Source organism: Paroedura picta, chromosome 1 (assembly GCF_049243985.1).
Source record: "Paroedura picta isolate Pp20150507F chromosome 1, Ppicta_v3.0, whole genome shotgun sequence".
NCBI lineage: Eukaryota > Metazoa > Chordata > Lepidosauria > Squamata > Gekkonidae > Paroedura > Paroedura picta.
The window spans coordinates 21966877-22029996 of record NC_135369.1 but is presented as its reverse complement, the minus strand read 5'-3'; the positions used below and the strand labels follow the sequence as shown (position 1 = coordinate 22029996).

Below are 63120 nucleotides of genomic sequence, written 5' to 3'. Positions count from 1 at the left end.
ATTCCCTTAATACCACAGACACAGAGAACAAATTTGGGAAGCGGAGGGACTTCAGTAGGCTCTCTCTCATGTAAGGTGACCAGATTTTAACATTGGTAAAGCGGGACACCATTGACCGGGGGTGGGGGCGGGGGTTCTTGATTAAAATTTTGGTCTATATGGAGCAACAAAAAGTTTCATAGAACGTATAGCATGCAAAAATAGTATTGTAATATATATTTTTAAATTTCAACGTTAAGTACAATTTGCCAGGTGCCTCTCCAAAAGTGGGACAATCTGGTCACCTTACCATAGAGACCCCCTTCCAAAGCATCCATTCCCCCCAGGTGAATAGACCTCTGTCGTCTGCAGATCAATGGTAATAGCAGGAGATCTCCCGCCACCGCCGGGAGGCTGGCAACTCTACAAATGCACTACCCTGACCGGAACACGCGCCCCGCCCCCTCTCCAAAGCGCAAGGTGCTTTTCTAAGGTTTTGCAAACAACGCCCCTGAACTTACGCGTTTTAGGGGATGTGAGAGGAGGGGGGGGCGGACAGAGACCCTTCCGGCCCGCAGAGGGAGAAAGCCACCCGCCGCCCTCTCCACTTCACGCCCGCCGGTCCCCGAGCCCGCGGCGGTCGCCCCGCTCGCCTCCGACCCCTCCAGCCCACGAAGAAGGAGGCGCAAGGAGGCGCTTGGCTTTTCGCAAAGCCCGGCCGGGGAATCAGGGCGGGCCTTCTTAAAGGAACCGAGTCCGCTCCCGGGCTGAATTTGTGGCAGGGGAAGCGCTTCCCGTTCTCAAATCTTTGCCGCCGACGGAGGCTTTGCGCTGTCACAAGCACGGCGCGAGGAGACCGACGAGAGCTCCGGCTGCCGCTTTGCCTCCGCGTTCCTCGATGGCAGGAGGGAAAGGCGCGCGCTGCACTGGGCTGAGGCGGCTCTCGAGGGACGCCCTCCTCGCTTTGCCTCCCCGAAGAACCGGGCCGGAGGCAGGGGAGGGGAGACGGTGCCAGGGCGGGTTGGAGCCGGCGGCGCAGCCAGCCTGGCAGAGAGCCTGGCAGACACCCTCCACGGCCTGTGATTCAACTACGGGCTTAAAGGCACAGCCCCGGGTGTTTGTCTTGGCTCCTTAGCTCAGGCAGAGGTTCAGCCGGTCATAGAATCATAGAGTTGGAAGGGACCTCCTGGGTCATGAGTTGATTCTTATATGCTGCTTACATTCGCCTTCCCTTTCCTCTCCCCACAACAGATACCCTGTGAGGGAGGTGAGGCTGAGAGAGCCCTGATATCACTGCTCGGTCAGAGCAATTTTATCAGTGCCAAGGTCACCCAGTTGGCTGCATGTGGGGGAGCGCGGAATCAAAACCGGCTTGCCAGATTACAAGTCCACATTCCTAACCACTATACCAAACTGGCTCTCTAGTCCAACCCCCTGCACAATGCAGGACACTCACAAACCTATTGCTCATCCACTGTAACCTGCCACCCCTTTGACTTCACAGAATCAGCCTCTCTGTCAGATGGCTATCCAGCCTCTGTTTAAAAATCTCTAAAGGTGGAGAACCCACCACCTCCCGAGGAAGCCTGTTCCACTGAGAAACCACTTTGACTGTCAGGAACTTCTTCCGGATGTTTAGATGAAATTTCTTTTGAATTAATTTCATCCCATTGGTTCTGGTCCATCCCTCCGGGGCAAGAGAGAACAACTCTACTCCATTCTCGATATGGCAGCCTTTTAAATCCTTGAAGATGGTTATCAGATCCCCTCTCAGTCATCTCCTCTCCAGGCTGAACAGACCAAGCTCCCCCAGCCTTTCTTCATACATCTTGGTCTCCAAACCCCTCACCATCTTTGTTGCCCTCCTCTGGACACGTTCCAGTCTGTCTCCATCCCTCTTCAATTGGGGTGCCCAAAACTGATCACAGTGCTCCAAGTGAGGCTGAACCAGAACAGAGTAAAGCGGTACCATCACCTCCCGTGATCTGGATACGATACTCTGTTTGATACAGCCCAAAATCCCATTTACCTTCTTAGCTACCGAGTCACACTGAGTCACACAGTCAGAGGCTGCAAATCTCGATCCTGCATCAGACCTCAACCTCGGTCTTCAGCAAACCTGCATACACCACAGGAAAATTATTGCTAAGTCTAAATTAAGGCCTGTATGGTTAGAAATGCAAGTCAAGGAAGCTATAAAAAGTAAAGAGGCTCCTTTTAAAAAGTGGAAGGGCTGCTCCAATGAATTGAACAGGAGTAGACACAGGCTCTGTCAGAAATGTAAGTCAATAATCAGGCATGAAAAAAGGGATTTTGAGGAAAGGGTTGTGAAAAGCATCAAGATGAACAATAAACATTTATTGAAATGTATCTGGAGCAGGAAACCAATCAGAGAAACCATGGGGCCTTTTAATCACAGAATCATAGGGGCTTTCCGCACTCCTTCAAAATTGCACAATGGTTGCCAATTGAAATCGCTACTGATTTGCTGTTATGCACAACGTCGTTGACAATCTGCCACACACCTGAAACCGATCCGCAAAAAGCCCTTCGTTGTAGCGCTTTTAGGGAAATCCCAAAAAGTGGATTCACCCTCCGGAAAGCGCTACGCTCCTGCAACCAATCTGCAACACTAGCGGGAAAGTTCTGTGCGTTACCATTGTTGTGGTTTCTACAAAGTCCCTCCCCCTGGCTCTCTCCTCTGATCTTCCGGCGAAGCGATCGCCGGGGTAGGCACTGGCAAACCACCCCGTATTGAGTCTGCCAAGAAAACGCTAGAGGGCGTCACCCCAAGGGTCAGACATGACTCGGTGCTTGCACAGGGGATACCTTTACCTTTAAAGGGGTAGGTCATTTCCCCAGGCCTGTTGGCAATCCTTGTGCCATGGCACAGGAAGAGGGGCCGTTAACTCTTAACTTCCTAAGCCTTCCCCCCCCTCCCTCCACCTCAAACAGATTCCTGTAACTGCTGCCTGCATGTTTCCTTCCAGGGAGGGAATTAGCACCACCAGGACCGTTTATGCACTGGGAACTTCTCTGCCCCAGCTCCTGTGCAGGAGCACAAATCAGGGGCAGATGAGGTGCACCAGACCAAATGCTTTCCCATGTGGGTGCAGGAAGCAGTGGGGCAAGCTGCTATGACTAGAACTCCAGCCTGCAGCCTGGCATGAAACCTCCAGTGCATAAACGGTCCAGGGGAAACCATTGAGGTCATAAAAATGACAGTGGGGTTATGCCCCCACCTCTCTGATTTGGACCCCTCCACACATAGTTGCTGTTGATCAACTTATGAAAACAACAGACACCTCGCTCTGGCTCTTCCACCGTGGTCCTGTTTCAAAAGTCCTTTGCAAAGTCAAACCTGAATTTCCTGTTGACTGATAGCATCTCTGCTTTGGTTACCATTAATAAATGTGCCATTGCATGTCAGAAATGTCAGTGACATGGAAAAAAGGAAGTGCCAGACTTTTCTTGTGGTGATAGGTGATTTTCTAAATTTTAGGATTTTCATTTGAAAAAACTAATACCACAAACCACAGGTCCTTAAAGATTATACTCACTTTATTAATCTTATTGAGGAATTAACAGTGGAACCATCTTTTCGATCAGTAACTTGGGATGTTAAAGCTTTATACACGAATATCCCCTTGGATGAAGTTAGAAATGTAGTTAGTATATACTTGGATCACAGAGAAACTGATAGATCTCCTGCACATTTTTTACTGGATCTTCTAGCTATTGTCCTTGGGGGAAAAAATTTCAATTTAATAATGAGCTATTTGTACAAACACCTGGTGTATCCATGGGTGCTTCCCTTTCCCCTAACCTGGCTATACTATTTATGTATGAATTTGAGTTGAAATGGCTAAGACATCATATAAACAATCCGTATTTTGATAATATTTTTTACATGTTTTTGGATGATATATTTATGATTTATAAGGATCCCAACATTTTACAAGAAATTATCTCTTGGGCCAATTCTATACACCAAACTATCAAATTTATTGTAGTACCCTTGGAAAAACCAATTAAGAAATACTACACTATAATAATAAGGCAGAAAACAACTTTAGTTATATAAAAATTTATATATATATATATTCTTTTTGTTTTATAAGATCTTCATGAGGACATGATATAGTCTGATTTTTTTACAGTTCACTGATGAAGTGAAATGAAAATGAGGCTAATTGTACCTAGGAACTCGTTCTGTTGTTTGAATAAAGTTTTTGCCATCGCCAGCTTGAAAATTGCCTTTCTTGTTGACTCCCAACCATATTCGGCATGATTGCGCCATGGGCTGTCTCAAAGCCAGGGGTACAAAAGTACAGAAAGGCTGTTCTGAGCAAATAAGCAAGAGTGATTGGCAAAGTAGTGTGATTAATAAGGCTAGGGCCATTTTAAGAGTGCATAGCTTGAGTTCATGGTACTAACTCCAATTTTGTTTACTTCCAGTCATTGTTAATAAAGCGGGATGTACTCAAATAGTTAAGGAGACACGGGATATATTCTCTAGCAAAATGTACAAGAACATCGCTAAGTAAACACAACCGTTGCTATAAGAAGATAAGGGAACTGGGCAAAACCAAAAGTTTTGCTAAGTCTGCGGGGTTTGTTTTTGCTTAGACTCCAGAAAGCCATATATATGCCACATGGGAGCAAAGTATATTTATCATTGCCATTTAATCAAAATGTACTTATACAGCTAAGAAGATATACGGTAATCGACAGGCCTACCTATTTTGCAGTCCTTTATGCTTTAGGAGTTGTTACTCTGCAATAAAACCATGAAGATATTCATGAAGATATTTCATGAGGAATATTACCTAGAGACCTCTAGGCACTTGTGCAGTAAAAAGTTTTTGGTCGGGGCCCACTGAGGAAGGAGTCACAAGCAAAATACAGGCTTTACTGGTTCCTCACCTGGCTTTGGAATTTCCAGTGGCATTTCTACCGTTAGACAACATTTTTGTAGAATTGTTATATTATGTTTGTCCTTTTAAAGCACCGGATAACCTTTTCTTAGATTGTGTAAATTCTGATTCAGTGTGTTGTTACACAGTGTTTTTTCTTTTTTTTTTTTGTACAACCTCCAGGTGGTCAGTGGAGATCTCACACTATTACAGGCAACCGAGATCAGTTCAGTTGGTGAAAATGGGTGCTGTGGAAGGTGGACTCCATGGATTTATATCCCACTGAAGTCCCTCCCCAAACCCTACCCTACTCAGGATCCACCCCCCCCCCCCCGCCAAAGTCTTCAGGTGTTTCTCAACCTGGAGTTGGCGACTTCTTGTTGCTGGTTGATTGGCAACTATTCACAGGTAGCCTTGCTCTTGAAGGCACAGGGGCATGCCAGACCATGGTTCTGCTCTGTTGTTAGGTCCAGTGGAAACCGAGAGCACTTCCGCACATCGAAAAAAATAGTGTTACGCCAGTGTAATGGCGTAGTGCTCAATATTATCGCGCCTCCAGCCATTTCTCACCTTCTTGCTGTCTCACTTTGGTCTGCCGCCTTTTTTCGCTCTTTACACTTCACATTGCCTGCTGGAAATGATGGAAGAGAGCAATGCGCTTGACACGGGACTCTCTTCTGCCTTTTAATCAATCCTGGCAACCAATCCCCTTTCTCAATGTTTTAAAGGGCCCTCGATGCCTGCTAATTTTTTTTTTAGTTCAATACTTCTCCATTGAAATGGCTATGTATCTAATCATTGATGCATAGTGCTTTTTTATTGTCACCTATTATGGGATCGCAAGTCTTGATACTTAAAAAATAAATCTTGTTCCTGATTTTTTTTTTGGGGGGGATTTTAGAGAGGTATGCTTTGTGTGACAACTTTGAGGGGAAATTTCTTTTTGGCTTTGCCTGCATGCTTGTATGCCTATTCGTTGCTCCAGGCAGTTGGCTTAAAACAAACAAACAAACCCTTTCCCTGGAGAAGGGAGAGGGAGGTGGGTACAAGGGTGGGATATTGGAGATGGAGATAGCACTTCTTCATCTCTTTTGCTGGTGGCTTGCTGGTTGCTCTCCTCTAGCTTGCACTTTTTAGGCTGGGGAATCCACTTTGTGTGATTTAAAAAGGAGGATGTAGCCAGCTGTTTACTGCCCGGATGCTGGATGTTAGCAATGTCATATGGAGTGGCCATAATATAACAGCTACCTAAGGTAAGGATCTTGCTACATTTAACCGGCGCGGAAAGGCCCCGGGTTTCTTCCATCAATGCGCCATTGGATGAATGCCTGAGTGGATGAATGACTGAGTAGTTTTCACACCCAGTGTAACATTAAGAATTTGTCAGCCAACCGGCTCAGAAATCTCTTGGGCCACTACAATGGAATGGAAATGTGTGGAAGGAGTGATCTGTTGTTTATCTTGGGCCAGATTTTGTAGAAAAAGTCAGGAGCAGAGCTTATTCTGAAACCATCCCTTTCAAAACCCTCTTTCTCCTAGTCAGTCCTTCCCCAAAACAAGCGAAAGAAGGGAGAAATGGCAGGCAATTTCCCCAGAGCAGCTCCCTTCTTGAAGAGGAGTGTGCTGACCCTGGTGTGTATCCAACACCAAGCATTCTTTCATGGCTTGAGAAAGGAATAGATGGATATCAACAGTCTTGTGGAATTATCTGCTTCTCTGCTCAGTCCAAAAGTGCCTGGAACACAGGGCAGGATTTACGGCACTTTTGACACAAAGGGATCCTGCATGGATCCAAAATGCCTTCTTCATCACCATACAGTCTGTGTGCCCTGTGATGTATATTTGTGGGTGGGTCCAGTTTCTGTTTTGCCCTCCCAAGGTCTTTTTGGGAGGGGCCTCGCTTACTTCTAGTTCTACCTGGGTAAGTTGAAGCTCCAAGGATGTGTGAAGCAATGGAGAAGTCTGTGGCTGAAGCTGCCAGAATCTCCCTGTGAGCTCATTCGACAGGTAGACTGAACCCTCCACATGAGACCCTAGAGGAGAAGTCTACAGGCCCTAAGTATTATTTTGCTGAATTGGGCCAAAGATCCTGCTTACCCTGACTTTTATTTATTTATTGATTTAGATTTCTATACCGCCGTTCCATAAACGTCGTAGAACGGTTACACAGAATACTATAACAATGCAATAAATAACAATAATGACATAACATGGCATACTATAATCATAACATAACATAACATGATAACCAGAACAGTATTTTAACAGAACAATAACAATGACAATCCCTGGGCAGGTCAGCCTGTTCAGTCATGAAAGGGCGTCTGAGGGGGAGGGGGACCAGCAGATGTTTTGAGTTGGTTGGCCTCACGCAAATGCCTGGTGGAGGAGCTCCCTTTTGCAAGCCCTGTGGAATTGTGGAAGTTTGGGTAGGGCCCTGATCTCTTCAGGGAGCTCATTCTACCAGGCCGGGGCCAGGACCAAGAAGGCTCTGGCCTGGTTGAGGTCTGACGTGCTTCTCAAGGTCTAAGAGAAGCCAACAAGGTGCCTCGGGGAAGGGCAGAGCCAAAACCAGCTCACGCTCTGGCTGTCTTGATGTATCAGGGTCAATCCCAGTTTTCTTGATTAATTGTTGCCCTGAATTTGTCTTCCAGTAAGATTTAGTGTGCGTGAGGAATGCCTTTCCAAGGAGAAGAGCTTTTACTATTTATGCACTGGGAACTCCCATGCAAAAGCACAAATCGGGGGCAGATGAGGTGCGCCAGTCCAAAAGCTCCCCTGTGTGGGTGCAGGAAGAGGTGGGGCAACCTGCCACGGCTAAAACTCCAACCTGCAGCCCGGCATGAAACCTCCAGTGCATAAACGGTCATAGGGATGTCTGGGAATCTCCTGGAATTATAGCTCATCTCCAGACTGAAGAGATCAGATCCTCTGGATCAGCCTTTTTCAATTTTTTGACTGAGCATGGAGGAACCTCTGAAATATTTTTCAGACTTTGAGGAATCCCAGAAGTGGAGGCATGCCCCTTCAGAGGAATGGGCTCAGAAGTGATGTGGGAGCCAGCCAATCTATCAATTGATCATTGACCATTTTCATGGTGGAGAAAGAGACTAGCAAATAATTTGGTGAAGTCAGGCCTGAAGGGTTGTTGTTAAGTTGTTAAGCAGCAAAACTGCTCTTGTGTGCTCACTAGTGACATCAAAAGGTCACTACTGAGATTGCAGGGAATCTCTGCCATTTACTTGGAAATTGCCACTCCTCATGGCTGGGAGATTCTTTTGTTTAAATTGGGTCACTGCCACCTCCTGCTCTTCAGGAAAAGAAGAATCTTGGCCTGCAAGGAAGAAGGATCCACCATTAAGTTCGCAACTTTATCAGTGCTGTGGTGAGCCTAGCACTTAAACCTGATTCTCCAGATTAGAGGCCATGGCTCTTAACCACTGTACCAAGCCGGCTTTTCAAAGCAGAGTCAAAGTTCTCAAGCAGCAAGATGCAGAAATCGTTTACAAGGGATAGAAGGTTTTCGTAGCAGTAACTAGGAATGGTCTCATGAATCCTCTGGTGTGTATAAACAGAGAAGGGGAGTGGATCTGACCCCCAGTGCACATGCACCAAAAGGCACGCGCATGGACACGAAGGCACCCTATTGCCCACAGCCAGCCACTTCACATGTTTTGGCTGGTGAGGTTTATTTGGAACTGCTGACAATATGTAATAGGACAATTATGCGCTTTCCTAACCAACAAAACCTGTTTGCTTTTCAATCATTTCAGAACGAGCTGCTTTTGGCCGGCTAAACGAAAATGCATCATGCAGCGTGCGGACAAGAGCGCTCAGCAAGATGTGTCTGTGCTCAGGCCAAGATCCTCTGGGGAAGGCGCAGACAAGAGTGTGCCTCCTCATAGCCATCAAAAGCTGGAGGGTTTAGAGGTGCAGAATTGGATCTGCTGCCCAATCTGCCCAAGTGGTCTGGGGGCAGGTGCAATTTAAACCCCCTCGCATATAAACAGGAGAGAGAAGTGGACCCCAGCCCTGCTTTCCTCACCCCTACCTCTGTCTGCATTTTAATCCAGAAGAGGTTTTACTCCAGAAGAGGACTCCAGAAACCAGAAGTAACCCAAGCTTAAGAGGGAAATGGCTAAGAAGAAAAATGGGGGAAAAGAAGAATAAGTGGGGAGTAGATTGGCTTCTCACTCTGCTCAGGCTCTAGATGGGGCCTGTAGATCTCCTGCTTTTCCAAGTCATCTCTAGAAGACAGAGATCAAATTTTCTGGATAAGATTGTTGCTTTGCAGGATGGACTAAGTGGTAATATTAGATGTGTATCGAGGGAGTGACAGCCAGGACACATACTCTAAGTCAGGGGTAATCAAACTGCGGCCCTCCATATGTCCATGGACTACAATTCCCAGGAGCCCCCTGCCAGCGTTTGCTGGCAGGGGGCTCCTGGGATTTGTAGTCCATGACCATCTGGAGGGCCGCAGTTCGACTACCCCTGCCCTAAGTGCTGGGGCCTGCCACATGTGACCCCCCCCCCACATCTCCACTACGAACACATGCCTTGGCAGGCAGAGGAGGAAAGCTGCCCACCCCTGGAGGCTGGAAGTATGCGGTGTCTGTCCAGACGCCACAGCCCTCCATTCTAAGGTGTGCCCATCCATCGGGGGGCTCTCCCCATCTGGGGTGTCACACTCACTGCTGCTGCACCCAGACCCTCCATGCCCCCCTGGTCTCTGGAGCCTACTGCAAGAACGTGCTTGTTGGGGCCGGCATGCCCAGTGTGGGGCACTCAGTGGCACTGGCTCTGGCCAGCTCATGCCTGAGGGCATCCCATGGCCTGGGCTGACAGGCTGGGCTGCTCTGCCCCTTTGTCTGCCCACCAGCTGGCCCACCCCATCATGCTGGCTTTCCAAAGTGCAGCTGGTGTGCTAGTGTCACCTCGCCAGTCTGGAGTGAAAAGGCAGCACTGCCAAGAAATCACTTCCAAGGAGCTGCTTGGACAGCAGCTACAGCGCCCAGGCTGGATGGAGCACTTAACAGTGGTGCAGCCAGGCATACCATGGGGACCTCCCAGCCCAAGGTGACTGGCCCTTCCACCACCACCCACAGAGAAGGCTGCAGGATGTTGATGGCTGAGGTGTGCTGAGATGTGGGTGGGGTCTCTGGTGCAGCTGCAGGGTTCAGCCATCCTGTGTTACCAAGCCTTGTTCCTTGCCCCAGGTGCCCAAATAGCCATTTGGACATTATACCCTGCTGAAGTCCTTTTCCTCCAAATGCCATACTTCCCAAGCTCCTCTCCCCAAATATCCCAGTATTCCCCCACCCTGAGCTGGCAACTCTAGCTTAGGCCCATGCTGAGTATTATGATCATCACAGGTCTCAGTATGGTTCCCGTTGTATTGCATTTATTTACTTATGGAAGCATAGAGTAGGAAGGTACCCCCTGCAGAATGCAGGAAATTCACAACTACCTGCTCACCCACATTGACCCCAACTCTATGCCCAGATGATGTCCTTCTGCCCACCCACTTACAATCTGGGGAGTGACTGCTTGTTCCCTTGGTATCATTCCCTCTGGAGCCGACTGGTGGAGCAGGAGCCTGGACAGTTGGGGTTTCTCTTTGTCCTGCCCCCTGCCTTGCCCCATCCCCGGGTTAACCCTGGACCCATGGTTGCCATTCCCTGCGGTGGTGGGGAGGGCAGGCGGCTGCTTTGTGGCCAGGAGAGGGTTGGTGCTAGCAACCTACTCCCACGTGGTGCCAGTGGCTTGCCCTGCGCCAGCCTCAGCAAGGTCCAGCATGGCCCGGGGGTGAGCAAGGAGGGCATCAGCCACCTGGGCATCGGGGGCCCTCTTCTGCCACTGTGGCTGGTAAGTGGGAGACCTGGGCTGGGGCTGGGGCATTGTGCAGGGGTTGGTAGGGTGCCTGGCAGTCTCCTTGTTGTTCCACTGGGGGTTGGGGCCTGGCGGGGAGATCATTGCTCAGTTGATCCCACCCAAGAGGCCTGTCTGGGAACACCTTCCAGGCTCCTTGGGTCTCTGTCCAGGGTTCCCGGACACCTTTTATATAATGTGTTACATAACTTTCGGTTATGTAACCGAAGTCTTTTGGTTGTAGCATACGTTTTCCCTTCATATCTATATAAGCACATTTTGTCAACTAGAAATATATCTTGCCCTTGTGTGACCTATATTTGGTTTTCTGTGTACTTAGCAAAAAACAATCTTTGCAAACAAACAGTTCCCTTATCTCCCTCCTTCAACCGTTCTGCTTGGGCTTCTGGGAAAGATGGTGTCATGTTAAAGCAGCCTTGTGGCTGCCTCCCACTCCAGAGGAGGGCAGATTGGTCAAGCAGTGGTCTGCAGGGACAGGTGCACCGCAAATAGTTCCTGCATCTCCCCTGGCAGATCTGGCAGAACACCAAGGGGCTGATGCAAACTGCCAGGGTGCTAGAGAGACCTCCGGCTCAACTTCGATGGCCTGTGAGTAGAGGCGAAAGACAATGCTGCCCAACTTTCTTTGTACTTTCTCTCTCTTTCTCCCAGCTCAACAACAGCCCAGGCTGTGATTTGCAAAGACAAATTAAAACTCTGTTGAACCCAAGAGGTGTACGTTTCTGACGGGATCGAACTAACTTTTTCAAACGTGGTTTGTTCTTCAGCCTTCCTCCCACCCCTCGGTCTCCCATGACTTGTGGTCAGCTTTGTCAAGAACTTGAGATGATGAGTCACTTTTCTTCCTGGCTTGAAGAGGGAGGTCCCTTGTCTGTGGATTTGGTTCTAATTTAAAGGAAAAGCCGACAGTTTCGTTCCTAAGAAGCTTTTTACTGATTGTTTCCAAACGTAGTATTTTTTTAGACTGATAAAGATTGTCTCGTGAGAGGAAGCTGAGAACTATTTTACAACCCAAATTGTCTGTCAGTGATGGCTAGCTTATATAGATCCCTTAAGACTGTGTTCAATGTCATTGCTGAAACCATTATGTTTTCTGATTACATTCCACTGCATATAATCCCAGTGAAATGATATCATATAGTGGCATTATTATATTCTGTTTGTATCTGTGATGAGTACCTGGAATACTGTGGAGTACTGTGGAATACTGTGCCTGGAGTACTGTGTGCAGTTCTGGAGGCCTCACTTCAAGAAGGACGTAGATAAAATTGAAAGGGTACAGAGGAGAGCGACGAGGATGATCTGGGGCCAAGGGACCAAGCCCTATGAAGATAGGTTGAGGGACTTGGGAATGTTCAGCCTGGAGAAAAGGAAGCTGAGAGGCGACATGATAGCCCTCTTTAAGTATTTGAAAGGTGGTCACTTGGAGGAGGGTAGGATGCTGTTTCTGCTGTCTGCAGAGGAAAGGACACGCAGTAATGGGTTTAAACTATAAGTACAACGATATAGGCTAGATATCAGGAAAAAAATTTTCACAGTCAGAGCAGCAGTGGAATAGGCTGCCTAAGGAGGTTGTGAGCTCCCCCTCACTGGCAGTCTTCAAGCAAAGGTTGGATGCACACTTTTCTTGGATGCTTTAGGATGCTTTGGGCTGATCCTGCGTTGAGCAGGGGGTTGGACTAGATGGCCTGTATGGCCCCTTCCAACTCTATGATTCTGTGATTCTGTTATTCTGAATGTGTTGGTTATACTGGGGATAACCAGGAAATGTAAGCTGTGTTAACTTCATTAAAAAAATTTTTTTTACTCTCCTATGTTAACCACTGATGGTCAAAAATGCCTGAAACTGCTGAAATTGATTACTGACGTCTTTTCTAGATTCCAGATTTGTGACTGATCAATTTTTAGATGTCTTTTTTTAAGGCCCGTTACTATAAGAAGTCTCCTAACACAGTAATCTGCCAGGCCTAAAACTAGATGGTGGCCCTACCCAAACTTCCACAATTCCACAGGGCTATATAAACTCCACTTATGTGAAAACTAGAGAAAGAAGCAGGGCAGGTTAAGACCCGCAGGGTGAGATGGATGTAGAACTTTGCGGAAGAGATAACTTTTGATGTATGGGAACATCTCTGCTCTAGAAATGTAAAAGTAACAAAATGTTGATTATTGAGGGAACATTGGCATAAGATGTTTTATAGATGGTATCTCTCCCCTAAAGTTATAAGCAAAATGTCTGATCAATATGATGGGAGCTGCTGGAGATTTCACGAGGCCTTGGGTTCTTTGTACCATATGTGGTAGACAGGTGGAAGGGTTAAAAAGTTTTGGATAAATATTCATGAGAAACTTGAGAGATTAAGTTCCCATTGGACACAGGTATTTTTCCTGTGTGTTTGCTAGACCGTTTATGCACTGAGAATTTCACTGCCCCACCTCCCATGCAGGAGCACAGATTGGGGGCGGATGAGGTGCACTGGGCCAAATACTCCCCCATGTGGGTGCAGGAAGAGGTGGAGCAACCTGCCATGACTAAAACTCCAGACTGCAGCCCTGCATGAAACCTCCAGTGCATAAACGGTCCTAGAGAGGTTTTCTTTTACGCCACAATGTCTTGCCAGAATTCTCATCACCGCAAGATGGAAATGACATTTTCCTGATGTGGACTCCTGGTTTGAGAAATTAAGAGAATATGCAGTGATAGCTAAATTTACTAATTTGATGAATAGAAGACCACCTGAAGAATTCCAAGAATGCTTGGATTGTTTCTTGCACTATGTTTAAATGTAAGATTTAAACCGTAGATTTAAACCTTCGATTATTTTTTCTTTGATAACTGAATTTTAAAAACCAGTTCTGCTTATTCAACAATGTTCCTAGATATCGCACTAGACATCGCGCCCTCTTACCCACTTTACCACATCTTACTTTGCACGGTAACATTTTATACAGTAGCTGAAGCCAGCCAAAGTTGAAATTAGTCTATAAACTCATGCTACACACTCTTAAAATGGTGTTAGTCTCATCAGTCTTGCTAACTTGCCTATCACAGGTTAGGCTGGGTTGGCAGAAAACCTTTGTTTTGCAGCAGCCTTAACGTGTAGTAAAGCTGCATCCAGTATGACTTCACAGCTTTTAACAGTGTCCTTTGAGGCTTCCGACTTCCCAGCCAACACCTCTGTCCTTTCAGGCTTCACCTTCAGTTGCACGGCATCTTCAGAAGCCGGCCCCTGTGGCCCTGCCCAGAATATTCTATTCAGCAGTTTGTTACTTCTGTTCATGGAAGAGTCAGTTTCATTATGGTTCATAGCCATAATCAAGACCTTTCCTGTTAACTCATTTAGCCACCCTAGCCAAGGGCCGTCACATCCTTTGAAATGTTTCTGGTAGTGAGCAGAGTCAAGGAGGGGTGTGGAGGGAAGCAGAGGCCAGGATGGGTCTGAAGCTAGAGTCGAGTGGAGTGCTTGGAGGTAGGACTGGGATGGAGTCCAGGGCTGATTCTGCACTTACTTTGTTTATTCAGTTGTGGATCCTGCTGAATTCAGATTGATTTGAACTCGGGTCTTCCTCTATCACCCCCATTGAACCAGAAAAGTGTTCTGCATGTGATTAGAGAAGCTCAAAAGAGGGGAGGGGGGGAGCCAAGCGCAGCAGGAGCCTCTTTCTTTTCTTGAACAGGGGTGGTGGGAGAGGATTGGAGACAGCAGAGGAGGGGGAATAAATCCAAGAGGAAAACCTCTGCCAAGATAAGTTAGGGCTGCTGGAGCTTCAGCTGAGAAAAGTTAGGGCTTCCCTTTTAAGGGAAGCCTTGCAACCTGGGAATGAGGAAACCTTTGAACTGACGTTCTGGCCAATCATGGCTTTTCTACAGCGTTGGAGGCTTGAGGCAGCAAGTTAGTTCAGGAAAAGCAGAGAGCTGCACCTTTACTCATGCCAATTTTTCAAATATCGAAGGTCATATCCAGGATATCATGGGGGAAAGGTAAGGTCACTCCGGAACAATCATGCTTGTTGCAGAGGGAAAATTTAAATCGGACAAAATCAAAATGGAAATTGCATTCGGTGTAGACAGCAGGGACTGAATCGACCTGGGATTGGAATAAAAGCTCCATGCAGATTCAGCCCGGGCTGGTATTATAGGTGTAGTCAGGGGAAGAAGCACAGAGTTCTAGAGGCAGGACTGGATGGGTGTTGGGTGGAGTCAAGGAAAGGGTCTCAGAGATTTGGAGAAAGGATCGAGCCTAAGCCTAGGAGGGCATTAGGGGTGGAGTCAGGAGGAAGTTGTCCACAGCTTGGGAAATTTCTGGCGATTCAGAAACTCTGAGGAAGGTAGAGTTTGGGGCAAGAAGGGAGCTGTGCGGGAATGTACTGCCTTCGAATCCATCCTCCAAAGCTGCCATTTCCTTCTGGGGAACTGATCTCAGTAGCCTAGAAGTCAGTTGTCATACTGGGAGATCTCTGGTTCCCACTTGGAGGTTGCAACCTCAGGAAGAACTGGGGTGGAACCTAGGATGGGTCTGTGGGCAGAGCTGAAGGGAAGAACTCCCAGCCCCTGGAGCTGTTTTGCCAACCTTAAATGGATCCACAGAGCCTCGTTAACATAGCCTGCATGGATCGATGTCCCGCAACAAGACAAAAGGCAACTCCACAGGACATTTCAGATCAGAAAAATGATATCTGCAGGTGGATTAAGCCATCTCTCCCCACATGGGTACAGGCTGTGAGTCTCAGGCAGAGGTGTTGGGTTTCAGCAGCCGTTCAGTGTGCTTGAGGAATCAGAGATTAGTCGGCAAGGCCACATCAGAATGCTAGAGGTCCAGTCAAGTAGGCACAGGAGGTCCAAAGGGGGGGGGGGTCAGGGTTCTAGTCCAGAGTCAGAATGCCCAAGAAATATGGCAGGATTTCAGGCAGGGGTCAGGTGAGGTGGGTGCTGGATTGAGCATTGTGCACATTTGCGCCCAAACAAGGCCAAGGTCTCAACTGCCCTAATAAGCTTGATATCAGAGATTTAGCTCTCATCCTGTGATCACTCTCCCTGTTCTGCTAATGGATGACAAGATCACAGGTGGGTGCGTCTACCTGCCAGTTTCCTGGCAGCAATGAGCCACAGCTGTTTCAGAGGGGCTATCAGGTTACAGGGGCGGCAGATTACAGTGGATGAGCGATAGGGTTGTGAGTGTCCTGCATAGTGCAGGGGGTTGGACTAGATGACCCAGGTGGTCCCTTCCAACTCTATGATTCTAGGAGAGCTGTCAAGCTGATCCCTAGCAGCTGATCCTAAGAGGGGCTGACTGCTGGATGGAGAGCCTTCTGCGGGGGCTTCTGGCTGGGCAGCCGGCTCTTCCAACTCCCCTGACAGAACTTCTGTCTGTGCCCCTTGATTGCCCTTCAGCTCCTCCTTTGAGGAGTCAGAAGACTGCAGCTGACCCATGACAGCCTCCCATGGTTCCTATCCAAATAGTGCCCCGGAATTAAAACTTGATCCAGGGCCAAATCTGTAGACTGGTGGGAACATGTGGATGTCGTAGTGCGGAGGCAGCTTGGGTCATGATAGCTGAGAGTCACCTGAGAGGCTCGGCTGGGGCTTGGCTGGCTCTTTTGGGTGGTAGTGGCTGGGAGGAGCATGTACACTTCAATAAGCACACACCACTTCTGTGTACCTTTTCTCCAAGGGCAAAATTTCCCCCTGCAACGATTGACAGAGACACTTGGGTTGTTTCCACTTGGGTTCTTTGCTCCGCGTTTGATGCTGTTGGGAAATGTGTGCGCGGGGACATGTGCAGGGTGGTGGTGGGGGGGAGAGGTTCCTGCTTCTCCACAGAATTGCAGCGCATTAGTTTTTGTGCTAACCGCACAGGAGTTACAGGAAGACACTTGCCAGACACAGGGTTTACAGGAAGACAGCAACTGGTTGATGAGAAAGATTAAGAGGTAACCTGGCAACATCTTCTTAAATACTGATGCGGTATGAGGAATGAAAAGGGATCGACACAGCAATCTAAGGTAGCAGCCAAACCTGAATGGCTGGCCGTCCCTGAAATGAAAGGTATTTACACATGGATGCCCTTCCCCTATGATTTTCAATTTTATCCAGTTGCAGATTTTAATCTTATTTTAGCAAATTTATCTGCTGCTGCTTCTGGCCCAAAGGATATTGCTCTTGAAAGGTCAGGAGGACTGAGCTGGCTTCAGGGTCAGAGGTTAGCTCAGGGTCAGAGGTTAGCTCCACTGAGTGGCTGTGGCTCTGTGCATGAGAGCCAGTTTGGCATAGTGGTTAGGAGCGTGGACTTCTAATCTGGCATGCCTGGTTCGATTCTGCACTCCCCCACATGCAGCCAGTTGGCAGTTTGGTGTAGTGGTTAGGAGTGCGGACTTCTAATCTGGCGAGCCAATTTGATTCCCTGCTCCCCCACATGCAGCCAGCTGGTTGACCTTGGGCTCGCCATGGCACTGATAAAGCTGTTCCGACTGAGCAGGAATATCAGGGCTCTCTCTGCCTCACCCACCTCACAGGGTGTCTGTTGTGGGGAGAGGGAAGGGAAGGTGACTGTAAGCCGCTTTGAGCCTCCTTTGGGTAGAGAAAAGCGGCATATAAGAATGAACTCTTCTTCTTCTTCTTCTGAGTGGGTGAACTGTGCAGTCAAGTCACCAACAACTTATGGCAACTCCAAAGGGCTTTCAAGGCCCAATGAGAAGCAGAGGTGGTTATTCACCCTCTCCAGAATATATAAATAGAATGTTCTTTGAAGGACGAAAAATATTCTGGTACTACCAGGTTGCCAAGTGACCAGTGTGGGAGGGAAGGAGAGCCGCCCCCTCCCTTCAATGCCTTTCTTCTTCTTTTTAAGGCACGCATATCAGATACAAAGAGCATTATTGTTCTGAGCTGTGTCCCCAGACCCTTCTCAACCTGCTGGACTCCAATGGTGCTGTCAGCATCAGAGTGCAAGGCCTGGTGCAGGGGCTCAAATGTAGATTAATGGCAAAAGTAGCTGCCCACATTCTTCCCTTCCACAGCTGCCTGCACCAGCATGGTCTCATGCTTAGAGGGCTGGACTAGGATCCAGTCTGAAGCCCCGTTCTGCCGTGGAAGCTTGCAGGGTGACCTTGGGCCAGTCCCGCCCTCTCAGCCTAAGCCTAACCTACCTCATAGGGTGGTTGTGAGGATAAAGTGGAGGAGGGCTTTCCGTTCCTGCTGGGGACAAGAAAAGTAGGGAGCAAGTAGATAAAAAAAAAATAAATGCATCCACCTGTGCTCTGCTGGAGAAACCTGGCTGCTTGCATTTAATTGTATGGCAGCAATATGCTAAAAGAGTTAGTAGCTGATGGCTACTGTATGATGGTTTGAACGTTAGGTGGTTCTAACAGGTTTTAGCTAATCTAATTATAATGGTTGACTTTTAACGGATTCTCTATGAAGTACTGCATTGTTTGTAAAAGTAACTATGCTGGAAACCAACCCAGCCGGTTTGCCAGGGGGGAGGGTCAAGAAATCTCAATAATAAATAAGATCAGCAGGACAGTGACTGACATGGAAAAGAAAAGAAAAAAGTCTCCTGGCTGGACTGCTCTGGTCAGCAGAAGTGAGCTGCATATCCTGGCCTGGAGCAGAGGGAGGAAGGGAGTGGAGTGCGCAGAACTAGAGAAGAAGAAGAAGAAGAAGAAGAAGAAGAAGAAGAAGAAGAAGAAGAAGAAGAAGAAGAAGAAGAAGAAGAAGAAGAAGAAGAAGAAGAAGAAGACTTGGTTCTTATAGGCCACTTTTCTCTACCCAAAGCATGCAGGCAAAGCCAAAAAGAAATTTCCCCCCAAAGTTGTCACACAAAGCATGCCTCTCTAAAGAAGAAGAGTTGGTTCTTATATGCCACTTTTCTCTCCCTGAAGGAGTCTCAAAGTGGCTTACAGTCCCCTTCCCTTTCCTCTCCCCACAACAGACACCCTGTGAGGGAAGTGAGGCTGAGAGAGCCATGATATTACTGCTTGGTCAGAACAGCTTTACCAGTGCTGTGATGAGCCCAAGGTCAACCAGCTGGCTGCATATGGGGGAGCAGGGAATCAAACCATCTCGCCAGATTAGAAGTCCGCACTCCTAACCACTACACCAAACTGCCAGGTTAGGTTTCTCTAGGACACTGTTTTGCATGTGTGTGTAGTGGTCAGATCTGTGCTCAAATCCCTGCTCTGTCTCACTGGGTGACCAAGGGCCAGTTACTTTCTCACTGCCTATTCTACCTGACAAGCTAATGAGAACAGCCCTGAACTTTAATGCCATCAGCTTTCAGGCAAGTCCCTCTAGCAGTCCCTTTAATATCCACTGGACTGCAAGCAGCTGAGAACCAGCATGGTGCAGTGCATCAAGTGCTGGACTTATGGCGACCCCGGTGGGTTTCCAGGGAAAGAGGCTTCAGGGGTGGTTTACCATCACCTGCCTCCATGTCACAAGCCTAGTATTCCTGAGAGGTCTCCCATCCAAATTTCAGGCAGGGCTGACCTTTCTTAGTTTCCAAGATTGAGTGAGCCTGGCTTATCCAGGGCCTATTCTGCACACAATAGATAATGCACTTTCAATGCACATTGGAAGCAGATTTTCCTGTTCCACACTGGAAAATCCAGCAGCCAAAGCACATTGAAAGTGCATTATCCTATGTGTGCAGAATGGGCCCAGGTCTGGTACTGTTGGACTAGCTCTCCTTTTGAGCTTGATCTGCAAGCAATGGAGAGCCAGTTGGGTTGGAATCCCGAGAAACCTGGGTTTATAGAATCATAGAATCAAAGAGTTGAAAGGGGCCATACAGGCCATCTAGTCCAACCCCCTGCTCAACGCAGGTTCAGCCCTAAGCATCCTAAAGCATCCAAGAAAAGTGTGTATCCAACCTTTGCTTGAAGACTGCCAGTGAGGGGGAGCTCACCACCTCCTTAGGCAGCCTATTCCACTGCTGAACTACTCTGACTGTGAAATTTTTCCCCCTGATATCTAGCCTATATCGTTGTACTTGTAGTTTAAACCCATTATGGTTTGAATCTCCACTCCCACTTTGGAAGCTTGCCTGGTGACCCTGGTGCCATCACAAACTGTCACTGTGGCCTTCCTCACAGGGTGGTTGTAAAGAATAAAAGGAGGTGCAGAGAAGAATATTCTAAGTCTGAGCCCCAGCAAGGGAGGAAAGTGCAATATAAATAAACTAGGGGCCAAGCCTGTTGCATTCAGGAATACAACGGGCGCTAGATTAGGAGGCTGAAATGGAAGAATTCTATGGATGGCCTCCCCTTCCCCCCAGGACCTGGAAAGGCTGCAGGCAGCTGTTATGGAACTCACCAGCAGGGGCAGCTGTCGCACGGCAGGGATCTGCAGCCTCCGAGCCTCGGAGGAAAGTAGAAGGAGGATGGGGTGGTCAGGGGTGGGGGACAGAAGACGATTGGCTGGCTACTGGACAGATGGGCAAACTGGTTGGAGGAGGAGGCACTGAGGGGCGGGACAGCTGCCCTGAGTGGGTGTTACGTGCTGAGTGGCACTTAAGCCATGAGACCAGCTCCTCCTCCAAGGCCTTACCAGAAATATTAAGTGGAACAGAGAATCCAAATGCACTCATCTGATATGGTTATTCTAGGTGCATGCCATGACCTTGGGCCTGTTTGAGGGTTCTAGCAGGAGAGGGTAGCTATTGTATACCTTGACTGAAGAATCGTACACTCCTTCTACCTGAGAAGGTGTTTCCTTCATGGTACAAGAAAGGGCAGTCTCCTAGCCCAGCAATTGGATGCCTTCCAGCCTTGATGTATTTTGTATGCTCCTAATCTTCTTCATCTTTCTGTCTGGGAAGGCCAGAGTTTCTTGTTTGCTTACGGTATTCCGCACACATTTGCTTTGTAATGAACCTTGCTGAGCCCATTGGGCTGACTTCTGCATCAATGAACATAGACTCAGTTAACCCCACTTGTGTCAAGCAGGGAAGACAGTGTACTGGGATGAGACAAACTTCTCCAAGCCAACTTGGTGTAGGGGTTAGGAGTGCAGACTCCTGATCTGGAGAGCTGGGTTTGATTCTGTGCTCCTCCTCATGCAGCCGCCTGGGCGACCTTGGGCTTGTCACAGCACTGATTAAGCTGTTCTGACTGAGCAGGAATATCAGGGCTCTCTCAGCCTTACCCACCTCACAGAATGTCTGTTGTGGGGAGAGGAAAGGGAAGGGGAGGGTAAGCTGCTTTGAGACTCCTTCTGGTAGGGAAAAGTGGTGTATAAGAACCAACTCGTCCTCGTCCTCGTCTTCTTCATCTCATTCATTCATTCATTCATTCATTCATTCATTCGTTCGTTTGGATCCAGGCGACTTTCCGACTCAATCTCGCCCAGTTACTGCAGCCATCTCCCTACCGTACCTGGCTTTTGTGCATGCAGGTTGTTGCCGAGAGCCTCCGCAGAGTGGTCAATAGAGGCCTCTCCACCCTTTATCACCAGCAGAACAACTGGTCTCTACTTATAGATGTGAAAACATCTTATGCAGCAGCCATAGGGAAAATCTTTTAAGATATGCAAGAAAAAATGCAGCGGAAATCCATTACGGAAGCAACTGATGAGGGACAGAATTTATGGGATACTCAGACACTCTGGGGAAGCTGGCCCCGAGGTGAGTTCTTCACCAATAAGCCATCCTTCATACAGTGCAGCCACAGGGAGCAAGTGTCATGCTCCAGGGTTGCATCGTAATAGGCCTGTTATTTTCTAGACAATTTTAACATTTTAATAACCGATAATAAATAAATAAATAACAAGATGTCAAACCGACTCACTCAGTACTGTCCAGGCTCCTTCTTTCCTTAAAAACGTAAATTGTAAGCAAGATAAGACCCTGCCTTCTGCTAATGTTACTCTGGAAACCAGGGATAGTCAACCTGTGGTCCTCCAGATGTCCATGGACTACAATTCCCATGAGCCCCTGCCAGCGAATGCTGGCAGGGGCTCATGGGAATTGTAGTCCATGGACATCTGGAGGACCACAGGTTGACTACCCCTGCTGTAAACCATGTAAAGAAGAAGAAAAGTTGTTTTTTATACCTTGTTTTTCTCTACACGGAGGAGTCCCAAAGTGGTTTTTAAGCATTCTTTCCCTTCCTCTCCCCACAACAGACACTTTGTGAAGTAGATGGGGCCGAGAGGGCTCTAAGGGCAATTCTGCACATTAAAAAAAATAGCATTACTCCAGTGAAAAGGCGTAGCGCTAAAAATAATCATGCCTCCGGCCATTAATCACCTTCTGGCTCTCTCGCTTTGTCTGCTACCTTCTTACATGCCTTACACTCTGCATGCCTGCTTGAAATGGTGGAAGAGAGCAACGTGCTTTACATGCGACTCTCTTCTGCCTGTCAATCAAGCCAAGCAGCCAATTCCCTTTCTCCATGCTTTAAAGGGCCCATGGTGCCAGCTAATTTTTTTAAAAAGTAAGACTTTTCCTCCATTAAAATGCCTATGTATCTAATCATAGATGCATAGTGCTTTTTTATAATGCCACCCCTTATGGAATCACGAGCCTAATCTTTAAAAAATTAATCTTGTTCCTGATTTGGGGCACGGGGCATGCTTTGTGTTTAAACTGTGGGGAATTTTTTTTTGCTTTGCCTGCATAATTTGTTGCTCCAGGCAGTTTGATTTTTTTTAAAAACCCATCCCCTGGAAAAGGGAGAGGGAGGCAGGTGCCAGGGTGGGAACTGGAGGTGGAGATAGAGCTACTTTGGCTCCACACATTTCCTTGGCATGTGGCTTGCTCGTTCCTCTCCTCCAGCTGGTGCTTTTTAGCTTGGGGAATCCAATTTATGCGATTCTCCAGCTAGCGCTTTAAAATAGAGGATGTAGCTACCGGTTTGCTGCTTGGACGCTGGGTGCTGGCATCATCGTGCAAAACGCCAAAAATATGGCACAAGCATTTCACTATATTTATGGGGTGCAGAATGGCCCCAATAGAACTGGTCTGTGAGAAAAACTCTAAGAGAACTGTAACTAGCCCAAGGTCACACTGCTGGCTGCATGTGAAGGGGGAGCGGGGAATCAAACCTGGTTCTCCAGATGAGATTCCACCACTCTTAACCATTACAGCATGATGACATTCTTGTCAGCATATATAAAAATAATGCGAGGGAGGTCTGTTCCAATGGGTTGTCAGTTTCCATACCTGGAGCTTTCAGGGTGGAGCTTGAGATAATGGGATTTAAGGAATGGAGAGACCTCATAAGAATATAATGCCATGCAACCTACCTTCCAAAGCAGCCCTTTTCTCCAGGAGACGTGGAATATATGTTGTAAATAAATAACTGGAAATTAGCCATAATTCTGTGAAATCTTCAGGAAGACAGTAACAGGCGCGGTACCCAGTCCACGCTTCCAAGGTCTGATAAGGCTGGCACACCTCTGGAAAGAATTCTAGAAAGTTTCACTTCACATCCCGTTCCAGCCCACACCTAAAAAAATGGCACGCACTGACACGGATTCTCCTGTGGAAATCTGGGAACTGTAGTTTTGGGATGTTGTCAAAGGATCATCCCATACAGGTTTAACTTTCAATGCACTTTAGAAGTAGATTTTCCTGTAACGCATAGTGTCATGTGTGGGACGCTCTGGTTTGGTGGCAAAACTCCATGGTTAGAAGCTAATTCTGCCATAGAGTTTTGCTCCAAAGCCAGAACATTGACCCTCTGATGTCCCCGACATCACTTCCAGGTGACATCTACAAGCTGACTGAGCCAGAAGGCTTGCCTTGTGTGTAAATGGGTTTTGCTGCGCATCAAGTTCCACCGGCCACAGGATTTTCTGTAATCCTGTTGGAAACAGGATGCTGAATCCTTTGAGCCGATCTAGGAAGATCTCTCCACCCCCTGGAGGAGGAAGGTGCCTCCTTTGAGTGTTTTCGAGCTGAAATTTCAAACTCACGCTGCCCTCTGTTTACAAGACCATCCCCGTTTCTTGGCTCTTGCCCTTGATAAAACACTGCTCCTCCTTCCCAGATCAGTCTTCATCTGGCTCTACAGGACAAACAACTCAGTCTCAGCGCATGAAAACGGGATGGACATAAATCTGTCTTCCAACAGGCAACATTTGTAGAATTTACTGGTGAACACTGCAGTCTTCCAGAATGCTTTGCTGCCAAATTCAAAGTCGACCAATTTGGGGGGAGGGGGCAAAAAGTCTCCAAAGGGAGGGCTTCGCTGTAAAATCACTAATGAACAGTTATCCCCAAATTTGATTCAGTTTGGACTTAACAGAGGCTACAGACTGCTTTGTTGTTGCAGCCCTGATCCAAATAGCCCAGGCAAGGCCCATCCTGTCAGATCTTGGAAACTAAACAGAAGGGAATCTAGCAGAAGGGCGACTGCCAAGGAACACCAGGCAATGGCAAGCCACCTCCGAACATCTCTTGCCTGGCAGCCAGGCAGTCTTCGGATCTCCTGACTATATCATAAGATAAAGGTAAAGGTATCCCCTGTGCAAGCACCGGGTCATGTCTGACCCTTGGGGTGATGCCCTCCAGCGTTTTCATGGCAGACTCAATACGGGGTGGTTTGCCAGTGCCTTCCCCAGTCATTACCGTTTACCCCCCAACAAGCTGGGTACTCATTTTACCGACCTCGGAAGGATGGAAGGCTGAGTCAACCTTGAGCCGGCTGCTGGGATTGAACTCCCAGCCTCATGGGCAGACAGCTTCAGACAGCATGACTGCTGCCTTACCACTCTGCGCCACAAGAGGCTCATATATCATACACATGCCATAAATATGATGCTGCAGGTAGTCAGTTATTGTGGACAAGGTAATGTCATAACCCTTGAGTGCAGCTGTAGAAAGATCATTTTATCCACACCTTGTGCAATTCAGGGCCCTGTGCAGAAATTAAATCTCTTTAATGCATTCATTTATACCCCAGAGTGGCTGACATGATAGGGAGGTTGTGAGCTCCTCCTCACTGGCAGTCTTCAAGCAATGGCTGGACGCAAAGGAGGCTTGAGGCTGATCCTACATTGGGCAGGGGGCTGGACTAGATGGCCTGAACGGCCCCTTCCAACTCTGTGAGTCCATGATTCTCCTTTATTTTATTCTCCCCAAAACCCTGGGAGGTGGGTTAGGCTGGAAATGTGTCACTGGCCCAAGGTCACTCAGCGGAAGCAGGGATTCGAAGCTGGCCTCCCAAATCCTAGTTGGACACTCTTTTGGGGGGTTTTGCTCTCGTTTTCAATGCCCAGTAGAGGGCGCACTGGAGGCATCTGAGAAGACAGACTGTCGTTCACAGATGCGAGTGGCACAATAATTTACTCTGCCTTCAAGGCGTCAAAAGACTCCTACAGTTTTCGATTTGGGGCACTATTTTTCTGGCCACAAGGTGGCAGTCTCCTCTCTTTTTTAACTGAGCCACTTGGCATAAATGCAATGGCCAGGCTTGGTTTTTTTCCATTGGCAATAGAAACACGTCCTTTGTTTGCCCTGACCTAGATAAGAGGTTGCCAACCTCCAGGTAGGCCCTGGAGAGCTCTCAGTATTACTGCTTGTCTCCAGAAATCTGTTCCCCTGGAGAAAATGGCTGCTTTGAAGCATGGGCACGGTGGCACTACATCTGCCTGAGGCCCTGCCCCTCCATCAACCTGAATGCCCTCTCTAGAGTCCCCTCGAAATCTCTAGGGGTTTTCCAGCTTGGAGCTGGCAGCCCTCCCTGGATAGCACAGGCTAAACTGTCCCCATTTGATCTTAGGTGCTAAGTGGGGTCAGACCTGGCTAGGGTCTGAATGGGAGGGAACAGGGGTAGTCAAATGGGAACTAATTTGGGAACCAAGAACAGGGGTAGTCAAATTGCGGCCCTCCAGATGTCCATGGACTACAATTCCCATGAGCCCCTGCCAGTGTTTGCTGGCAGGGGCTCATGGGAATTGTAGTCCATGGGCATCTGGAGTTTGACTACCCTGCAGTTTGACTACCCTGCCCTAAAAAGTCCAGGGTCACAGTGCATAGGACGGCAATAACAAATCGCCTCTGAATGTCTTGCCTAGAAAATAATAAATAAGTCATCGGTGACTTGATGGCCAAGGAAAGGAACATGTAATTATTGGGAGATTGGGCTTACAATCTAAAGGTTGGACGGCATGTATCTATAAGCCAGTGGTTCACAGCCTGGGAGTCAGGACCCCTTTGGGGGTTGAACAACCCTTTCAGAGGGGTCGCGGCAGGGCAAGCAGCTTGGCCGGGGGGGGGGGGGGCATCCACACAACAGCCTTGCGGGGTCGATTGGGATAGAGCGTTTGTCTGGAGCAGGAGAAAAGAGCGAGATCGGCATGGTGGGACAAGAGGCAGACCTGAACTGAGAAACCCTGGGGGGAAAAAAACACATTTATATACAGTCTGCATTCAGCAGTGTCTTTTGCTGACTCAAAACCTTTCTGTGCCTCCCGTCTTTACCAGCCTTTGTGCTTTTGCTTTCTCGACTTGGGCGAGTGAATCTCGTTTGGCTCACATGTATGTGCAGCAGGCAAAGGTGCGGAGCAGGCCACCTCTCCCGTACAGGCGCCCACGTTGCCTTGCATGTTGGCTTTTCGTGCCGGACAGCCAGGCACAACACGAGCGCCTGTTCCATCTGCTCCTGTCACTCCAGTCGCAGCTCCTCCTCTTCCCTATAAAAGCCGGCTGGCAGAGAAACCCAGCAACTGGTTCTCACAGAGGCATCTGGCAAAAAAGAGACACACACACCTCTCTCAGGAGACTCGGCTTGCTGGCTCCCTTTCCTGGGCTGTTTCTTCCCAGGCAGGAACTCCAAATGTTGGTCCAACTGAGGACAGCTTTTCAACAGGCTGGCAAGATGTCCGAAGGCAACCTGTCCAAACTGGAAGCCAACATCCTCGTCATCGGAGCAGAGAAAGTGGGGAAATCCGGTGAGTTGCTTTCGGGACAGCCTGCAATGTTTTGAGTGCTACTTTTATACCTAGTCTGAACAATTATTTTGGTAATTTGTCTCGGGATAGGGATCTGTCTCTCGGTTTATGCTATAAGGGCACAAAAATGTCGAGAAGGGTCGGAGCAGCAACCATGGGGCTGAGCGCTGAATGAGCTAATCTCTGCTTTCAGTCTCACCTCCGCCCTGAGTTCACTTTGGGGAGATTGATCAGGACGCTGCTGCCTCAGTCTTTCCTTCTGAAATGCAGGCATAATCATATTGTCCTACCTTACAGGGTGGTTGCTAGGATTACAGTCAGCCCATGGGGGTGAAACGCTTTGAACGTTCAGAAGTGCTATGTCTGTCAAAACAAATTGTCATTGTTCCACCACACTGTCTATGCTTAATTATTATGGATGAGACGTGCAAGTTACTGGAGTAGTACAGGATGCAAAAGGGAGATCCTTGTCTGCGAGGAATCTCGATTTAGACCAAGTTGGGGTGGGGGGCATCCGAGAAGATGAAAGAAATAAGGGATGAGTTCTGTTCTGTGGAAGGGAAGAGTTTATACTGTCAGCTGCATGCAGCAGAAGTACAACTTAGCTGTGCAATGTGCAAGAACTTGTTATTTCCATATTGAGATGTAAAAGTAGAAATCTGTCTGTCTGGACACCTGCATCTGTCCCAATCATATGCACGGTGATGTGGGGAGCATGTTGTTTTAACAGCAAAAGATGTGTGTGCATGGGAGGGGGGGATGAGAGATACTGAACCCTCCCCCCCCACACACACACACTGGTAATTTACTTCTGCCTAGTCTCTTCCCCCAGAAGCTTTTCCCTCCTGCTAAACTTTGGTATCAGAAATGAGCTCAGCTACGGGGTGGGGTGGGGGCAAAGCGAGGAGGCAATTAAGAGGGGAAAGGTGTGGGAGGGGAGACCGCTGCTTGCTGCTTCCGTTGCCCTCATGCTGCTAATGCGGTGAGCACACACCTACACACCGCTTACTCCACGACGGGGGCACATCTGAATGCAGGGCCGGTTGAGCCACGTAGCGTGTGCTACGGGCCTCCCATGGATCTGGGATATAGCCTCTCACCTCCCCCTTTTTCTCGTTAAGGACACTGGGAGTGACACCCCTTTCCACTGTAGGGGGGCCTCTCCACCCTAGTCTGGCTGCTCCCACTGCAATTGTATTCTGCTAGGGCCCCGCAAATCTTTAAGCTGGCTCTGGTGCTATAGTCAGGGCACCTTCTCAGGGGAGAAGTCCTCTGCACATGTGCAAAATGCCTCTCGCACCCTAATGATTAACCCCAAAGGCACCCTGGAGGGCTTTCGGGACAAGGCATTTTAGAAATTCAGCAATGATGAATTAAGTGCAGCCTCCTGGAAAGGAGAGTATCCCTGCTGATACCTGGGAGGTAGCTGGAATGGATATTGTTTTCCCCCAGCAACTGGTATTCAGGGGTATACTGTCTCTCACCATGGAGGTTCCACTGGGATCTGTCACCATGGACGTTCCACTGGCAGGCTTGTCCTCCTCCAGGAATTTGACCCATTCTCTCTTTCATAGCCCTTGTAAAGCTACCTTTCTAGAGCTATTCCTGGATGTGTGGGTCATTTCCTGGCTCGGGCTCTCCTTCAGATCTAACAGGCATTTGGCAATGAAAGCCTCACACCCTCCTGGCCAGAGAGGCTGGATCGGTGGGTCCTGCTGACCACCTGTCGAGGCTTCACTTGCAAAACTGGATCCCGCTGGATCTCTCCTGCAGTTGCAAAAGGCAGAGGTTTAAAACGGGATTTATAATGGAGCGATCCTTCAAGGCACGTTGATTTCAAGGGGCCTTCTGTGCAGGGCAGAAAGGATGGATAATCCCTGATCTTTCCTCTTATAGCATCATAGAACCATAACGTTGAAAGGGATCAGGGTCATCTAGTCCAGCCCCCTGCAGAATGCAAAAAAAAAAAAAAAATCCCCAACTACATGGTCTGAGTGCCAAAATAATGACAATTGAAAAGGGCTATGCAGAGCAAAGGAAGATCAAGTCAGGAAATCTTGAGTGCCTGATTTAACTCTCCCCAGATAAAGGAAAGATAAGGGAAAGAAATGCCCTTTTAAGCCAGTTGTTTTGATTTATTTATTTAAATCCATTTATATCCCACCTGTCTCTCCAGTGGGCACCCAGAGTGGCATACCTCCTCCTTCTCTCCTCTGTGTCACCCTCACAACAACCCTGTGAGGGTTTTTTTTTAAATGTCCAACCTGGCATGCTTCCCAAGAAGCAAGCCCAAAAGAAATAGAATTGGGGTTGCCAGTTCTGGGTTGGGGGTGGAGCCTGGAAGGGGTGGAGCTTCTGGGAAGGGAGAAACCTCAGCAGGGTATAATGCCATACAGTCCACCTTCCAAAGTATCAGTTTTCTCCCGGGGAAATGATCTCTATAACCCTCTGGAATTCTCCAGCCACCACCTGGAGAACACAAAAGAATCCACAAGCTGTGTAATAAAGTTCAATTCCAATAGTCTTTTGATTTTGGAATTGAACTTGATTACGCAGCTTGTGGATTCTTTTGTGTTCAGTCTTGACTCCTTGAGGAATCGATGGTTCTAATTGGGACCACCTGAGATCGGCAAGCTTGAAGTGAATGCAAACATGAAGCTGGACAGTTTCTTTGCTGGATGTCTTATAGGATCTCTTCCCAGCTGGGTTTTTTCACCCTGAGCACAGGACCCATGTTTTTCTAACGTCACTGTTTCTTCTGTTTTTCCAGCTTTAACAGTCCGGTTTCTGACCCGAAGGTTTATTGGAGAATACGGGAATATCGGTGAGTTCACTTTTCAAAAGATCCTTTTCATGTTCTTTTCTCTGTCCCTTCTTTCCATTTCTTTTCTCCCTCCCCCCCCCCCAAAAAAAATTATTTGCTTTTCATTCTTGATGTAGTGGCTAAGAGTGGTGGCCTCTAATCTGGTGAGCCGGGTTGGATTCCCCATTCCTCCACATGCACCTTGAGCTAGTCACAGTCCTCTTCTCACAGAACAGTTCTCTTAGAGCTCTCTCTCTCAGGGTATCTGTTGTGGGGAGAGGAAGTGAAGGTGATTGTATGCCATTGCCACCTTGAGACTCCTTTGGGCAATGAAAAGCAGGGTATAAATACCAACTCTTGTTGTTGTGGTTGTTGTTAACGTACTTTCTCATCTCTCCATCTTCCCCTCTGCAGAATCAATTTACACTCACAACATGATGATGGGCGGCCGGGAGGTTCATTTCAGCATCTGGGACTCTGTCTGTCCTCAGGTAAGATACCTCATGCTAGTCTGGAGAATTTTCCAAACTAAGGCTCATGACAAATATAGATGCCCCAATGCTGTCCCAACTGACATTTCAAATAGCTTAATGATTGTTTTAGCTGCATTGGTTTTAGCTACACCAAAGTAGGCAATCTTTGCTCTCTTGGTGGAAGGGTTAAGAGCAGCAGCCTCTAATCTGGGGAGCCAGGTTCCCCACTCCTCCTCCACATGCAGCCAGCTGGGTGACCTTGGGCCAGTCACAGTTCTCTCAGAGCTCTCTCAGCCTCACCTACCTCACAGAGGAAGGGTAGTCAATTGTAGCCCTATGGAATTATATTTCCCCATGTAATATGCCAGGGGTAGTCAAACTGCGGCCCTCCAGATGTCCATGGACTACAATTCCCATGAGCCCCTGCCAGCGAACGCTGGCAGGGGCTCATGGGAATTGTAGTCCATGGACATCTGGAGGGCCGCAGTTTGACTACCCCTGTAATATGCTCTTCTATTTGACTTTCACACAAGTGGTGTATCCATTGTGGGGGAAACTATATAATATTTTCAAACTATTTAATAAGGTGACAGGCAAGGGTTTCCAGGCTTCAGAACCAAAACTAGGCCCAGCCATATTATAAAGTTCTTCCATTGGGGCTGTAATTTGATATAGCTGGCCACTGAAATTGGATAAGACGGAGGAGTTTTTTAGGGCTCTCAGCCTCCAGGTGGCGTCTAGAGATCTTCCAGGGTTTCAACTGATCTCCAGATGACAGAGTTTTGTTTTCCTGGAGAAAATGGCTGCTCGGGAGGGCGGGCTTTAAGCATTATCCCCTGCTGCGGTCCCTCCCCTCTCCAAACCTTCCCCCAAATCTCCAGCCCAGAGTTGGCAACCTTCTGGACAGCCACAACTCTGTTGTTTAATACGTATCCTCCCTGACACATTCATGCAACATTAATTTCCCCAAAGGAAGGATTCTATCATCAGGTTAGGCCTAATTGGGTTTCCGAAGCCTGGGACTTCCGAGGTTGCCGTGGCAACCTGAGCAAATCTTAAGGATGGCCATTCTGCTTTTCCTCGCTAATTCTGGGTTCTCAATCTGATCTCTGCAGACGGCCGAACTCCAGGGCTGCACAAATGAGAAACAGGTCCGCTGGGCCGACGGCTTTATCCTGGTCTACAGCATCTGCGACCGCACCAGTTTCCATCTTGCCCGCCAGCAGCTTCAGCGGATCCAGCAACTCAAGAGGAGGAGCGGGGCTGTGAAAGTGCCCATCATCTTGGTGGGGAACAAACGGGACTTGCAGCACCGCCGAACCGTCTCCAGTGAGGAAGGACGACTCTTGGCTCTTTCCACAGACTCGAGCTTTTTTGAGATCTCCGCTGCAGAGACCTATCATGGCGCTTTGATGGTCTTCCACGAACTTCTGGACATGGTGCGGGATTCCCGGAGCTCCGCCAAAAAGACCGTGAGCATCCGAGGACTCGTACGGAGCATGTCTGCCGTGTTTGGGAGAAGGAGGACAGACTGAAGGGGCCTGGTGGGAGGAAAGCCAGGAAGAAAAGCAGAATCCTAGAGACACTCGGAACAGTGATTCTAGCAGTGGCTGTTCAGCTAGATGAACTCGGGATGTCAGAAGGGTACCACAGAAAGGGAAACGTGGAAAGTTCCCGCAGCAGCATCCCAGGAACTACGAACTATGGACAACTACAAACGAACTCAATGTTTACCATGTCCTTTGTGGCTGGGGAGAGTAATGTGAATGGCATTTTCTCTGGTCAGCATGATTTTGCATCTCTGGAAATCCTCGTGTTTCCATTTTCAAAAGAGTGGCATCATGGCTTAGCCTCAGAACTGGGCTGTAGCGCGAAAAAGAACAATGAGGGTGCTTTTGACCATGCGCAGAAGGCTGTGCGCCATTCCGTCGTCACCAAGCAACCACAACCAGCTCTGACTGGGGGGAGAGGGGAGCCGGTCTTCCAACTCAGAGCTTATGACCCCAGAACTTCTCTCCATAAAAATAATTCTTTTGCAAGTTAGATGATTTGAAAAAAAGCCAGGCAATTATACGACTTTTCGAAGGCGCACAATGTTGCTGTGAAACCTTTCGGAGACCCCGCAGGGGTTAGTGAAATGATTAGGTTGATTGGGAACAAAATAATGGGGCTCAATTGATCTCATGTCAATTCAGTGTGAGAACCCCGCTGAATCCAACAGCTTGAGATCCCAGCCCACGAACAGAACTTTTGCCTTAATTAAGTGCTTAAAGGTAGAGGCGTTGCCACACCGGTTTGAGTTTTATGCACAGCGCATGATGAACACCACTGAGATGGTTTCTGATCTCAGTTGCACACAAAGTATTTTCTCTTTTATGAGATGGGTGGGACAGCCAAGTAGCAGAGCTTTCCAGATTTTTTAAAAACATGCATGGGGGTGGGGGGGTTGTAATTAACATTTTCTTTTCTGCTAAAGAAAATTGAAAATGTTTTATCTTTATTGCTTGTTCATCAGGCAAGTTTGCGCGTATCTTTGGGGCTTAGAAATAAAACCCAAAGTAGACCTGATCCCAATTTACAACCAGAATATATATTATATTATACGAATGTTTAATGGACAAGGTCTAAAAAATTATACAGCTTGTTATTTGCGTGTGATGGGCCTCTAGAGAAATTTCTTGAACAGCAGCTGCTCCATACTGTGTGGCAAACTGTTTAAAATGGAAAGGAATTTCAGAAACGGGTGATTGATATGGCAAAGTAAGCCTCTCTTCGTATGAACATCAGAAGAGCCCAGCTGGATCAGACAAGTGGTCCATCTAATCCAGTATCCTGTTTCACACAGTGACTAACCAGTTGACTGCAAGGCCAGCAAATGAGGCATTGAAGCCTTAATGTTGCCTCTTACTCCTGGTATTCATAAATCTGATATGACCATGAAAGTTCCCTTTGGTGGCTCTTGTTTGTAGCCGCTGATGGACCTCTAGTCCATTGCTCTGTGTAATCTGCCCCCCGCTAAGTTCACTGAGGGCAAATTCTGCATTTTAATTGCTCTTTGAGTAAAGATTCCCTTTTTTTCATCCAGAATCAACTTTAATCATTACCATTGAGTCCCCCCCCCCGCCCCTCCGCCCAATTTTTTTAACCACAGTGGTTGGCCTAAATCCTTTTGTGCATTTGAAGAAGTCATTGACTCTTCACCCATGTGACTACTTGTCAGATATCCTAGATTTTCAACCATCCAGTATTGTATTGGCAAACAACGTTAAACGTCTTTATCACATAACTGTAAGAGACCTAAACATTGACTGCTTTTCAGATCCTGAGATGTTGTTTATTGCCTCCATTCTCCCCTGTAAGATTCTGGCTTGGCTCTGACTGTGATCCACTGGATTCCTCTGGGTTCTATCTCTGGCTCTAAAGGTTTTGTCCAGGCCCTGCTTAACTAAGTTCTGGGTCTGCCCAATAGGCAGTATTTTCTAAAGGTTCAAATGTACAGTCAATTGGGACTTACTCTGTTTTCTTCTCTCATAGCTTGAACCCAGCTTACTGGCCAACACATTTTAATGTTGATTCAGTAGTTTAACTTCATGCTTTGAATGGGCTGGGCACCATTTATTTTTATTTGAACAAATTCACCATTGTTTCAGGAAGGAGACAACATGTGGCTTTAATGGGGGGCAGGTGTGGGTAGTGATATCTGTTTCTGGCCAATCAGTGCTGTGCACACTCCTGGTTTTCTCTGCAATTGGTCCAGAACATACACTTGAACAAATGCGATGAACTGGTTTACTACTCAGATTATGTACGCTTGTAAGGGACTCCCAAATCAGTAAATGGCAACCTTAATAATACAGTCTTGCAATTAAAATAAATGGCTTAATGGTTGCTGATTATTTCCACACAGTGGAATTGTAGACCTTTGATATTAAGAATTTCAGGGAATTTGGGCTGTATTTCACTGGTTGAGAATGCATTCCTTTTGACTATTTCCATCACATGGTTGAGAAACTTCTTGAAAAAACACTGTATGACGTTAAAATCAGGTTAGGGGCCATGTTGGTCTGAAGCAGCAGAACAGTTTGAGTCCGGTGGTACCTTGACGACCAACAAATTTGTATTCAAGGTGTGAGCTTTCATGTGCACACACACCTCCTCAGCTGATGCTTTGAATAAAACTTTGCTGGTGTTAAAGGTGCTGACATTGTTCTGTCTGAAGGTAAATTATTATAACTTATTAGAAGATTGCCTTTTGGGACTCCTGTTTACATTCAGATTTATTTTGTTATTTAACTGTTCTGTTGACAGAATTATCTCTGTTCTTATTTGGACGAATAATAAAAAGGTTGTTATGTAAGAAGACAGGCTGGCAATTTTTTCAGTTTTCTCCTAAATTCTTCTGAGTGATTGAAAAAGGAATGACCCCAATATTCATGAGAATCACTATTACAACTACTTGATCTGCACATCATTTTTCAGATAAGCTAAAGGCAGGTAACTGTCCCCATGGGGTTTACAATCTAGATTAGGCTTTCTCAGCCAGGGTTTCGTGAAATCCAGGGTTTTTTTGGACAGCCCTGGAAGAGTTTTCCAAATGGGTGGGGGTTAATTCATTTTAAATTCATTTTTAGATTTGTTAAACATTTATTAGGTGATATGACCATATGTGGTCATGTCCACCCCCTCCCAAAATGACCACTGATGGGCCTGGAGGGGGTAGGAAGGGGAGGGCCCACAGGTGGGTGTGGACACAACTATGCTTCCCAATCATATTCTGCACGATTGTACCACTTCTGGGGTTTCTTGAAGCCTGAAGCATGTTTCAGTGATAATAAAGCTAAGAAAGGCTGATCTAGATTTTAATAACAGGAAAGATAACAAAGGAGAAGGAATCGACATGAGCTATTAGTTAAAGTTGGGAGTGAAGATCAGCGTTACCTCAAGATGGAGTGTGGGATTCTAGCACTATAGTTTGGAAGCAAAGGCATCTCCTCTTTACACATTCCAGAGGACACAGGTTAGGACAGGGTCCCCCACCCTCCCTCTGTCTCCTTTGTAATAGGCATGAAAGTTCTTCTCGGTTCCTTCTAGGGTTGCCATTCTCCAGGTGGTGGGTGGAGATCACCCTCTATTACAACTGAGTTCCAGGCAATAGAAATCACTTCCCCTGGGGGAAATGGCCACTTTGGAAGTTGCCTCAGACCCTGCTCTCCTCACGCTCCAAAATCTCCAGGCATTTATTTCCCAATCCAGATCTGGCAACCCTGGTTCCATCACAAGAGAAGCCCAATTCACATTCTCACTGTGGAGCACAGGAAGGGGCTTTAGTCTCTCCTTCCCTACAATATATTGTCCCAATCTGAAACAGTTGAACAGGGGAGATTATTTGGGAAAACCCAGTAGCCAGATTGGTGAGGTGGTTAAGAGCAACAGCCTCTAATCTGGAGAGCTGAGTATGATTCCTCACTCCTCCGCATGCAGCCAGCTGGGTGACCTTGGGCCAGACACCGTCCTGTTAGAGTTGTTCCCACCAACCAGTTCTGTTAGAGCTCTCTCAGCCCCACCTACCACACTGGGTGTCTGTTGTGGGGAGAGGAAGGGAAAGGTGTTTGTAAGTCACTTTGGATAGTGAAAAGTGGAGTATTAAAAAGAAAAATAGTTATCTCCTTTTTTTTGCCAATAAGAAGAGAACATAAAAAGAACCCTCCTGGATCAGGCCAGTAGCCCATCTAGTCCATCATCTTGTCTCACACAGTGGCCAACCAATTCCTCTGGATGGCCAACAACACGGCATAGAAGTTGAGGCCTTCCCCTGATGTTGTCTCCTGGATCTGAAGGTTTAGTGTCTCTGAATGTGGCAGTTCCCCTCACCCATCATGGCTAGTAGACAGACAGACCTATCCTCCATGAATCTGTCAAATCCCCTTTGAAAGATTTTTCCTATGTCTTCTGGCAGATAATTCCTTAGCCTGTTCCACTGAGAAACCGCTCTGTCAGGAACTTCTTCTGGATGTTTAGAGGGAATTTCCTTTGAATTAATTTCATTCCATTGGTTCTGGTCCCTCCCTCTGGGGCAAGAGAGAACTTTGTCCCATCCTTTATATCAGTGGCCCCCAATCTTTTTCAGGCCGGGGACTGGAGGGAGGGGAGAGGGAGGCACCAGTGTGCTGACAGGCGCAAACGCACAGGCGCGGCAGCTCCTGCCAGCACCCACACCTCCCCCCCACAGCACGGCATTCGTGAGCACCGTGCCACGGGGGAAGGGAGGCGTGCCCACTGCTGTGCTCATGGCCACGCCTCCCCCCCCACCCTGGCCCGGTACCGAGGACTTCATGGACCGATACTGGTCTGCAGCCCAGGGGTTGGGGAAGACCATTTTATTTGGCAGCCTTTTAAATCCTTGAAGATGGTTATCAGATCCCCTCTCAGTCCTCTCCTCTCCAGGCTAAACAGACCAAGCTCCCCCAACCTTTCCTCATACGTCTTGGTCTCCAAACCCCTCACCATTTTCAACTGGGGTGCCCAAAACTGAACACAGTACTCCAAGTGAGGCCGAACCAGAGCAGAGTACAGCGGTACCATCACCTCCCGTGATCTGGACACGATGCTCCGTTTGATACAGCCCAAAACCCCATTTGTCTTTTTAGCCACCGAGTCACACTGCTGACTCATGTTCAATGTATGTAAAGAAGTATTTCCTTTTCATAGGAACCTCATCATGCTCATCGGCCTATCAGATATAGTATTAATTACCCCTCCCCTGCATTTCCCAGCTTGTAAAAGCAATTCTAAGCAGGTACAGAGAGAACGTTCCCACAAGTCCATGCGACAAAACTAGGATTGCCAACCTCCAAATAGGGGGTGGAGATCTTCCTCTATTACAGCTGATCTCCAGGCAACAGGGATCATTTCACCTGGAGAAAATGGCTGCTTTGGAGGGTGGACTCTAAAGCAGGGGTAGTCAAACTGCGGTCCTCCAGATGTTCATGGACTACAATTCCCAGGAATTGTAGTCCATGGACATCTGGAGGGCCGCAGTTTGACTACCCCTGCTCTAAAGCATTGAACCCATTGAGGTCCCTTCGGTGGGGTATAATGCATAGATTCCACCTTCCAAAGTAGCCATTTTCCCCCAGGTGAACTGATCTTTGTCGGCTGTAGATTGCCAGCCACCTCCTGGAGGTTGGCAGCCCTAGGCTCCAACACCCCCTCCCACCACCCCAATTCTCCATGCATTTCCCAACTTGAAGCTGGCAATTTTAAACCAAACAGACTGGAACTTGAAAAGATGGGGGAGTTGATAAAGAGTCTGGCTTCCGGTAGGCTTTGAGTCTTCCCAATGCACACTATTTCTCGATAAAACTAAGAACTTACTTCAAAAATGTGAACTGCATTTTAAGCAACACTGTCTAGCAGGTGGTGGGGACAGGAAGCAGTATGCTTCGCGAACAGTGGAAAGCACACAATGCTTCCAGTCGGCTGGCAACAGATGCTAAAAGGGAGGCGAGAGCTGCTATTTGCAGCTCTGAGTGGGCCTGGGTTCAAAAAAGTGCCTATTCTTGCACCTTGGCTTCCCTCCGGTTGACCGCTGCCTGTTGTTGTGGGGTAACAGTCCCTAATGGCATTTTGATCTGCAGCACCTTTAATCTGAGCTACAACTCTTCTGCATGCGAAAGGAGAGAATCACAGGTCAAGCTGTCCGGTCCAGGGTCTCAGAAAGCTCAGGGGTTTAACAGAGGGTGGTGAGTGTCCTGCATAGTGCAGGGGGCTGGACTAGATGACCCAGGAGGTCCCTTCCAACTCTATTTTTCTATATGCTCTTTACGCTCTTTCCTCTATACGCTCTATTATTCTATACGCTTTACGCTCTGCGGGCACTAATTTGTTGGTTATTCACAGCTCCAGGGAAGCCCGACTGGCCTCAACCAAAGCCAGAGCTTTTTCAGTCCTGGCGCCTACCTGGTGGTGTGAGCTCCCAAAAGAGCTGCGGGCCCTGCGGGAGCTTTCAGCATTCCACAGAGCCTGCAGAATGGAGCTCTTCCACCAGGTCTATGGTTGAGGCCGGAATGGCCAGGGGGATCTACATGGCCCCCCCTCCAGGAGAGTGATATGAGTGGCGGTTGCAAGCAACATCTGCACCCTCCTCCCTCCCACCCCTCTATGAGAGGTTTACTGAGGGTACCGAGAATAGTAAGGGTTTTGTTTTTCTGCCTATCTTCTTCCTTTTGATTTTTGACTAATAAATTGTGATTTTATGTCTGGGTTTTTAATGGGGTTTTTATTCAGACATGTGTAACCTGCCATGAGCCATCAGGGAGTGGCGGGTAATAAATCAAATATCATCATCATCATGATTCTAGCGCTAAAAGACAGCCAAAAAAAGTGAGAAGGCAAAAAGGTGTGGAGGGTCCGTGAAGCGCCATAAATTATCACGCTTTGTGATACAGCTGGCATAACGCTATTTTAACCAATGTGCGGAAATGCCCTATGATTTTAGCTGAATCAGAGGGAGAATTCTGCCAGGGACAGCTTTTCCTGTTTTTGCAGCATCATAATGAGGAAAGGGCCTCTTGTGGCGCAGAGTGGTAAGGCAGCGATATGCTGTCTGGAGCTGTCTGCCCATGAGGTTGGGAGTTCGATCCCAGCAGCCGGCTCAAGGTTGACTCAGCCTTCCATCCTTCCGAGGTCGGTAAAATGAGTACCCAGCTTGCTGGGGGGTAAACGGTAATGACTGGGGAAGGCACTGGCAAACCACCCCGTATTGAGTCTGCCATGAAAACGCTAGAGGGCGTCACCCCAAGGGTCAGACATGACTCGGTGCTTGCACAGGGGATACCTTTACCTTTACCTAATGAGGAAAGCAAAAACCTAGTATGATTTTCACCATCTGGGCAAATCTTAAAGGTACAGGAGGACTTCAGGCAACTTTAGCAACCGGAGGCATGGTTTTAGTTCTGAAAAGACGATGAGTCAGACTTGAAGATATGATTGCAGCATTGAAAATTATGGAGTTGAGGAAGAAAAAAGAGACCTTTCCCCCTCTCCCATAAACCCTAGAACTCTGATCAACCCATGAACTGCACTGAACCTATTTGCCAGGGAAACAAAAGTATTTCTTCACAAAACACATAATTAATCAAGATGGGAACCTGAGCAGACACCATGCTAAGCTCCTCTTGTTTTGCTTTTGGTGAGATTTCTTTATTTTTCCTCCATGGCGTTGAATAACTGCTTCAATCTAGTTTACAAGCTACACATAATTAAAACTGTGGGATTCATTTTCACCAGACATGGTGGCAGTCACCAGCTTAGATGCCATTAAGGATATTAGACAACTCTTGAGCACTTCCAGCTGCAGAGGCAGTATACTTTTGAATACCAATTGCTGGATGGGAGGAATAAGATAGGGAGGGCCATTGCCATCTTACCTTTCCTGATTTTGACCTTGAGAGCATTTGGCTAACAACTACACGGAATGGAAAGCTGAACTAGATGAATCTTGATCTAAGCCAGCAAGGCAATGCTTAGAAGTCGGGCTTTTATACCAGGGGGAGTCTCAAAGCAGTTTACAATAGCCTTCCCTTCCTTTCCCCACAACAGAATCCTGCGAAACAGGTGAGGCCAAGAGAGCTCTGACAGAACTGCTCTGTGAGAACAGCTCTAGTAGGACTGTGACAAGCTCAAGGTCACTCATCTGGCTGCATATGGAGGAGTGGGGAATCAACTCCTGTTCTCCAGATTAGAAGCCACTGTTCTTAACCACTACAGCAAGCTGGTTCCCTTAGGGAAGAGGTGGTCAAACTGTGCCTCCCCTCACTGGCAGTCTTCAAGCAAAGGTTGGATACACACTTTTCTTGGATGCTTAGGGCTGATCCTGCATTGAACAGGGGGTTGGACTAGATGGCCTGTATGGCCCCTTCCAACTCTATGATTCTATGATTCTTGATATCCATGATCTACATTTACCTTTATGTCTTGGTGGTACCTCTATGTCTTGGTTATGGGTATCTTGGAAGCATCTTGATAACCAACTTTGGGTCTGGAAATTCCTGGAGATTTGGAGGTGGAGCCTGAGAAAGATGGAATTTGTGGAGGAGCCTATAATGTGTGTGTGTGTGTGTGTGTGTGTTATAGTGTCCATCCTCCAAAACAGCCATTTTCTCCAAGGAAGCTGATCCTCCTCCCTCCAGCCCCATGAGGAGGACGGCACACCTAATGGCTACACCATGCAAAGATGTATGATGGATTACTTGGCCCTTCAAAGTGATCCAGCAGGGCCCAATCCAGACTGGGCAGGAAAAGACCTGAATGGATCCTGCTGCTCTGAATGGATTCGTTACGCAGATCCTATTGCCAATTGTTGCTTTCTGACGTTTTATCACTGTTTCTATTATTGCTTTCATTCTGCTATTAACTGTTTTTTTAAAAACAATAATTTTTATAATTCCACGCTGTGAACTACCTTGTGAGCCCTCTGCCAGGCAGAAAAGCAAAACCATAGATCTTCTAAATCAGAGGGAGAAAAGTCCTGCCCCAGAGAACAGACTGTCTCCTCATCCCAATTCCAGATTCAATGACAGGGACACGGTGGGCCCTTCCAAAAGGCTTGGGAAGCAGCAAATCTGTTAGCACTTCTAGCAGCACAATTAGTGTGAGCCAGACATTGGGGGTGGTGGGGAGGCAGCGGAAGCCATGGAATTACAAGGAACAGCGTGTGAAATTGCGGGGCGGGGGGGGGATGATAAAAGCCAAGTAGAGGAAATTTCCATCGAGGATGGCAAAAGAGTATCCCTAAATCCCCCAACCAACTACAGCAACTAAAGGGTCTAAATAAATAACATCAGTAAAATAAACTGTGCGACTGCAGTGGAAGACTCGATCATGCCCTGGCCGGTCCCTGCCTTTATCTCTTTCCTGACCTTCAGAGAGACCGCCCGCCCTCCAAATTCCACCCTTCCCCAGGTGCCCCTTCTTCAGGAATGTCCAGACCCAAAGTTGGCAACCGGCATAGCTGTCAAGATGCTTCCAAGACACCCACAAACAGGACATAAAGGTACCATCCTTCCAAACAGCTTCCCCTCTAGCATTGCTTTTCCGAGGAATAAAATTAGCTATGGTGGGTAGCAGCTGTTGAGAGGTCAAATTGACCACCAGGGGTGGTCAAATTGTGGGTCTCCAGAGGTATTCTGGCTAACTTCTTCCCTTCCTCCTCTTCTTAACTATCATGAGAATGACATCTACTCTCTGGGGAGGGCAGCATATTATTATTATTGTTGTTGTTGTTAGATTTATTTCCTGCCACTCCCCATAGGCTTGTGGCGGGTAACAGTAGTCTTGTCCCCATTAAAATACCCATTAAAACAATCCCAACATGGCGGAAAAACTTTCATTATTCCTACCATAGAATCACAGAATCATAGAGTTGGAAGGGGCCATACAGGCCATCTAGTCCAACCCCCTGCTCAACGCAGGATCAGCCCAAAGCATCCAAGAAAAGTGTGTATCCAACCTTTGCTTGAAGACTGCCAGTGAGGGGGAGCTCACCACTCTGATACCCCCTGCTATCAGAGCGGGGGTGAGGGGGATACTGACTCTCATTCGTTGGCCCCAGCCTCAACCAAAAACCTGGCAAAAGAGCTCCGTCTTGCAAATGAATGAATGAATGAATGAATGAATGAATGAATGAATGGATTCCCCCCCCCATCTTTTGTATCCCATCTGGAATAATTTCCTGACCTTCAGAGGCATCCCTCGCCATCCCCTTCCTGTCCTGACTGGCCTCCTGGGTAAGCACCAATTTGCAACAGGTGAGGTTCTCTGAAAAGTGAGATGCAGCAACTAGCCATAGGCAGGGGTTGTGGGGGAGGGGGATAGGATTTCAGCTCCAGGTTAGGAAACTCCTGGAGATTTGGGAGTGGAGCCTGGGGAGGACAGGGACCTCACCCCTCTCCCTCCCAGCCTAGCTCCACCCACTGGGCTCTATTACTTCTAAAAGAATGGGTTCAGAGTCTTTAAATTGGGGAGAGGATTAAATGAAGTTCGAAGATAATTTTTGTTGCACTAAGTAATTTTGTGCCCCAGTTGCTCTTCCTGGGTAAGACTGCCAATTTAGAATTGGGAAACTGCTGGAAATTTGGGAGGAGGGCAAGGGACCTCAGTGGGGTATACTGAGAGCCAGCGTGGTCTTATAGTGGTTAAGAGCGACGACCTCTAATTTGGAAAACCAGCTTTGATTTCCCACTCCTCCTCCACATGCAGCCAGCTGGGTGACCTTGGCAATCCTGCCACTGCTGCATCTCTCAGCTCAGGGGATCTCACCTGTTGTGAATCGGTGCCCACACAGGAGGCCACAGGCAGCCAGATGGGAGGGGGAGTAGTGCCTCTGAAGGTCAGGAAATAGCCGAGAAGGTATTTGAGTTAAAAGGCAGGAGTACAAAAGACATCTTGTTCACACCCAGCAAGCTATCTATTAAGGAAGGCTTAAGGAGAACAGGAGGGGGAAAAGATGAGTGGAGATCTAGCCGCCAAGGACACAGTGACAAAATGCTCGTCAACAGCCGAACACCTCTGAGGAGGCTTTTATTCTTCACCTCACATAGGATGGCTCCCTCTTCCTCTACAAGAAAATACAAATCTGAGGCGCGCTCTCTGTTTTCTAGACCAAGGGTCACTGCTTGAATCACCACGCCTATTGTTACACATGCTTGCCGCCCGTGTTCATTTTCTCGGAAATAGACTTCTCCCATCCAGGGGTAGTCAACCTGTGGTCCTCCAGATGTCCATGGACTACCCATCAAACATTCCCATCAAACACTGGCAGGGACTCATGGGAATTGTAGTCCACGGACATCTGGAGGACCACAGTTTGACTACCCCTGAAGTAATCTACCAACAAAACATAATGGACAACAATTCCCCTTCCAACTCTATTATTCTATGATTCTAGCAGTTTAAAACACAACTACAGAGTATGAAACAGCAGAATGTGCTATGCATGATGGGCAGGTATTTATGTAGATGTGCACTGGAGATCAGAAGCATCTAGTCTCTACCCTGGAGCAACAATCCCCATTGTGGTGTCTGCCAATTTTTTAGGCCTGCCACTCTCCATGTGGTGCTTGGAGAGTTCCTGGTGTTACAATTGATCTCCAGGCTACGGAGATCAGTTCCCCGGGAAGGAACCTGAAGTTGGTTACTTAGTCCTTAGCCTGCTGGCAGGGGCTCATGGGAATTGTAGTCCATGGACATCTAGAGGGCCGCAGTTTGACTACCCCTGCTCTAGAGCATTTTACCTTGATGAGGTCGCTCCCCTCCCCCAACACTACCCTCCCTAGGATCTACCTCCCAAATTTCCAGGTATTTCCTAACCCAGAGCTGGGAGCCCTGTTTCTGGCACCCATTTAGTTCTTGAATGTTGGATATAAAACCCAAAGGGTCCTGAATGGGACGGAAAAGATCAAGAATCTCCCAATGCATGGTCAGAAATGGCTCCCTGAATTCACATGTTGTGAAGTGTGGTTTCCTTATGTCACGGCAGTTGGGCATAAAGCGTCTCCTGTTGTGGGAAATATGCAGTCAGGTGAACTCCGACAACGCAATCTCACCTTTGTGCAAAAAAAATTTAATGCCTCTGTTGGCTCCGCGGTACCGTTAAGCGCTGCGGAGCCACTGGAGCGTTCCTTTTGTCCCTTCCGGGATGCTGTATGCAAAAGAGGAGCTGGACCTGGAGGGCCTGATCCTTCCCTGTTCACATGGGCCTGCTCCAATTTAGGTCCCATTGGTGCCTGGGGCAAAAAAAGGAACATGGAAATATCTGCATTCCCTTGCTGCAGGGCAATGGAGGGCCAACAACAAGACCAGCACCGGCCCGGGCCAAATTCCCCATGGGGAAAAGGTCTTAGAGAAACTTTCCTCCTTCGACACCTTCTCTTCACACTTTGTCAGTTTTCTCCATCTTGGCACCCTGCCTTGTGACAGCAGGACTTGCTTTCCTGCATCTCTATCCATCCTAGCTACTTAAAATCCTGCCACTCCTCTATCCTGTCTAGAAATGGAGTTCCTTATAATAAAGGATTCATATTTGTTTGTAAAGATAAAGCGTCTCTGTTTGTTATTCTGATTCTTACCTGCCCATAAGATCAACTGAGTTGTAAGCCCAAGCACTCTGCCAACACACTGGAATAATAATCATTGCAGCCCTAAGAAGGTACTTCCAAACAACAGCGATAAGGACAACAATGTGCCAGGGACAAAGACAAGAAATCAGGAACACCCCAGGTGTGTGTATTTGATGCCCCACATTTGATTTCTCTGCATGTCGCCTTCTCTGGGTGACCTTGAGCTCGTCACAGCCCTGATAGGGCTGTTCTCACAGAGCAGTTCTGTCAGGGCTCTCTCAGCCTCACCTATCTCACAGGTATTTTATTGGGCTACTTCAGACCAACACGGCTACTCATTTGAATCTATCTCACAGGGTGCCTTTTGTGAGGAGAGAAAGGAAGGTGATTGTAGGCCGCTTTGAGACTCCTTCGGGCAGTGAAAAAGCGGAGTATAAACACCAACTCTTCTTCTGAAATAGGGACAAATGAAGAGTATAGCATTTGGAAGAGCACATGCGATGAATTTCTGATCTTATCCCTGACAAAGATGCAGAATGGCTCATGTAGCTCAAGGACAGTTCAGAGTCGGGCCTTCCAGGAGCGAAATATGAAGCTATCGCTGACAATGGGCCATGTGCAGCACGTTGAGCACAGACCCAGCTGTGAGGGTATAAAAATAGCTGTTCAGTAGGCCCTGAGGAAGAAAAGCATGAGCTTGTTGCTAATCCGAGAGTGGGTGAAGAGGCAATTGCATTGAAAATCCCACCTCAAAGCGTTTTTGTTCCTCGGCATTGGTAAATCCTACACAAATCTGACCGGTATTAGGGTGGGGGCTAAGTGGCTTTCTTCTGTCAGAGCCTCTGTGGCAGTTCAGCAGCTGGTTGACTAACAGGGATACAGCTGCTGAAAAGGCTCCCGGCAGAAAGATGCAGGTGTGTGTGTGTGTGTGGGGGGGGGAGGCTGCACTTGCTGTATTCCTGCCTGCTGTGCACCTGAGCAGGTAGGTAGCCTGGAAACAAATGACTTTCCCAAGTATCCACCCAATGGGTTTTGGAGTTTGGCAGAATTTAGGGCCTCCCACTCTCCAGTAGCCCAGCAAATGCCACATGGGAGTTCAACAGGTTAAGCTTGGCCTACTGTGTTAGCTCCACTGCAGAAGAACTACTAAGTCGCTATGTATCAGCTGCCAAAGGTACCGGAGCAAGGATATGCCAAAAATAAATCCGTGTCCTGATAGTCTAGCCCTGTAGGCCTTGTACAGGGTCCTTTGCCTGGTGTGATGTCAACCAAAGACATGCCAGACTAGAAAACCGGTTTTATAGCTTTATTTTAGTTGCAGCAAAAATAAGACAGTCACAGAGGAGTTCCATGAAAACCTGCTCAAAGAACAAAGAAAGAATTTTATAGGTCTACCTCACAGGGGTGGCCTGGGCCAATACAATAATGCCTTCAGAGTCATCTGCAGGCCCACCCCCAAAGTCTCTAGGCTAGCCTAGAATCTCACACCTCTGATGTGGCAGAGTAACTGAATCAGCCCTTATCCTTCAAGCTTATATTAAACAGAGCATGTTCCTCAACAACCTTCTACCTCTGATGCCAACTTGTGTTATTAAAAAATAAAGTTAAAGTTACTCTTAATTTTAGTCAACTTTACACACTTTTCTTGGATGCTTTAGGATGCTTAGGGCTGATCCTGCGTTGAGCAGGGGGTTGGACTAGATGGCCTGTATGGCCCCTTCCAACTCTATGATTCTATGATTCTATATCTAAAAGCATACTAAACTCCATTTTCCCCATATTCCATTGGAGGTAAAAGGTCACATAGCAAATCCTAGCCAAGCAAGTAACTTTCCTCCATACAGAGAAGAAAGGAAGATCAGATCTTGGTCTCCAACAGGGAACTAAAGCCAGTTCCCACTGTAATCATTTCCCTTAACACCAGCCCATCAGCCCTACCTGTGCCCCCACATGACTATGGGAAAGCCTTGCTATTGATTTACTCTGAAACTTCAATATATAATGGTCAATGGATGGCCACGGTTACTCAGTGGGTAATGGAAATTCATTCAGCACATGCTCAGAGGCTGTTTTATTTCATGATCCAGATAATAAATCGTGAAAAACGCATTCTGGGACTGAACACTGGCTGGTGCTTATTCATTTTATTTACTTATTTAATGTATATCCCATCATTCTCCCCAACAGGGACCAAAAGTGACTCACATCATTCTTTACCACATTGTATCCTTATAACAACCCTGTGAGGGAAGCTAAGCTGAGCGTGTATGAGTGGCCCCAGATGACCCAGCAAACTTCAATAGATGAACAAGGATTCAAGCCTCTCAGATACTCATCTGATCTTCTAGCCACTGCCTCATGATATACAAATATTTATATTCTCCCTTATATCTTTAGAAGATGAGTTGGTTTTTATACCCCACTTTTCTCTACCAGAGGGAGTCTCAAAGCGGTTTTGAGAGACACCCTGTGAGGTGGGTGAGGTTGAGAGAGCCCTGAGCCAGGACAGCTTTATCAGGACTGTGAATGGCCCAAGGTCACCCAGCTGGCTGCATGGAATCAAACCCGGCTCACCAGATTAGAAGCCACTGCTGTTAACCACTGCATCACACTGGGACACTATGCCTTTTAGACTTTAAAAAAGATGTGGACAAAATTGAGAGGGTGCACAGGAGAGTGATCCAGGGCCCGAGGACCAAACCCTGCAAGGGTTTTCAGCCTGGAAAAGAGGAGGTTGAGAGGGGCCATGATGGCTCTCTTTAAGTATCTGAAAGGTTGTCACATGGAGGAGGGCAGGGAAAAGTTCCTGTTGGCAACAGAGGAGAGGACCTGCAGTCATGGGTTTAAACTACATGTAGAACAGTACTGGCTACATATCAGGGGGGAAATTTTCACAGTCAGAGTAGTGCAGCAGTGGAATGGACTGCCTAAGGAGGTGGTGAGCTTACCTTCTTCAAGCAGCGGCTGGACAGATGCTTTATCATAGATGCTTTAGACCAGTGGTTCTCAACCTTCCTAATGCTGCGACCCTTTAATACAGTTCCTCCTGTTGTGACCTCCAACTATAAGAAGAAGAAGAAGAAGAAGAAGAAGAAGAAGAAGAAGAAGAAGAAGAAGAAGAAGAAGAAGAAGAAGAAGAAGAAGAAGAAGAGTTGGTTCTTATATGCCCCTTTTCCCTACCCGAAGGAGGCTCAAAGCGGCTTACAGTCGCCTTCCCATTCCTCTCCCCACTACAGACACCCTGTGGGGTAGGTGAGGCTGAGAGAGCGCTGATATCACTGCCCAGTCAGAACAGTTTTATCAGTGCTGTGGCGAGCCCAAGGTCGCCCAGCTGGTTGCACGTGGGGGAGCACAGAATCGAACCCGGCATGCTCCTAACCACTACACCAAACTGGCTCTCATAAAACTATGCAAGGGTTCTTTCACAGAAATTAAACAGAAACTAACCAATGAGATGAAGATCCATTGTTCATGATTGTTTATAAATTGTTTTTTTCGGGGCCTCTCAGTTCAGTTCTGCCTCTTGTCCCACCATGCTGATTTCGCTCTTTTCCGCTGCTCCAGACAGGCAAAAGTTCTATCTCGATCTACCCCACAAGGCTGTTGTGTGGATGTCAACCCTCCTGGCCAAGCTGCTTGCCCTGCCGCAACCCCTGTGAAAGGGTCATTCAATCCCGATCTCCAGGTTGAGAATGACTGCTTTAGATGGGGGGGTCGTCAACCCCTGGTCTGCGGCCCGCTACCGGGCCACGAAGGCCTCGGTACCGGGTCGCTGGCGGCCATGCCTGCCTCTCCCCCACCCCCACAGTGAGAAGCTCGCCAAGCCATGAGCAAAGGGGCTGCTGAAGCGTCCTCCAAAGCGGCCACTTCGCTCAAGGCCTGGCTAGCTTCTCGCTGAGGCAGGTGCGGCCGCCGGCATGCCGGTGGACGCAAACACACTTGCGTGGAGCTGCCGCGCATGCGCGTTTGCACCCCCTGCTGGCGCAACACAGATGCATGGCAACTCTATGCATGTGTGTTAGCACCCCCTGTTGGTGCAAATGCACATGCGTGGCAACTGCTCATGCGCGTTTGCACGCAGCTGCCGCACGTGGACGGCGCCTGGGCCGCCGGCTCTCCCCCACCCCCAGAGGTGGTCTTCAACCGCAAAAAGGTTGGGGCCCGCTGCTTTAGACTAACCCTGCACTGAGCAGGTGGATAGACTGGGTGGCCTGGATGGCCCCTCCCAACTCTATGATTCCATTTTGTGGTTCTATGACTCGAGGAATTTGTTCCTCCTTTTGTTCTAAGCACAACTCCTGTTGTCTGCCCCCAGTATCTGACATCAAAATGATATCCTGTCTCTGGGCCTAGAGGGTCTATTTAGCCATCGTGGTTAATATGATCACTACAATGGAAGCAATTTCTTCCCCCGGTCTCCACTCTCTTTTCCCTGTTGGGGGAGGCGGCATAAAATGGAGGCTTCTGGGGGAGGGGGAGACATCACATGACTATATTGAGTGTGACCGTGACATTTGAATTTAGCCCGTTAATGACATTTTACATGTATCCCAGGGAGAGAAGCAGAAGGAAAAGGGGTAGGCAGTTCATATCTTAATGAAAGCAGACTCAATTAATGGGTAGGGCAGGGAGCCACAAGGGCGGGGGTTTCACCCTGACTCGAAACACGTCTTGGCATTTAATTAGCTCTTTCCAGGGCTCCGGGAACTAGGGCAGGTGCTGACTGTCAGAGGTGTAAATGGGCTTCCCATTTAAACAAAGCGGGTCTCACTTGAGCGATGTCAGAGGATCAGATTGTTATGTGTTGTGTTTTTAATGGGTTAGCTCCGAAACTGGACAGTTCCCGCACGTGGGAAAAGAGGCACCAAAATTAGCCTATATAAAGATGGGGTGACCCAGGTGTAGTCTGCACAGGGCTTTTTACCCACTGCCAGCTCGAATAAATCCCTCCCATCTACACTGAATTCAATTTCCATTTTGATTTTGGACGCTTTAAATTTCCCCTCTGCGACATGCATGATTGATCTGGAGTGACCCTGCCTTTCCGCCGTGATATCCAGAAGTGGATATAAGCCTCGATATTTGGAAAATTGCCATCAGTAAATGTGCAGATTTCTGCTTTCTGCAAATTAACTTCTTCCTCTGTGCCTCGTAGCAAAGCAGTCTTCCCTGATTAGCCAGGATATCAGTTCAAAGACTTCCTGGTTTCCGGTTGCTTCCCTCCCTGTCTTAAAGTGACTGTGCTCCAGAAGCCCTAACTTCTCTAAGCAGAGATTTGCTTTTGGATTTATTCCCCCCCTCCTCTGCTGTCTCCAATTCTCCCCCCACCCCATTCAAGAAAAGAGATTCCTGCTGCATTTGGCTCCCCTCCCTGCTCTGAGCTTCCCCATTCAAGTGCAGAGCATTTTCTGTTTCAATTGGGGGGGGGGGGGGAGGAATAGAGGAAGACCTGAGTTCCAATCAATCTGAATTCAGCAGGATCCACAATGGGAAAAACAAAGTAAGTGCAGAATCAGCCCAAGTCTTAATTGCCAATTGATGCTAGTGTACGCTTGTGAATAAAGGTTGTGTTATTACTTTGAGAGCGGGATCGTTCTTGATACACAGTAAAATAACCTCCACTTAGGTATAAAACCACTGAGTGATCTTAGGCCAGTCCCTCCTGGCTAAGTCTACCTAGCAGGGCTGTTGCATGAGACAAAATGCAGTAGGAGCCTGCCTGATGAGGTTTGGAAGGCTCCCTCTCTCCTGGCTCTCTGCAAAAGTGAACTATTTGTGAGGGCTTTTTTACACAGGTAAAAGAGTCAGGTTCAGAAAGATGCTCTGGCAAAGGGGTAGGGACTGTGGGGCAGTGGTTAAGAGCACTTATATATCCCCTTATATTCTGGACATCAGTTGCTCTTTGTTGAGAGAAAAGCACTTTGCACATGCTTAACCATTTCTGCACTGGGAACTTCATTGCCCCAGCTCCTGTGTGGGAGCACAAACCTGGGGCAGACAAGATGTGGGAGCATGCAGGGCAACCTACCTTGACTCAAACTTCAGCCTGCAGCCCAGTGCAAAGCCTCTGGCACCAGTTCATCTTGCCAGCCTCAAATTTGTGCTCCCACCTGGGAGCCGGGGCAGCGAAGTTCCCAGGGCGGAAATGGTTAAAGCATGTGTAAACTCTCCCTTCTTCATACATTCTAGAACTCAGTCCCTGTTCAGAAAACACATTCTGGGGCTCAGCCCTGACATAAATTAGTCCTTATGGAAGAACGAACACTTGTCTAAGAAGGCACATACCCAATTATTCATATTTCTCCACCTCCCTAGTTTTCCTGTCCCCGAGGCAAGAAAACTTTCCCAGTCCATAACTGGTTCTTAGCTAGACTCCTGATCCAGGCAGCCTGGTATTTACAGCTGGCAGGAGCTCTCCTGAGTCACAGGCACTGGTCTTTCTAACCTAAGATCCTTTCCATGGGTGATGCTTGGGGTTGGCCTTCAATCTTCTGTGGGCAAAATGTGTTCGCAGAATTTCACAATGCAAAGAGAGCAGAACGCCCAGCTGCTTAAAAGAATTAAATAGTTTTATTAGGAAGAGACACAACTTTGCAAAGAAAGAGGACAGAGAGGGTCCTAAATGAACTCTCTGTTATGTTCATTCTTTCAGCCTGTTGTTCTGGAGGCAAGCAGGGAGGAAGTGAGCTCCAAGGAGCAGGAAGTTTCCAAATGAGCCAATCAGGACATAGGAGGAGAAAAATATCAGGAAGTTCCTAATCGAACTATACTGAATACGCATCTCCACTGATGCCCCCTATAGGATATTCTTCATAGCCTTCCATATCATGTGCATTATAGATCTTGTATAGTCTAACAAAGCTTTATTATCAAGCATTAGAAACAAGATGCCAAGAGAGTTCAGCGAGGGCAGAGTGGGAGAAAGCCAAGACAGACTGCAGTCTGACCTGGGAGTATCCTAGGCAAGTCATTAACGCTACCCAGAGAGATATAACCCAGTGAATTAAGACACTTGACAAATCTCATTTCCCCTTTGGCTAATTCAATCCAGCAGGGTGTCGGCTTCTCAGAATTGATGCAGCTAGGAAAATTCCTACCTTCTGCATTCCCTTGCCGGCCTCTACATAAGATAATTTCCTAACAACAAGTTCCTTTTTAAAAAGTTTTAAGGTGCCAAAGTATCTTTTTCATAGGTGACTTCAGGACATAAAACGAACCCTTCTGGAGCAGGCAAACTCCTTCCAGGTGTGCACCAGATGCTTGAAGAGGCTTTTTGCTTTCTTTCTCTACTCTTATTCTTTTCACTCCAATGGCATCTTGATTCTCCATTTTACTTGATGCTTTAGTGTCCAATTATGGATAAACAGATACATTTAATTCTAAGGGTACTTAGGAAAGGGATTGCCAATAAAACAAACAGCAACATGGCATCCTGGAATAAGTTTTGGTGCTGTTACATTTGGAGAATGGTGTAAAATTCTAGTGACCCCATCTTTAAAAAAATAGAAAAGGGCAACTAACACATTCAAGGGGATGGAGAACATTCCTTAAAAGGAAAGATTTAAAAGTTTTCCAGTTTACAAAAGAAGCCCATGTGGGTGAGGACGACTGATATTTATAAAATGAGGCGCAGTGAGAAGAGGCAGAAGATGATCAGTCTCAGAATTCAAAGAAATTTCCGAGACTGATAGGAGGTCCTTCAATTCACTGTTGCAGGATGTACAGTGATAACATCTGATTTGGACCCAAATTATACGTGTGCATAAAAATGCTTGAAACCTGAAGAGCAGTTATCAGGTCTCCTGTACGGATGCCAATGAATCAGAAATATGATACTATGGGATTTCCTGCACATTAGTAAAAATAGTGTCACACCCGCGGAATGACAAAGCGCTACATTATATTGTGCCTCCCAGGGCCTTTTTGCTGTCTCACCTTTGGCTCCCTTCTTTTAGAGTGTCTTATCCTCCTCATCTGCGGCTGGAAGAGGCAGAAGAGAGCAATGTGCCTTATATGCGTCGCACTTCCCCTGTCAATCAATTCAGGCAACCAATCCCCTTTCTCCATACTTTGACACAGTTTAAAATCCTGTGATGCCTGCTAATTTTTTTTTAATTCATACTTCTCCGATGCAATGCCTCTGCATGGATTCATAAATGCATAGTGCTTTTTGGATGCCACCCCTTATGGCAGGGGTAGTCAACCTGCGGCCCTCCAGATGTTCATGGACTACAATTCCCATGAGCCCATGCCAGCTAACGCTGGCAAGGGCTCATGGGAATTGTAGTCCATGAACATCTGGAGGGCCGCAGGTTGACTACCCCTGCCTTATGGGATCACGAGCCCTTCGATAAATTAAAAAATTAATATCATTCCTGATAATTTCTTTTTGGTGGGGGGAGAAAACTTTCAAGAGGCATGCTTTGTTGAATGAAATATTCTTTTATTTCTGGCATCGCCTACACACGTGTCCACATATTCATTTCTCCAGGCATGTCGCCATTATAAAAAAGAAATTCCCATCCCCGGGAACAAGAGAGAGGGAGGTGGGTGTGAGGGTGGGACACTGCAGGCGACTTTAGTGCATTTGAGCCTCTATAGCTTTCTTCTGTTGGTTGCTGTCTGGTCACTAGCACTTTGGGGGGTGATAAATCAACTTTTTGCCATTCCCCAACTCGTGCTTTAAAATGGAGGAAGTAGTGAGCTGTCAGCTGGATGTGGGTGACGTCCTGTGCAGGGGCCGGATTATTCAGCTTGCAATCGACTGTCATATTGTTTCATTTAACGGGTGCAGAAATGCCCTATTTTTTGAAGGGGGATCTTTTTTTATATGTGCACACTGAGCATGTGAAAGGGGTACAAGTTGCTGTAAATAGTACACATGGGCATAAAAGGGGGACGAGAGAATAAAGTTACTAATAATTACCATCAATGGTGAGTACCTGCAACCTTCAGGTCCAGAAGCAGTTTAATTTGGAATACAGAATACTGCAAGGCTGTTCCAAAGGTTAATAATTGGATTTGGATTTTCTGCGCCCCCCCAAACCTAACAATTCCATTAAGTGGCTTCAAAGGCCCTCTCCCTCTGAAGACTTTTGGCTTCATGGATTCCTAGGTCCAACCCCACATGGGATAGAGGCCACCTGGTAAATGCTTGGTTAAGAAATGTACTTTTGCTGACTTCTCCTTAATGTGTTCTTACTCATGGCTAATTCAATTCAACTGTCGTGTTCCCTTCCCTTCCAGCCCCGATGGGCAAAAACGTTTCTTCGCATGCTTAGCATGTGTTCTGGCACAATTCCGTCCCCCCGGGGGACCTTTGTACAAAGGAAATTGCTCTCTCAGGGAGCGAGTGGGCCAGGCTCAGACTGTACACGCTGACGAGCACGTTGCGGAACTGATGAGCACAGGTGGTTGTATGCTGGGAAGAGCCACTCCATTCATTCATTCATGACAGCCAAATGCTCACTCTTGAGGTTTTTTCAGAGGCAATCCTCTTGGGCTCCAAATAGGCGGCCAGAGCATACCAGGGTTATTCAAGGGCCTAGATTTTGCTGGGGCGGTCAGTCTGTGACTGATAGAACGCTCTGCTATATATCCTCCCCACCTCCCCAATCCACGTTTTGAAAATCAGCATGTCATGGAGGAGGCTAGACCTGGTATCTGGAAATCTCAGTGCACCTTCTGTCACTGCTCGTAGAAATCTAGGATGTCAGGGGAGGGTCTAGGTTCCTATCTAGATAGGGGAGTAGCTTTGCACATTCTTACCCCTCTTCCAGATTAAAATAGGAACGTACTTCTATGACCTGCTTTCTACACCGGAGATCACTGCCTGGACCCTAACATTACATGGAACATGCCACTTTAATGGCTATATATTTCCTTGTTCTGCCATAGCCTGCCTTGAAAAGGTAAGAATTGGTCTGTTAAATATGTTAAAGGCAAACTAGAGGGGCATAATCATCCTACAATTTGTTACCATCAAGCAGAAATCCTCGTCAGTGTGTGAAATCGCAGGCTGTGTGCAACATGGCACCTTAGTGTATATTAAGGTTGGACCTCCAGTTAGTGGCTGGATCACTCCTGGGATTTCAACTGATTTCCAGGCAATGGAGATCAGCACATAAAAAAAAAAACAGCTGCTTTGGAAGGTGGATTTCATGGTAATCTACCCCACTGAAGTTCCTACCTTCCCCGAACACTACCCTCTTCAGGTTCCACCCCCAAAATCTCTGGGTGTTCCCCAACCTGTTAAATTTGCGGGTTTGGAAGTCACAGACTCAGGGCCTTTTCGCACGGGGATCTTTGTTGCAAATTGTTTGCGGAATGAAAAATCGCCATTTAAAATAGTGGAATTCGTTGTTATGCATACCTGCCTTTGTAGTGGAATCAGTTGCGTTTTTTAGCGTTTCCCACAGGCTTCCGGTCTCGGCAGAAATCGCTAGAAAGGAAGCGCTATTGCCAAGCTCGTCCCGCCCCTGGCCGTCAAGCAGCCAATGGGCAGCCGTTAGCATGCTCCCAAACAGCCCCTTTCCCTTTAAGAAAGCTTTTTTTTAAAAAAAAAACAGACCCATAGCAACGAATCTAGGTAGATTCGTTGCAACGGAGAGACCCATCCAGCTGCCTAATGTGAGCTGTCGTTTGATTGTATGATCGTTGGCACGCTGCCTCGAGTGATAAAAAAAAAATCCCCCCCCTCTCACGGGCCCGATTTTCGGCTGAATTAATGTGTAAAAAATAAAAGGACTTTATTTCAGCAAACGGGCTTTTATGTGGTTTGTGCTTAGTGACTAAAGGTGAAGGACTGAAGCCAGGGAAGCCTCTAAACAGAAAGAGGCTCGCTGGTGCGTTTATCCCCGCTCGCTCGGAGAAAAAAAAATGGCGATCGCTTCGCCGGAAGTTTGGAGGACAGGCTCAGGAGGAGGGACTTTGAAGAACCCGCAACAATGGTAACGCACAGGTCTTTAGCGCTAGTGTTGCAGATTGGTTGCAGGAGTGTATCGCTATCCGGAGGGTGAATCCACTTTTCTGGATTCCCCTGAAAGCGCTACAACGAAGCGCTTTTTGCTGATTGGTTTCAGGAGTGTTGCAGATTGTCTGCGACGTCGTGCGTTAAGGCAAATTAGTAGCGTTTTCAATTAGCAACCATTGTGCTATTTTGAAGCCGTGCGAAATGGCCCTCAGTATCTTCAGCAATTGGACTGTTTGTTTGTTTGTTTGTTTATTTATATGCCACTGCTCTCAAATGTCTCGCAGCGGTTTACAGAGATTCATAAGAACGCTAAAATCCCATAAAAACCCATAAAACACAATATCACAATGGCGGATAATAAATATATAACCTACTCCCCTCCCGCCCACCCCCCCCCCCCGGCCATCCAGCAAAGGTCTATCAACTCTCTATTTGGGATCCACATCTGGAGAGCCACCGTTCGGCCACCTCTGTTTTTCAGGGCAATGCATGAACAGAGTTTGCCCTGGCCTGCCTCCTTGTCACAGCCTTGGTGTTCCATGGAGGGCTCCTACCCAAATACCAGCCAGGAATGATCCTGCTTAGATTCTGAGAACTGATGAAATGGGGTTAGCCTGGGCCGTCTAGGTCAGCCGCCAACATGCTAAGAGCGTGAAAAACCTAGCTTTCATCACATCTAGCGCTCATCACCTCTAACTGATCTCCAGTGTATGAAACCAGGAGCCTGCCTGCCGTGCATGACAGAAATAGTCCTGAGGCTTTTAAAACCACTGCTAACGCAATCAGGCAGGGTACCGTACGGCCTTCCTGTTCTCTGAAATCCATTGCTTGGGGCAACAGCACGGATGTGAAGGAACAGACGCATGGCCCGCTCTCTAAAACTGATTTCTGCCTCGTGGACCGGCTTGTCCCCATCTGACCAACCTGCAGGCTTACCTGGGTTCCCTTTTGACTAGCAGTGTGTGACTTTTGACTTGCCCGGGGCTAAACTTTCCAACTTTCCCTGCCTCTTTGGGGGTATTTACAAAATCCACCCCTTGTTTTCAAGAAGAGCAGGCAAAGCTAGGGCCAATGTTGAAGTTTGTGTCTTAATCCAGCCCTGCATGAAAAAAAAAGTTCCTGTCTCCCTTGAGGGTCTGGTAAGAAACAGAAGATTAAGGATGCTCCTTCAGCCAATTTCTTACTCGTGCTGTGTACCAGTTCGCCCCTGAAAAGAAGAGAGGGTAAACCTTTCTCAAATGTCAAAACACAGCCCTCTCAATTTATTAGAAAAGGGAGCAGGGACTCTCTGCCTCAGCAGAATAATTATGAATCTACTGGGTATGAATCCACTGGTGGTTCCAGGTCCCCGGGATATTCACCTGGCCTCAACCTAGTGGAATGAGCTCCCAGAAGAGCTAAGGGCTCTGACAGAGCTATCAAGGTTCCACAGGGCCTGCAAGACGGAGCTCTTCCGCAAGGCATTTGGCTGAGCTCTTCCACCAGGCGTTTGGTTGAGGCTAGGGGGAGTTACGATCAGAGGGTCCCGCCCTATGTCAAGCTCAAAGCATTAGATGCATGGCTAGATAGATTTGATGACCTGTATATCATCTTGGGCTACATTGTTGGCCAGATGTGGGAGCAGGGATGTTGATGGGGGCTTTGGGGGAATTTTTATACCGCCATCTTGCTGTTGTTTAATTGTATTAATGCTTTAGTAGTGGGGTTGATGGGATTGTTGATTTTATTGTTGCGGTTTTACGAGGTTGTTCCCTGTTTTTTATCTGTAAGCCGCCCCGAGCCGATATTTTCAGGAGGGAGCGGGATGTAAATCTAATATAAATAAAATTAATACAGCACAGAGTTCCCTGTCTTTCTAAGGGTGAGAGCTCATGAATCCTCCATCACTGTGGTGCTCGGTCCAGCGCTCACCACAAATCACGTTCTTAGAATCATAGAGTTGGAAGGGGGCCAGACAGGCCATCTAGTCCAACACCTGCTCAGTGCAAGATCAGCCTAAACCATCCAGGATAAGGATCTGTCCAGCTGCTGCTTGAAGACTGCCACTCTTAATAGATTTCAGCCAAAAGAACCAAATTTACTTCCATCTCTGGAGCGAGGCCTATATGTCAAGAAACCTCACAGCTTAGCTATTCTTCCAGCATGGGCTGTTTCAAAGTGGGGGGTGGGGTCACATGCCAGCCAAGGTGATTGACTGGCTCAATGTCACCCATAAAGCGTCCATGGAAGAGCGAAGTTTCAAACTTGGGTCTCCCCAATCTAGTCTAACCACGACACCATGCTGGTCCTCGAAACCCCCTCATGCCGTCCTGAAACATGGGGCAGCAGGTGTCACATTGGGAAAGAGTCCTGGTTTTTTGCAACAAATTTGCCACCACTTCAGAGGTCCTTCTTCTGAAGACTGAGAGAACCACCCACTAAATATCTAGAGTGGGGAAAGAAAGGACCCATGTCAACATTGCTGTCATTGGCCACATCGACTCTGGCAAGTCAACTGGTCATCTGATCTACAAATGTGGGAGCGTTGATCAGAGAACCTTTGAGGAATCTGAGAAGGAAGCTGCTGAGATCAGCAAGGGCTCCTTCAAGCTCCTTCGAGAATCCTTCAAGATTCTCTAAGCATGCCCGGGTTTCAGCCAAGGCGAAGGCAGAACGTGAAGGTGGTATCTCTATGGCTATTTCACGGTAGAAATGTGAAGCCAGAAAATACCAGGCGACCATCACTGATGCCCCTTGACACAGAGACTTCATCCAAAACATGATTTCTGCTACCAGGAGCATCTCCTGTGGCCTACACTCTGGGCGTAAAATAGCTCATTATTGGTGTTAACTAAATGGATTTTGCTGAGCCACCTTACAGTTAGAAGAGAGATGAGGACATTGTCAAAGAAGGCAGCACGTATATAAAGAAAATCGGTAGCAATCCAGACACAGGGGGTTTTGTACCAATTTCTGACTGGAATGGAGATAACCTGTTGAAGCCCACCTTTAACATGCCTTAGTTTAAAGGCTGGAAAGTGACCCTCAAAGATGGCAACATGAGTGGTGCTATCCTGCTGGAAACTCTGGGTTCCTTCTTCCCACCAACTTGGCAAACTTCTGTGTGGAAAGTGGAATTCTAAAAACCAGGCACAGTGGTGGGTAAGAGTCCTCAGGACAGCCAAAGGTGCCATATCAAATTGCCACAGAGCCACAATATCACTGATTCACAACCTGTGGGCATGTATCTTTTAATATTCCAGACTACTAGCCAGCAATCATGCAGATTCGCTGCTGGGATCAAATAGTTCTGCTCGAGAAACTCATGGGATCCACTTCCTCAGGGGCAGAGGCCTGTTCAAAGACTAAGGGCCATTTCCCACGGCTTAAAAATAGCACAATGGTTGCGAATTGAAAACGCTACTAATTTGGCATTACCCACGACGTCGTAGACAATCTGCAACACTCCTGAAACCGATCAGCAATAAGCGCTTCGTTTTAGCGCTTTCAGGGGAATCCAGAAAAGTGGATTCACCCTCCGGATAGCGATACACTCCTGCAACCAATCTGCAACACTAGCGCTAAAGACCTGTGCGTTACCATTGTTGCGGGTTCTTCAAAGTCCCTCCTCCTGAGCCTGTCATCCAAACTTCCGGCGAAGCAATCGCCATTTTTTTTTCTCGGAGCGAGCGGGGATAAACGCACCGGCGAGCCTCTTTCTGTTTAGAGGCTTCCCTGGCTTCATTCCTTCACCTTTAGTCACTAAGCACAAACCACATAAAAGCCCGTTTGCTGAAATAAAGTCCCTTTATTTTTTACACATTAATTCAGCCCAAAATCGGGGCCGTGAGGGGGGGGGGGATTTTTTTTTTATCACTCGAGCCAGCGTGCCAACGATCATACAATCAAACGACAGCTCACATTAGGCAGCTGGATGGGTCTCTCCAGTGCAAGGAATCTACGTAGATTCGTTGCTATGGGTCTGTTTTTTTTTTTAAAAAAAACCTTTCTTAAAGGGAAAGGGGCTGTTTGGGAGCATGCTAACGGCTGCCCATTGGCTGCTTGACGGCCAGGGGCGGGACGAGCTTGGCAATAGCGCTTCCTTTCTAGCGATTTCTGCCGAGACCAGAAGCCTGTGGGAAACGCTAAAAAACGCAACTGATTCCACTACAAAGCCAGGTGTGCAAAACGACGAATTCCACTATTTTAAATGGCGATTTTTCATTCCGCAAACAATTTGCAACAAAGATCCCTGTGCGAAAAGGCCCTAACTTTAGAATCATAGAATCATAGAGTTGGAAGGGGCCATACAGGCCATCTAGTCCAACCCCCTGCTCAATGCAGGATCAGCCCAAAGCATCCTAAAGCATCCAAGAAAAGTGTGGATCCAACCTTTGCTTGAAGACTGCCAGTGAGGGGGTTTATGCTTTAGAGCATTATTTAGAGCTCTAATGCTTTAGAGCATTATTAGGATTTATAAGGCAAGAATGAATGGACACATTAATAAGGTCCTTTGCAGTAGTACAATCTCTTTGTATGTGTGGTTGGATCACCACCAAACAGAATGGATGTAGTGCTGGAACAGGGCTTTTGAGAATCTGGACCCAAAAAGTGAAGATGGCCTAATTTCCATAGCACAAGATGTCATAGTCCTGCAGTAGACTGCATTGGTTAGGCTGCAAGAAGTAGTAGAAGAAGAGGAAGTAGAAGAAGAAGAAGAAGAAGAAGAAGAAGAAGAAGAAGAAGACGAAGACGAAGACGAAGACGAAGACGAAGACGAAGACGAAGAAGAAGAAGAAGAAGAAGAAGAAGAAGAGTTGGTTCTTATATGCTGCTTTTCTCTACCAGAAGGAGTTTCAAAGTGTCTTCCAGTCGCCTTCCCTTTCCTCTTCCCACAACAGACACCCTGTGAGGGAGGTGAGACTGGGAGAGCCCTGATGCTACTGCTCTGTGAGAACAGTACTATCAGGGCTGTGACAACCCCAAGGTCACCCAGCTGGCTGCATGTGGAAGAACAGGGAATCAAACCCAGCTTGCCAGAATAGAAGCCGCTACTCTTAACATATTGCATTGGATTGCCCAGCTCTTTTGGCCCAACGAGCTGCTATTTATTACTATTTGGCAGATCTATACTCCAACGTGAGAGGGCAAATAAAGGGCATTCATTGGGGTTCTGTAAGACCCACTATCTTCTCACCATACAAAAGTCTTCCGCTGAAGTTCCGCCGGGAGGCGTGGGATATCTTGCTTAGAAGTCTCTTAACCTTATAGGATTTCACCAGGCATTCAAAATTCATACTGGCTAGAAACTTGGCTTGCCGTTTCAACGGAAGCTGGAAGTCTCAGGGATTCTGGGCACTACATCAACCCATGACGATCATTTCCCAGTTCAAGAAGAAGCATGGTGTGCACACAGCGCCAGCTGTGCCTTTGCAATGGAGGCCTTTGCTTTGATGACGTCAAGGTCTTTGTGGCTTATTTTGAGGTTTGGGCCACCAGAGCCAGCACAGTGTCAGGTTGCAGTTCTGCTTGGCCCTCCACCAGGCTCCCTTATTCGGATGTGGCACGTTGGCTTTGAACCTTAGCATTCCCCTGAGCAGCTGCAAAAGGGCCCATAACAATTCTCTTGCTTCCTTGCCTCTAGCTTGGTGTGGTTGGGTGCTCAAGAATAACCCTGTTAGCCTCAATGCCTCCTCCCAGTCGCTGCCTGCGTTGCATAAGCCGGAATTAGGGCTCTTCTGATTCATACAAATAGGATGTCTGCCGGTTTTGTCTTTTCTTGGCAAGGCTCTTGGCTTTTACCAGAAACGGAGCAGGTGAACCTGTCATTTCTCCTCCCAGTGGAATAACCAGGGATGGGTAAGAATGACTTCTCAACATGGACAAGGGATTAAAAGGTGAAATTCACTGCTAGAGGGTGTAGCAATGGCAACAGGAAGAAACAGCTTTTAAAAGGGGTTAGATAGATCTATTCATTTATTGATTGTATTTATTTATTAGACTGATCGACCGCCACTTTCGGACCAGCCGGCTCACAGTGGTTCGCAACAAGATAATAAAACCACAGTGAAATCACAAAACATAAGCAATAAGAACCTGACGACCCCCCGACCCCGCTCATAACCCCATTGAACTTCACCAAATTAACCTGGCTCCAGCCTCAAAGTAGGTATATGTCTAATTTTTTTGAATAAAACATCTGGAGGAGGAGCTATACAGGTCTTATCATGGAGGATAAATCTATCAGTGGCTAATAGCCACTGAGGGGGACCCTCTACCTTCAGAGGCACTAAGCCTTTGAACCCCAGAGCCGGGAGGCAGCATCAGAGGCCAGCAACAAACATTAGCTTAATTACACAATCTGCTAACTTTTCTGGCAGCTGCAGAGCCGTACCAGTTTGAAGGATAACTGCAATGGCAGGCACGGAATGCAGTGTCAAAGAGAAGGATGCAAGAGGAGGCTGCATGTAGAATCATAGAGTTGGAAGGGCCTCCAGGGTCAACTAGTTTAACCCCCTGCACAATGCAGGAAATTCACAGCTACAGACATCGCGCTGGTAGATGAGGTCCCATCTTCTGCCCAAGAGTCAAGATCTATGAAATGACCCATGATATTCATGCTTAGGACATGGTTAAGCCCTGCCATGCAAGGACAGAGTTTTGAAGCATGGGGTAGGATGGATCATATCACCCATCACTCTGCTGAGAAGAAGACTTGAGTTTTATACCCTGCTTTTTACAACCCAAAGGAATCTCCAAGCAGCTTACAATTGCCTTTCCTTCCTCTCCCCACAGCAGAGATACCTTGTGAGGTGAGGGGAAGGGGCTGAGAGAGCTCTGAGAGAACTGCAACTGGCCCAAGGTCAAACAGATGGCTGCATGTGGGGGAGGATTGAGGAACCAAACCCGGTTCTCCAGATTAGAGGACGCCTCTCTTAACCACCGAACCATGCTGTCTCTCCAGCGAAGTCCCTCTAGCCAAAACCAGCATCCGCCAACTTAAGCAGTTGTTCCTCACATGGAAGTTGGAGGAAGAGTCACGTGGGCTATAATTTGGGAACAAACAAAGGCCCACCTTTTGGGAGGACATTTGTGAATGCAAACAAAACATCAAAAGTACTTGGTGACAAACACACAAAAAAAGCATTCAAGAAATGGTAGGCGGTAAGCTGTTCTGGGCTACTACAGATACCCCAGGGAGCAGAGGGAGAGGGCGAAATTATTCACTTGGCTAGCCGCCTAGAAGGGACAAATGCTCTATCTTTTCCATCACCGGCATCAACTCCAAAGTTACGACTCAGCCCCGCATGCCACTGATATGACATAATGAGGACAAACCAAGCAAGAGGGCAAATGTTTTGCATTCTCTCTCCTGATGTCGTTCCAGGGGACTGAAGGGAGGGATGCAGATACCTTCCATGATCCTTTCCTGTGGGGGACAGAGGTCAGCCCCTGGTTGGATGTGACCATGTTTTGTTAGCACCGCCTGTCAGCTGATTGCAGGTGCATTAACTCAGGCATTTCACCTCTTTTTATTAATCTTTTTATTAAATTGTCAATTTAAGGGGACATTAGCCCTCTTTAAATATTTGAAAGGTTGTCACTTGGAGGAGGACATGCAGTGATGGGTTTAAACTACAAGTACAACGATATAGGCTAGATATCAGGAAAAACTTTTTCACAGTCAGAGTAGTTCAGCAGTGGAATAGGCCGCCTAAGGAGGTGGTGAGCTCCCCCTCACTGGCAGTCTTCAAGCAAAGGTTGGATACACACTTTTCTTGGATGCTTTAGGATGCTTTGGGCTGATCCTGCGTTGAGCAGGGGGTTGGACGATGGCCTGCATGGCCCCTTCCAACTCTATGATTCTATGATTCTATAATCAAACCAATTACTTCTATGCATCAATAAACGATGATCGTTAAGACTCCGGACTCTTGTTTGTGTAAAAATAAAACATTAATTCTTTGTTGTGTTTAACTGCTGGTTTAGGGAACTGCTGCCATTAATTTTAGAATCACAGAATCATAGAATCCTAGAGTTGGAAGGGGCCATACAGGCCATCTAGTCCAACCCCATGCTCAACGCAGGATCAGC

The 63120-nt window shown here is 47.5% G+C and overlaps 2 protein-coding genes and 1 pseudogene across 9 annotated transcripts in view; 2 read left to right on the top strand and 1 right to left on the bottom strand.

Moving 5' to 3' along the window:
- Nucleotides 1–1233, bottom strand: part of LOC143832335 (toll-like receptor 2) — an 18385-nt gene extending 17152 nt beyond the window's left edge. For 4 of the 7 annotated variants that reach the window (XM_077326608.1, XM_077326624.1, XM_077326614.1 and 1 more), the window contains exon 1: nt 501–1233. The gene's annotated coding sequence lies outside the window, so the exon portion shown is untranslated. The other 3 variants (XM_077326598.1, XM_077326590.1, XM_077326642.1) reach the window with 1 other exon arrangement.
- Nucleotides 1234–11245: 10012 nt separating this feature from the next.
- On the top strand, nt 11246–34318 carry LOC143832323 (ras-related and estrogen-regulated growth inhibitor-like protein). Of its 2 annotated transcripts, XM_077326571.1 has the most exons (5): nt 11246–11375; nt 26406–26682; nt 29453–29506; nt 29900–29976; nt 31074–34318. In XM_077326571.1, exons 1-5 carry the CDS (start codon nt 11325–11327, stop codon nt 31491–31493), a joined length of 879 nt encoding a protein of 292 aa, XP_077182686.1. In that variant the 5' UTR covers nt 11246–11324; the 3' UTR covers nt 31494–34318. The 2 variants fall into 2 exon arrangements, with proteins under 2 accessions (XP_077182686.1, XP_077182678.1); XM_077326563.1 differs by lacking the exon at nt 11246–11375 and having other exon boundaries at nt 26062–26682.
- Nucleotides 34319–55687: 21369 nt separating this feature from the next.
- LOC143840619 (putative elongation factor 1-alpha-like 3 pseudogene) lies at nt 55688–58169 on the top strand (annotated as a pseudogene).
- Nucleotides 58170–63120: the final 4951 nt, after the last annotated feature.

Bases quoted from the DNA above. Each gene is read 5' to 3' on its own strand.
- LOC143832323 (XM_077326563.1), top strand. From the start codon at position 26,268: ATGTATGTGCAGCAGGCAAAGGTGCGGAGCAGGCCACCTCTCCCGTAC. The intron at 26,683-29,452 runs GTGAGTTGCTTT...CTGTTTTTCCAG, and splicing joins AGAGAAAGTGGGGAAATCCG to CTTTAACAGTCCGGTTTCTG. The intron at 29,977-31,073 runs GTAAGATACCTC...TGATCTCTGCAG, and splicing joins GGGACTCTGTCTGTCCTCAG to ACGGCCGAACTCCAGGGCTG.